At 37.1% G+C, this 72,089-nt stretch overlaps 2 long non-coding RNA genes across 7 annotated transcripts; one reads left to right on the top strand and one right to left on the bottom strand.

Annotated features, from left to right (window-relative positions):
- Positions 1–389: 389 nt before the first annotated feature.
- LOC139315355 (uncharacterized) lies at positions 390–27,455 on the bottom strand. 5 transcript variants are annotated; one of them, XR_011600266.1, is made up of 9 exons: positions 27,089–27,455; positions 24,785–25,189; positions 17,709–17,834; positions 11,091–11,150; positions 8,167–8,309; positions 5,303–5,365; positions 3,555–3,604; positions 1,309–1,937; positions 390–495 (listed from the first exon to the last, which is right to left on the bottom strand). It is a non-coding gene; the product is annotated as an uncharacterized lncRNA (long non-coding RNA). The 5 variants fall into 5 exon arrangements; XR_011600267.1 differs by lacking the exon at positions 1,309–1,937; XR_011600265.1 differs by lacking the exon at positions 390–495 and having other exon boundaries at positions 1,258–1,937.
- LOC139315356 (uncharacterized) lies at positions 26,465–47,812 on the top strand. 2 transcript variants are annotated; one of them, XR_011600269.1, is made up of 3 exons: positions 26,465–26,512; positions 28,564–28,675; positions 47,678–47,812. It is a non-coding gene; the product is annotated as an uncharacterized lncRNA (long non-coding RNA). The 2 variants fall into 2 exon arrangements; XR_011600268.1 differs by lacking the exon at positions 47,678–47,812 and having other exon boundaries at positions 28,564–28,676.
- Positions 47,813–72,089: the final 24,277 nt, after the last annotated feature.

Raw genomic sequence — 72,089 nt, forward strand, 5'->3', positions numbered from 1 at the left:
TGGCACATGTGCCATAGGTTTGCCATCACGGTCGTAGGGCCATGCTGAAAAAAGGGATAAAAAAAAAAATCCACAAACCATGTTCTGTATGCTTTCCTTACCTAGTTTGCTATATTCTTTCTCATATATACAAATCAATTCTAAGAACACAATATAAATGGAAACAAGCAAAATAAGACTTCAAATAGCAGCCAAATTCAAATTTGCAATATCTCTGAGGAAGTAGTTACTACATCACAGCAGTTTTCTTTGTTTTGGGATATGTCCAATATCTAAAAAGCACAAAACTGCAACCACTCACCATCCTTATTTGTTATTTTTATTTAAAAAATTTTTAAAAAGCCAACAAGGAGCTTGCATATGAAGAAGATCTTAGGATTGTTCTTGTTGTGGGTGAAAATGGGTGCTGGTTGAGTTCCTCAATGAAAGTTAGAAGTAAAGTCAAAGTATGCTTGCCAATTGCTTCTCAATACCACATCTTTCAGTTTATTATTCCTTCAAAAATGAGATAAAAACAACCAATCAAATGAAAGCCAGTTTGGTATAGCAGTTAGTGTTGACCTAGAAATCAGGAGACTGAGTTCTAAACCTACCTTAAGCACACAAAACCGGCTGAGTGATTTTGGGCCAGTCACTCAGTCTCAGCTCCAACCCATCTCATGATGTTGTTTTGGGAAAAATAATAGGAGGAAGGAGTATTGGTATGTTCAATGCCTTGAGTTGTATATGAAAAAAGGCAAGATTTTTTTTTAAAAAAACTAAAAATATGATACTTAATAAATATGGTAAACCAGCAGCAGAGATCCTGGGAAACCTCAGAAGAGACATTTGTGGGTAAATGTAGGTTCTCAGACATTATTTTGTCTAACACCATCATAATTTATTCATTGATATAATCTATATCTTATCCCAGACTTAGATTCCAATTATAATTCCAGGCTTAGCAGATAAACTTCCATATAATGGCATATACAGCATATAAAAAGCATATACAGATATTTTTTAAAAATACTACTTTCAAGTACATTTATAAAAAGACAAACCTTATACCATTTCAATTAACCACTCAATTTCTAAATACTTTTACGCATGATAAGACAATGCAATAGATATCAATATAGTTTGGTTTCCTCTAGTTTTTCTTGCTTTATTGTACAATAGATGACCAAATATAATGCATAATGAGAAATACAGTACAGTGACAGTTGATACCCTACTTACGGATTACTGTCCAAGAGAATGTTCACAAACCCGTTTTGTTTGCAAGTCCAAACTAGTATAAAAAACATGCACAATAACAATTCTTACCTTACATAAATGACAGCATCGCAGTCATGATGTTAATGGTGTTGGCTCGTCCTCAGAAGTTGATATGTCATGTTTCTCCACCTTCCCAAAGAAGTGGTCCAGTGAACTTTGAGTACTGGCTTTTCTCTTTTTCTCATAGATGACACTGTATCAGTGGATTGCATGAGGGACAACTGCAGTCACCTTAGTGAAGCGTTGATATTAGGGTCATTTTGAAAAATGGCAGTGCTTTCTCAATCAAGCACAATACTTCAGCCATCAGCTTGGTCTGAAACCACTTCAGTGCTTCAATCTCTTCCTCTTGTTTTTGCTGGCTTTTCAATTCCATGAGGTCTTTCTTGGAGAAGTCCTCTGTGTGTACAACTAATAGTTCATCAAAGTCCTTTTCCTCAAGGTCATGCTGAAGCTCTTTGCTCAGGGCAATCAACTTCCGGACCACACTCTGCAACTCCCTTTCTGCTCTTGAAAATCATGAACAAGTTAATGGCAAAGGTGTTTCCACCCTATTCAAGTTTGTAGAGATAATCTTGCTCCAGGCTGCTTTGATAGTCTTGATAGCCTTATAGATATTGTGGAATTTTCAAAACTGGTACAAGGTGATCTGAGACTCCACGCCCTGAACTGCTTACCTAAATGTGCAATGAAGAATATTTTTTGAAGGTTGCTATCACCCCCTGGGGGCATAGGCTGGAGGAAGATGGCATTTGGAGGCAGATACACGAACTTCACATTTGGGTGGAAATTATCCAAGTAAACTGTTAGACCTGGGGGTATTTTCTGAAATAAGCAGAATCTTGAACTCAATGTTTTTGTCATGGCAACAGTTCTCCAATTCTGGGATGAAATGATGAAAGAACCAGTCTTCAAAGATGAGAAGGGTGAACCAAAGTTTCTTGTTAGCTTTTCACAGAACAGGAAGTGAACTCTTTGAGATGTTCTTAAAGAGGTTGCAGATTCATGGAATGGTAGTCTAGCAGTGGTTTAGGCTCAGATCACCAGAAGCACTGCCATCTAGCACCATAGTTAGCTTTGTAGGCTGGAATCATCATCATCTCCTCCTTCCAAATGTAGATTTGTCTGCTATTTTATTACAATAAAGCTCCATTTCATCTAAACTGAATATCTGCTGAGGCAAATAGCCACATTTCTTGGAGAAAGTGGGGAAAGATGTCTGTAGAATATATGGCGCGCACCAGAAACTTTCCTGCCTTCTCCTAGTTCCAAGGATCTTCTAGAATAGACTCATGGACAGGTTTCTTCATATAGGCAAAAGTTCGCAATTTGAAATTTCTTAAATAGAGTAATATCTGTATAGTCTCATCTGTATTTGTCTAACTCGGTATTATCTATACTGTCATTTGTTTCTCAGACTCAGTAATATAGATCCTTCATAGCTTGTAAACACATTTGTGAATGAATTGTACTCAGTCCTTTCCAAATGCCAACTAAATAAAACAAAGAAGCTACACAGAGGGACACAATCACATCAAGTCAAACATTTGTATCTAATATGACAATTTCTCTCGTCTCTGGGGTCAGCCATGAAGTTGACAGGTCTACTAAATGCAACATGCAATCTGAGTAAAATGTAATGAGAGTTGATCTTTCAGGTGTTTGATATGGTATATGATATATGAAAATTTATTTTCTAGCACAATATTTTTTCATAGAGTGTAGCAGTGGTGAAATCTAAAATTTGTTACTACCGGTTCTGTGGGTGTGGCTTGGTGGGGGGGGGTTAATGTGACTGGGTGGGCGTGGCCAATTTTAAAAAAACTTTTAAAACCATTTTTTTCTACAACCTCTTCGGCGATTGTAAAAAAATGTTTTCAAAGGGCTCTGATGATCCCAGCTGAGTTGCCTGATTGGCAGAGGCTTTTTTTTCTTTTAAATGCCTCTGACGATCAGGCAACTCAGCTTGGATCATCAGAGGCATTTAAAAGAAAAAAAGGGTTTTATATTGGGTGTACTGGGTGCACACGCAGAAAACATCCTTATTTTCGGGATAGGTGTTAAGGTATTGTCAGGAAAACACAGTAATACAGAATATTTTAAAGATGAATAATTTTTTATTATTTTATATTTTTATATTTTTATAATTTTAACTTTAATATAAAGTTAAAACTAGAGAATTTTCTTTTGGGACCGATGGATAAGCAATTGGAAAAAATCCATGAAACTTTCTTTTTGTAACTGCAGTGAGACGATTATTTTGTACAAAGGTAGAAAGATTTGGTTTTACTTACAAGAGAGCAATGAATGGTGAAGTTGATTGAACTTGCTGAGTTGGCCAGCTCTAAGTAGAGAAAGAACACTGTCTAAGTTTAATGTTGATTAGAAACTCTTTACTGATTTTTTGCAGAAAACAAAAAATAAATTTATGGTGTATGGTTTTAATGTTTTTTTTAAAACAAAGATAATAGAAAGTATATGAACAGTAATTTAACCATAACTCAAGAGGTCAATTTACATTTATACTTATAACTGATGTAAAAGAAAATTGAAAGTAACTTCTTTATAATACTTTTTCTTGTCTTTGAATTCTGCATTTTTGTCTTTGTTCTTTTCTTAATTCTTTCCTTTTTCTTCTTTTTTCCATTCTAAATATTAATTTTTATTAGTTTTTATCTTTTGCTTTAAAATTTTAATAAAGGTACATAAAAGGGATTTTTACTTTTTAATTCTGCCATTAGAATTTGAATGGATAATTGATGATCCTAGGATGGATTTCAAAACCTCTTTCCTCAGGAAGAATAATCTGATAATTTATTGACAATTGTCTGGAAAAATATTGGTGAAGCAAATTGTTGAAGAAAGAGAGATAAAAAGAGAGAGGAAAGCCTCTTGTTTATCATTTCTGGGTCAAAAACTCTTTTTCTTTTCACTAGCACAAGGCTCCTGACACAGTGCCACTGACAAAAATACGGTAATCCAAAGGGAAGAAAATCCCACCTTTGTTACATAGACTATTCTGAGAAAACATCCAAATGCTGTTTGCAAAATGTATACGTTATACTAACATCATCAAACATTTTAAAGTATGTGATGCACATACATTGTGGACAGAAGTCTAAACTTAAAGTTTATTTATTTATTTTAACAGAATATTCTGTTCTGAAAGTTTCCCAATAATTTCTGAAAAAGTTACACCAGCCATTAAGTAGTGAGAGTTATTAATTCATTGCAGATAATAATAAGAGGTATTATGCAAAGGAATCCGCTTCAACAGGATTTATTTAGTCTTCTGCTGGCTAGCCTGCCAAACTTTATTCTTCCAGGGATAGAAAGAGACGTTTCATTGTTTTGGTTGCCTATGGCTCTCAAACTTAACAAGACTTATTCAACATGAAAATAATCATATCAGACAAATACTTATTCTCAACAAATCAAATGGCATCCTGAGGGTCTAGGGCTTACAGTAAGAATCTAGATTCACTGCTGGATTGGACTAAAATGGATTTATCATATGGAATTACCTGTAATACATAAGTAATTTAGTAATATCAATTATTTTCAAAATAAAATATATACTCCCACTAATGTCCTAAAATAGCCATTCAAGGTTCTGCTCTGGATGCTCTCAGGTATGATGATGAAAGAAACACCTATCCATGAGTGATCTTTATTAATGACAGCCACTACACATTATACTTCCAAAGATATCAGTCTTTTATACCTTTTTTGGCAACAGATTTTAGTAACTTTTCTTGTAGGCCATTAAAACAATTATATGATCTTGCTGTTCAGTCCATGATTTGAACTTCTTTCAGAAATGTATTTGTATATTTAATGATTAGTGCTACATATTGTTTTAGTCCCTTTTAATTTAAATGAGTTTTTCTGCTTTTAAAGTTTACACATATTTGAAGTTTACTGAATGTTATTCTTGTTTTATGTGGGTTATATACAGTAAATCACTTGAAATCATTCTGTTCTACAATGGATGACACACTGAATGAATAAAGAACTACATTAAGATGGTATTGCTACTTACCAGCTTTGCACTTTCCCTATCATACCAAGTATCCTGGCAAGGTCAGGTCAAGCTGTTATCATCCTATATGATTAAAAAACAAATTTATGCTACGTGCAACTTTTCAACCTGTTTCTTGCCTTTACAACTCTAAAACCATATTAAGTTCTTTAGAAGAACACAGTGCAAAATCTCAGTATCTGTCTCTTCACACAATGGAGATTGTACCCAAGACATCAGAGTAAATTCTGCTTTTCTACATGTCTATGAAGATTCTCAGTAATCTTTTTGGCTAAAAATATGATAGAAAAACAAAAAAGAGAGATAGAAGAAAATTTGAATATACAAATAGTGAAAAAAGTTAAGTACCTTGGAGTATATTTAACTTCAAGATGTGTAACAATAAAAGAAGATAATTATTATAAATTAAAACAGCAAACTGAAAGAGATTTGGAAAAATGGAAGAATCTTCAACTATCATTCATGGGACGGATTGCACTAATAAAGATGAATATATTACCAAGATAATTGTTTCTATTTCAGACTGTGCTGATAACAATCAAAAAGACCTATTTTCAATATCTCAATAAGATAATAAGGAAATATATATGGCAAGGGAAAAAGGCAAGAATAAGCATAAGAATGATGCAAGATACAAGATTGAGAGGTGGATTTGGGTTACCAAATTGGGAATTATATTACCAGGCAGTAACTCTGACATCGTTGAAGGAATGGGTGGAGTTAAGAAATATAAAGTTGTTAACATTGGAAGGATATGATTTACAACTAGGATGGCATGCTTTTTTGTGGTATGGTAGAAATAAGATACACACATATTTTCATAGACACTATGTAAGAAAAGCATTGTTATTGGTCTGGGAGAAAGTAAGAGACAAATACTATGTGAAAATACCAATATGGTTATCGACTATGGAAGCTTTAATACACCCACATGTTTTTAATTTTGGCAATATTGTTAGATATAAAGATGAAATGAATAAATTAACTCTGATGATTAAAGATAGAAAAGACTCAGAATATTTTAAAATATGGAATGATTTTTTATTATTGGTTGGAGAAGAGATATAAATGATTAATTATATAAGTATGTAAAAATATGTGATGAGTTGAATATTATGTTAGTCATGAATTGATATTGTGGACTAGATAAGGATCAAGATAGAAGTAATGACAACTATACAGAAAAAGAAAGAACTTTGGAAGATAACACCGAGATGGCACAGGGAAGAGAAAACTGATGTATTAAATGTTTGTTTGTCTAAAAAATAAAAAAACTTAAAAAAAAAAGATTCTCAGTCATCCAGGTCATGGTTGTCCCAAAGGAGCTTTTTCAAGAGGCAACTGGACTTTCAAGTTTTTCTTTGGGGACATTTTGCTCTTCATCCTAGAAGCTTCTGAACAGTTGAAGAAGCTTCTTGGATCAGAAGCGAAACATTTTCAAAGAAAAACAAGAAAGTCAGGTTGCCTCTTGAAAAAGCATCTTTGGGACTACTGCTTTTCTACTTTCTGCAAAATTAAAACACTGGCCTTATAGCACTTTAGACCTTTCTGACATATCTGCCATTATATATGCCAATACAATTAGAATATATCATAGAATTATAAATATGTATTATTGTCAGGTTTTGATGCTATCTCTAAATAAATGAATTTCCAAACTGCCGATCTTTGAGGAAATTTTCTCTTTATTGAGCATAGTGATCTGTCCCTGACTCTTTCACGGTCAGCACTGACCTTTGCCCCCCAAGCCCTCCCTTTCCGATCCCCAATTCTCTGCATCTTATTGGCTATCTTCCAATCCACTCCCCTTATCCCATCTCCGTCAGATCACAGGAATGTCCCCCCTTCTCCCATCCCCGAGGAAACAGAATCTTCAAAGGAATTAAGTAGGCAAAAGTTCAAGCTTCTCCTCTCCTTTCATATGTCAGCGCTGGAACACTGACAATTATTTTCTGAATAATCATCTAGATGATTATGGATAATGATTTACATACATTCACATGTGTAAGGCAGTGCTGAATTTTTGCCATCTAAGAAGCAAAATGTCTCATTTGAAAAAATATGGACCTATTACAGTCTGTATCCCTTGAGTAGTGAGTACTGGCATTTCCCCAAATAATATAAATATATGAAAACTACAGACTGGCAGATTTTTCATAGTAAAAAGAGAAAGGAAGAGAAAATTCTTTCTGTTGATAATAACACTCTCTTGTCTCAACCCTTAACTTATGACTTATGAGTGTAATAGAGTCTGCCCATTACAGTCACAAGTTGTGATGGATATAAATCAGGTCACCAATGTGACCGACCCAATTTTATGACCTTTTTTGTAATGGCTGTTAAGCAAAATAATGGCTTGCTAAGGAGAATTTTATCAAAAATTAGAAGTAAAAGCTGTTTTTGTGCAAAACTGTTATAAAACATGGTCATGGAAACATGGGATGCTGCAAACGCCTGCAAGTGCCTTGGTGGTACAGGGGTTTAAAGCACCCTGTTATTAAGCTTATTAAGACCAGCTGCCTGCAATTACTGCAGGGTTCGAATCTCGCCAAGGCTCAAGGTTGACTCAGCCTTCCATCCTTTCTAAGGTAGGTGAAATGAGGACCCAGTTGTGGGGGCAATAAGCTGACTTTGTATAAATATACAAAAGGATGAAGGCTATTGCTGAGCACATTGTAAGCCGCCCTGAGTCTTCGGAGAAGGGCGGCATATAAATCAAATTAAAAAAAAAAAAAAAAAGTGCAGGCCTTTCTGTGGTCACATAATGGAAGGGCCCTGGAACTTCAAGTGTTATAAGTACCCACAGTGTGGTCTATCATAACTTCAAGTGGTTAGTGAGAGAACAGTTGTAAGTCGAGGACTACCTGTAGTAGAAAGCCATTGTAGTCCCTGGCTCCAATTAGAAGAGAATACATTCAGATGCATGTTCTTCTCCTGGGACTTTCACGTATGAGGATGCAGACCATAGTAATACAAAAGATGGAGCTCTAGGTTGTGATAGCCATCTCTGTAAACGAATTAATCTAAATTAGATTAATAAGAAATGTGTTACAAGAATTAGTATACTTAGAGAAGCAGAAAAAACTTATAACAAATAGCTTAGTGAGAAAGTCCCATTCTAAAATATAAGCCTAAAGAAAGGTTTAGCATGCACTAAAGGTTTAATAGTGATTACAGATAAATTGGAGAAGAAAGCAGAAAAGGATGCAAGTGTGGAATGATATACTGGTAACTGAATTTATTATATTATAGAATATCCTTGAAGTAAGTAAGCTGGGTTGGGAAAAAGTCTGCTAAAAAAAGTCAGAAGATTTTATGTTTTCCATGTTTTCAACTTTACAAATTAAAATACATTTCATTCCTTCAAAACCTTCTCTTAGTGTAGAATGGTATTTTCTTTACTCATATGATATTTACCTCAACAATTCCATCATTTTTCCATCTTAATTCCTCTTTTAAACTTTTCCTTTACTATTTCATTTTTCCTGTTACAACAGTTGTCCTGACTATTTTCCTGTTTTATTGTCCAAAAGACAGAAAAACAACCAAATCAATTGTATTCCATGGAAGCATGAACAGCAAATGGCACTGAACCAGGGATGAAATGCTACCGGTTCGGGCCAGTTCACTCGAACTGGTAGTAAAAAAATGCTTTAAAAAGTAAAAAAAAAAAGTTCCAACGATCGTGTGTCGCTCAGCTGATAATCAGAACTTTTTTTTTTTGAAACCTCAGAAGCGGAGGTTTCAGAGGCTGAAAAAGCAAGGCGCAGAGCTCACAACCAATGAACCTGTTGCTAAAGTTCACCTCTGGGAACAGCTGATTAGGGGTATTCCGGCAGGCCGATCCACCCGCCAATCAGATTTTTTCTTATTTTCCTCCTCAAAAACTAAGGTGTGTCTTATACTCCAGTGCGTCTTATAGTCCGAAAAATACGGTAGATATAGATGATATTAACTTCCAAAAAAACAACAACAACAACAACAAAAAAACTGGCAACTTTACTACAAAGTTAATAATTTCTCTTTGATATACTCATCATGAAGAACTGTTTCTCTATGATGATTCCCTGGAAAACTAGGTATGATTAGTATAATATACAAATATTCTTAAGAACCTTTTGTGGGTCTTCCAAAAGCTTTTTCCATAGATGATTCAATGAGCTTGAATGTGCATAGCAAAAAAGTTACAGTAGAACCTCTGGTCACGACCATAATTCGTTCCATAACTTTGGTCACAAACCGATTTGGTCATGACTCGAAACTAATTTTGAAAATTTGGCACTTACAAAAAAAAAGGCTGCAGAAGGGGAAATCGGCCATGAAAAAAAAAAGTGAATTTTTTGGTCGGAACCCAATTTGGTCATGGTCAGAAGTGTTTGTGAGCAGAGGTTCTACTCAGTGGTGAAATGTAAAATTTGTTACTACCGGTTCTGTGGGCGTGGCTTGGTGGGGGGTAATGTGATTGAGTGGGCGTGGCCAACTTTTTTTTTTTTTTTTTTACTTTTAAAACTATTTTTTCTACAACCTCTTCGGCTGAAGAGGTTGCAAAAAAAAATGCTTTTAAAAGCCTCCAATGATCCTAGCTGAGCCACGCAATCATCAGGCTTTTTTTTTACTTTTAAAAGCATTTTTTCTGCCGAAGATGTAGAAAAAATGCTTTTAAAAATAAAAAAAAAAGCCTCTGATGATCGCATGGCTCAGCTGGGCATGGGGTGGGGGGAAAGGATTTTTGCTACTGGTTCTCCGAACCACCCACCGCCATTGCTACAAGATCGGGTGAACTGGTCCAACCCGGGAACATTTCACCCCTGGTACTACTGTATACGAGTTAGGCAATGATATATGTATCAATGGTTTCATTTAAACAGAATGCTAAATTAGGATATAATGGCATTAGAGCTCTGTGGGCAGCAGAAATATCTGTGCTGAGAAGATCTGAACAATTTAGCTCGGATTTGTCTGTATCTGTCTGTCTGTCTGTCTATCTCAATCAATCAATCAATCAATCAATCAATCAATCATCTATCTATCCACCAACCCACAGATCCATCTATCTCCAATTGGTTGTCCATCTTACCACAGGGTAACTCTGGAAAGCTTAATACTGGGATAGGAGTAATACTTAGTAGATTGGTTCGTATTGGGATGGAAGACATCCGGGAATACCAAGATCGTAAACTAACCTGGGAATTTGAAACACAAGTCAAATCAATAAAGGAGGATATTCGTAGCTCAGGGTTGAAATGAGAGGTTCTTGGTACTCTCTGAGCTTGCTTGTTTTCTTGCAGATGTGTCATTCAAACTAAGTAACATCATCAGTGCTAGTAAGGCATGCGGTTTGCTGTCAGTTTATATTTTAATGGCTTACACTGTCAGTGTTGGTGATCTTAGAAATTCTTTGGTTGGGCTGTTTACTGTTGGCTTCTTTGGCAATTTCTTGATTGGGGTATTGCTTACTTCATTGTTGTACTGATAGTGTTACCTAGTTTTATAATGAAACGTCTACAAGAAAACAAGCAAGTTCAGAGAGCACCGAGGATCCCTCAAATCAAATCAAGTCACAAGAGTAGCACAGACCAGCATAATTTGAAACATATCCCAGAAGACAATGGCAAACACTTCAAAGAAAACTACACAGTTGTATCTATGAAGTTATCAGAAATCTACCCTGACTTATAGTTTATATAGCATTACAAAAGCAAATAATAGCAACACAAGTAAAATAAAATAAAAATTCAGGAATAATCTCATGTAACAGATATTCCAATAGAAATGTAACTATGCATACCTGAACCTTTGAATTGAGTCCTTAGTAGAGAAGCTATTGAATCAATGAGTTCGTTTTTACCTGAAAAATCGAGGCAAATTGTTGTTAAAGATTGGAGACAGAGAATATAGCAAGAATACCAAAGTCCAAGCAGAAGTTTCTTGGAAATTACAACTGCCTTGAGAGTTAGTGACTGTTCCCTTGGAGACTTAAACTCCATTAGCAGTTAATAAATTAGTGACTTTAGATTATCCTCTTCCTACATAAAAGCCTCTGTTCAAGAGCAAAGGTGTTATAGAAACAAAATCTGTACATTTTGTACTTTATGATCAAGCATCTTGCATCCCGTGCCTTGACTCACTAAGTCCTTGGGCTTTCAACTTGACCTTGTTTCTCGTGGCATCCCTCAGAATTTAATCTGGATTATTTATTGGTTTAGATTACTCAATTGCTTTTTGACTACCTCTTGGCTTGATCCCCAGACTGCAAATAAACATAGTGTTGGTAAGATTTTTCAAAAGAGATAATTCTGATAGGATAAATACCTGGGGAAATTAGCTTTCCACCTCCAATAAATTTAAACAATATCAGATAGCAATTTTAAACTCTCTCCATCATCACAAATCATTACATCCATCTTCACAAACTGAGAAAGACAGGTATTTAACAGCCATAGGGGAATTGCAACTACAGCAGGGACCCTTTGGCTGGACTCAACCTAGATATTAACTTGATTAGTTTAATTATACTGACAAAAAATTAACCCTTTTCTATAAATCCAGTATTAACAATTTACATCTATTCAGAACTTCATGACTATCAGACCCATCTCCCCATTTGATGTTTTGAAATTTGGTAGTCATCTCATCTACTTTATCAAATGGAACGTACTTAATATGTAGTAAACATATGATCTGTTTATCTGTGATGAAGTTCTGAATGGTTATTTACCTATTATTAACCAACAGCACTTTCAAGTCAAAGGGAACCAAACTACTGTTACAATAGATCTGTGATGGCAAACCTACGGCAAGGTGGCACGCAGAGCCCTCTTTGATGGCACGCGAGCCAATGCCCCAGTTCAGGTCCGCTGTGCATGTGCACATGCCTCCTGCCGGTCAGCTGGTCTTTGGGTCTCTGCCGCGCATGCCTGGGGGAGGATGCATGCGGGGGTTGTCATCATCAACTGAAAACACATTATTAATCAGCAAAGCAACTAATAGCTATCATGACAATAACACATTCTAGATCAGCGGTCCCCAATCTTTGTGGGTTGAGAGCCCAGAAGGTGGGGGAGAGGGGGGGGAGAGGAACCAGGCCACACAAGCAGCAGGCCAGTGTTGAGCTGCATACATGCTTGTCGGCTCGCCACTCGCAGCCCGATTCTAAATAGGCCATGGCCCAGTACTGGGCCACAGCGTGGGGGTTGGGGATCCCTGCTCTAGACCACCCTTAATAAAAAGCAAGATGTTACAAAACAAAACCCAACTCTCCCACTCATTGGTTGGATCCATGCCTTACCTAGCTCCTTTAGGCAGTGTGGGTGATCTCTGGCATGTGTTTAGATAGACTTGAGAGATGATTAATATCTTTTTGGGAGAGGTGGTGGTAGCAGCTGCCTTGAAGATGTGCTTATTTCTGAAGAACCATTTCTAAATAAACCTTATTAGGCAATTTCTGCCCAGACTCTAATCTCCCCTTTCTGGGGATATTTTGGGGAAACTGGAAGGATGTCAACTGCAGACAACCCTAGATCTTTTAAATCTAGAATTCTGTCAGGCCATTGGCTGGAAACCTAGGGGAGAAACCTAGGAGGAGCTAGAAGCTCCTAGGAGCTAGGAGGAACTGGATGGAGGGAGTTCACCCTTCCTGATCTTAGACAACTCAGTAGCATTCAGACATCTACAATGGACTACTGTAAGGGTTGGGGGTGGCAAACATGATGGCTCCTTTCCTTTCTGAAGTTCAGGATGGAAGTTATGAAGTTGTGAACTGATGAACCCATGACTGCTGGGATACCACAGGACTCAGCAATCTCATTTTATTTAAACTGAAGGTAAAACCATTGAGAGAGGTTATCCATTAATTTAAGGTATTATATCAATATGCTGATAATAACCCAGTAAATTTCCTTGTAAGCCTTACTGGAGATGCAGAGGAGCCTTTCCTGTTTTTGAGAGGTTGGATGGATCAAACAAGCTAAAACTGAATCCCTAAACAATGGAACCACTGTTCATATATGAACTATTTGACTCCGTTTTAGTTTCTATATTGGTTTTGCACTTCCCTGAAGCAGCCTATCTGAGATTCAGGAGAAGTAATGGAGTGGGAACCCAATTAAACAATTCTAGACTAGCGTCACCAAGAACTATAAGCTCTTGAGTATGTAAATATGTATTGGTTAATTTATATAATGGGAAGAAAAGACAACCCCAAATATGTATCTTATTATGGTCCCGGAAAACAAGTAAGTGTCCACCAAAGGCAATCTATGCAGAATCAAGAGTGCAGCAAACCCAAACAATTTTAGATTACTGAATGTAATCTTTGACTCAATAATTATTCACAGTAAAGAATTATTTGCAGTTCTTTGCAAAATAAGAACAGACATCTGATTGAATAATTACTAATAAAATAATATTGCTAGCTGTTCCAAATCGCTTTGGATAGCATATAAATTTAATAAATAAATAAAATAAAAATTTCAAATACCCATATATTGCATAAATAACTTAGATCCAAGCACATTCTATCAAACTTCTGATTACCTTTGCCTGAAATTATTTTTTTTTCCTGCCAGATCAGAAGAGGAGGCTGCCCAAATTTGCTTCAAATTAAGATTGGGATAAGAAAATGTAACATTTATTTTAAGTATAACCAATGTTGACTGTACTAGGTATTTTCTAGTGTATCAGGGAAACAATTTGTAATTTGCTTTGAAATTAATATAGGATTTTAACAATATAAAAGGTAATCTGTAACTCACTTGAGTTGAAAATCAATGTTATGTTTCTAATATATATATTGGAATGGAAGCTGTATCGAACTAAGTATATGATACATTCATTTGAACCTCTATGAAATTAAGCCACAGTACACATTGTAGCCCACTAAGCAAAGAAAATGAATGATGCAGCGAACAGAAGAAATTGTCTTGAAGGACAGGAAGAAGAGCTATTGCTATCAAGACAACTGTCAAGTAAAAGAGGCCTGAGTCTAGAGCCGTGATGGCAAACCTATGGCATGCGTGCCACAGGTGACATGCGTAGCCATATCAGTGGACACGCCAGCTCAGCTCTGGGGCGCATGCATGCACTGGCCAGCTGATTTTTGGGCCTTCTGGGCCCACCAGGAGTAGGGAAACAGGCTGTTTCCTGCCTCCGGAGGGGGGGGGGGAAGCCCGTTTTTCTTTCTTACCTGGCTCCAGATCCTCTCTATGAGTCTAGGGAGGGCGAAAACAGCCTTTCCCACTCCCTTGGAGGCCTGAAAGGCCCATTTCCCAACTCCCAGTGGGACAGGAAGTGACGTTTTGGCTGTCCCCAGCCTCCAGAGACTCCTAGAGAGACTCTGGAGGCTGGGGATAGCAAAAAACATCACTTCCTGTCCCACCAGGAGTTGGGAAATGGGCCCTTTCAGGCCTCCTGAGGGCTTCAGAGGGAGTGGGAAAGGCTTTTCGCCCTTCCCAGATGCATACAGAGGATCTGGAGCCAGGTAAGAAAGAAAACGGGCCTACCAGGCCATCACATGCCAGAAGCAGGAGGGAGGGGGTTGCGCATGCATGTGCAGGGCAGGGCTCATAGAATTATGGGTGTGGGCATGCACGTGCGCGAACCTCCTCCGACCCCCCTTTCCTGGCACGCGATGGCCAAAAGGTTAGCCATCACTGGTTTAGAGCAAGAACATAGTTCTTAGTAAACATCTCAGACGCCCCCCCCCCCCCCAGTTTCCTCCAAAATGAAGGGAGGATGGGGAGAACTGCATTCATACTTTCAAGATTCTTTTACTATAGTTTTACAATAAAGTAGTATTGAACGACATAGGTTTCATGGTCTGGTTTATCTTGAAAGACTGACACAGCAAGGAATTGAACAAAGAACCTAACTTTATTTTACAGGTGGTTCTTTGTTAAGTATCACATTTTCAGCAACGGTTCAAGCTTGTGAGGTGCTGAATGAGTGGCACTATGATAGAAACTTAAAAGAGTTCTAGCTACTGCAAAGTCCATGTAGACGTGATCACTATCACTGTCACATGTGCCCTACACTTGGCTTGCGATTATGATGTTGCAACAACCTGCCATCACATGGTCACCATTTGTGATTTTCTTTGCTGGCTTCCGACAACCAAAGTCAATGGGAAAATCATCAGGAAGTGGTCTGGCAACCATGTGATATCCTTACTTAATAACGGCAACCATGCTTGCTGAAACTGCCATTTCTACGTGTAGTCACATGACATCAAGCTTTACAACTACAATATGTTGTTAGTGATGGCAATTCTAGTCCCATTTGGTGTTGTTAAACCAAGGACTACTTGTATATTTTATTACTTCTTGAAGAGAGCAATCTAATTTATATACTGTTGAGTCTTACTGATGACTTCTGCAAAGTGAATTTAAAACATAAAAAATATATATTTATATAAGGACCTGATTTCTAATCTCTGGTCTACTTTTAGTAAAGTGTTTCACAAACCCTGAAGCAATACAAAGAAGAAAATTTAGATTTTTGACTATTGTAACACTAAAAATATGAAATATGGTAAAATAAATTGATTAAATAAAAATAAAATAATACCAAACCTGATATTTAAACAATATGCAAGTTATATTTGAAATCTTGCTACCCTAGACTCTGCAATGCAAGAGGTCTACTGCATCCCTGATTTTTTTTTTACCTTATACAGCATAACAGCAGCATAGCTTCAATAATATACACCTAATTTATTACATGTTGTAAGAATTGTTAAGGCAGTTCAATACACGCTCCCACATAAAATCCATTAAACACAATGGAATTTATTTCAGAATAGGACTGTGTTACAAGGCCTATAATACAGAATTCTTGGTTCTCTAGAAAAGTTCATTTTTACTGTTCTCCAACAGAATTATTCACACAAATAAAAAGGAGTAAAATAAACAGTTAAATTGAACCGTGGAAACTTGGCACAGCTCTTTTCTGTGTTCCTAATCATTTTGTTCTGTTGAGGAGTCCTCTGCTTCTGCCCCCTCATCCTCCTCTTCCATGGAGATATTCATAACTCATTATATTCACAGCTATTGACAGTTATACCTAGCAACCATTTTCTGTACATCAAATAGTTATCTGTTTCAAGTTGTGTTCTTTCAAAGCCAATTTAGCTTCTATTTAGTTTTATCACATGCCTGTTTGTTTTAAAATGCATCCCATTTTTTTTTTAAGCATATGATAAAGATAGGATACACTAGTGAGAAATGGCATGTGCCATTTTCATATATGAAAACCAAAGCTTCTATGGTCTAGAAGTATTCATATTCTAAAGTAAAGTAGAAACCTGGCAATAGTAAACTGAGAAACTAAGGGCATAGATACTCCACTTGATTTTTACCAAAAAGCTAAGTATAGATTGGATGTTGACATTGAGGCTCATGTATGTTTAGTTCAATGGAAGAGTTCTACTTTAAAAACAAATGGCAAAATACTATTGGATGAAAGTATGGATGGAATCTGGAAGAGTTACAAAGCAATTACTTTGTAATAATCATTGTAAGGATTTTCTTTGACTTACGATTAAAATTTACTTGCCTAATTCATAACAGTGGCACTAGTATTAAATAGTGGAAATTAACAAGACCAGGAAGCAGTTTATGAAGTAGCCACAGGACCTTAAAAATGGCACAGCTTTCTGAAAGTTTTTTTTTAAAAAAAAGTTGCTTCATAGATAGCATAAACATAATACTTGTTGCACACAATGGTACCCTTGGGCATCACAGGAATAAAGGTTTTATAGTAAAAGTGCATTATGGCCCCAGGGATACAGATGTTTCTAAAGAGATTTGAAGGCAACATTCAAATACTTCTCAAATTGTTATCATACTCTATAGTTTCAGTCACCAACGGAAAAATCATTAAATAACTGGCCTTAATTATATGAAAATAATTAATTAAAGTTACAATTAAATGAAATTGTACTGATTTCATTGCCCTTGAATTGTCTTTATTTCAACTCTATCCACTTTTTAGAACATGGCTCCAGGGTGGTTACTCAAAGGCACACAGCTTCAGTATGAAAAAAAGTTGTACAGCTCTAAACTAGAAACTTCTAAGGCCACGGAGACAGACTGAAAGGTCTGAATGACTTTACATTTTGTTTTCAATTTGAAGATTTACAAGATTTTAAAAGCAGTTTTTCTTGAATAATAAATCCTGTCCAGGGTATTCCAACAATGTGGTTTGAAGGAAGAATATGAGGCATCAACAGATAACTGGGCTAACAGATATAAACAAATTAACATAGTCTCAACAGATTATGATGGTTCATTTTATTTTAACTTTTTCAGCTATAAAACTTAATCAGTCAGTAAGAATTGGAAACCTGTTCTTAAACAGCATGATATAATCATTTTAAAAAGATAAACTTCTGCATATTCATGTACCTTACCACATCTGTTTTTGATGGCATTAAAGACTAGCAAATCTTATTTTACAGCAGAAGTGATGTGATGGCAGCTATCAGACATTGTCTTCAGACTCCATAGCCTGTTTCGGCACCTGATTCAAGATATTGCTGAAAAAAAGGAAGGAAAAAGGAAATTACTTGGAACCTGGAACCAAAGGAATAACATTTAAAATATTTTTTACAATCCACAAATTAGAACCAAATTTCAAATTAATTGATACTTTTATTTGTAAAGTCTTGAAAGCTTTTAAAAATCTCTTTTTTCCCCCAAAGGGCCAAGGTTCTTTGAAATATGGCACCAGAATAGGAATGGGATTTACAAACATTCTTTTTTTTTTTTTTTTTAAATTTGATTTATATGCCGCCCTTCTCCGGAGACTCAGGGCGGCTTACAATGCGTTAAGCAATAGCCTTCATTCTTTTGTATATTTTATACAAAGTCAGCTTATTGCCCCCACAAACTGGGTCCTCATTTCACCTACCTTAGAAAGGATGGAAGGCTGAGTCAACCTTGAGCCTTGGAGAGATTCGAACCAGCAGAAATTGCAGGCAGCTGTGTTAATAACAGGGTGCACTAAACCCCTGTACTATCAAGGCTCTTTTCTCAACTACTCTCTAGTTAATTTTAACTATTGCAAGGGTGAATGTTGCAAGATGGATGTTTTGTATTGCCACTTTACCCATAGATCTTTCCTTAAGAGATGCCAAGTTAGTCAGCACTATCTGCTACATCCTGGAGGATAGCTATCAAATTTGGGCAGTATTGGTAGAAAACTGCTGCAGTGCACAAGACATTCTTTTTTGGGGGGAAAAGTCTTGATGCATTTTGTAATATTTTCTTTGCTTGTAAGAACCACAGTAGGAAATGGTACAGGTAATTCTCAACTTATGACCTTTAAAGACAGTTCAAAGTTACAACAGCCTTGGAAAAAGTGACTTATGACCTGTAGTCACATTTATGAACATCATCACCACAATCTTGTGATTGCAATTCAGATGCTTGGCAGCAACTGAATTGCAATTGATTTAGAGCCATGGTGGTGTAGTGGTTAGAATGCAGTACTGCAGGCTAATTCTACTTATTGCCAGGAATTTAATCCTCAGGGGCTCAAGGTTAACTCAGCCTTCCATCCTTCCAAGGTCGGTAAAATGAGGACCCAGATTGTTGGAGGCAATATGCTGACTCAGTAAACTGCTAAGTGCCATTGCTATTGATCTATGACTGGTTGCAGCATCCTGTGATCTTATGATTCTGATTTGTAACCATTTTTGCAAAAAATTGCGAATCGTTTGGAAAAAAAAAAAGACAGCAAAAGAGTTCACAGAGGAAGCTAGTTTAACAGCTGGGTAATCTGCCTAACAACCTCCTTAAAGATTGTTGTAAATAAGGCCTAACTCAACTTATAGCCATAATGACTTATGATGGAAATTCCAGTCCTAATTATGATAGTAAGTCAAGAACTGCCTGTAGTTTTTGGAAGGAAAAAACTACAAAACTGTTAAGCTTCAAAACTAATGTTCATTAATAATTGTTCTGGTATAAGCTATGACTGATATGTGGTAAAAATATTCCAGGAATAGAAGTTTTGCCTAATATGAACTTAATGACTCAACTCCTCCAAGACCGAGTGGCTGTGGCTTCCGGCGCCCCGATATAGTCAGCAGGTGCCATCGCTGACTATTGGGGGTGAATCTTTGCCCCCCACAGAGAGGGCTCGCAATCTGGGTGTCCTCCTGGATGCACGGCTGTCTTTAGAAGAGCATATGATGGCCGTGGCCAGGGGGGCCTTTTATCAGGTTCGCCTGATTCGGCAGTTGCAGCCCTTTCTGGACCGGGATGCCCTGTGCATGGTCACTCACGCCCTTGTTACCTCCCGGTTGGACTATTGTAATGCTCTCTACATGGGGCTCCCCTTGAAGAGCACTCGGAGGCTCCAACTGGTCCAGAATGCAGCCGCGTGGGTGGTTATGCGCGCAACTCGTTGTGCCCACGTGACACCCCTCCTGTGCGAGCTGCACTGGCTCCCAATGGTCTTCCGGGTGCGATTCAAGGTGTTGGTTACCACCTTTAAAGTGCTCCATGGCATAGGACCCAGGTACCTTCGAGACCGTCTTCTGCCACCGATAGCCTCCCACCGGCCAGTCCGCTCCCACAGAGAGGGCCTCCTCAGGGTGCCATCGGCCAAGTTATGTCGGCTGGCGACACCCAGGGGGAGGGCCTTCTTTGTGGGTGCCCCAGCCCTGTGGAATGAACTGCCCCCGGAAATACGTAAGATCTCCAACCTCCGGGTATTTCGTTGCGCACTCAAGACCCTGTTGTTCCGCCAGGCTGGGCTATCAACATAACAATTTTAAGATGCTAATTCTTGAGTAGACCTGCAAGTGTTTCCAAAAAAATTGAAAGGAAGATGCAAAAAGTTTTATTTTTAGTTTGAAAAGTTAACCAAACTGATTTTAACAATCTTTACAACATACTAAATTACTTTAGAACACTTTTTTGTATAATTGGTTTGCTCATAAAGTAATCAAGTTTAGTATATTAAATTTATAGTTTATGTTTGATTTATAAAGTTAATTTCAGTTCGAGAATAATTTTGCCTCAAAATATAAGAAGTTGTAATTTTCATAGATTTATAAAAATACAATAATAAACAGTCATCTGCCCTATTTATAGGCCTTTCAGTCCTTTGAGCTCTAGTAAGGCTCACAGGAACATATTCACCTGTCTATGAAATTAAACAACAAAACTTATGAGCAAAGTCAGCAGAGAATCCATGTCTCATGAAAATGGCAATACATTCCTGGAGGGGGGAAAAATGAAATTTTGGGTTTACTGCATGATCTTAATATAGGTATGTTCACAATCCTATGTAAAAAAAAATTCTGTGTTGCATATACACATAGATAATGCAGCATCCTATAAAATTTTGTTTAGGCATAGGCAAAACAATTTCAAATTGCAATAAACTGATTTTTGAAAGCTACGAAAGAATACCATGGGGTAAATCACTAGACAAAAGTAACTTGAGCATAAAGAACTAAGTCTTTGGATCCCAGCCAAAATATTCTGGTTTGATTTATAAATTAATTGAACTATATGGGTTTTTGTTTCAGCTCCCCAATAATGAGTATTTTGCAATCAACCTATCCACAATATCAACAGCATTTTATAGAGTTTATTTATTTATTTTTTGTTTATTTTATTTGATTTTTATACCGCCCTTCTCCAGCAGGACTCAGGGCGGTAGACAGCCAAAGTAAAAACACAACATACAAAAATTAAAACAGTTTAAAAGATATTAAATAATGTCGGCCCACAATTTAAAATAACCCAGTTAAAATTAATTTCAAATTAAAACCAAAGGATGGGATCAAGCCAGCCCGGCTAGATGAAATAAGTGAGTTTTAAGGCCCCGATGAAAAGTCCGGAGGTCTGGTATCGTGCGTAACTCTGGAAGTAGGTCGTTCCAGAGGGCGGGTGCCGCCACAAAGAAGGCTCTTCCCCTGGGGGTTGCCAGCCGACATTGTCTGGCCAATGGCACCCTGAGGAGGCCCTCTCTGTGCGAGTGTACTGGCCAGTGGGAGGCAATTGGTGGCAGAAGGCGGTCTCGTAAATATCCAGTCCCTAAGCCATGGAGCGCTTTAAAGGTGGTCACCAACACCTTGAAGCGCACTCGGAAGACCATCGGGAGCCAGTGCAGCTCGCACAGGAGAGGTGTCACATGGGAGTGCCCTGTCGCTCCCATAATCCCCTGCGCAGCCGCATTCTGGAGTTACCCTTTGCCAAATAAAATAATAAGATCTCTGTTTTAGAACACAAATTTTACTTCAAGGCAGAAAGGGTAATTTACAGATGAAAGTCCATGTCATGTAGTTGAAAACAGAGTTTATGGACATCTGGACTGGAGTCAGAACCATATATATTAGGGATATCAAACTCATGGCCCAATGGGCCAGATGCGTCATGCGCTGGCCATGCCCACCCGTTTTAACAAAAGGGAGGAAAGTCACGATACATCATGGGATGCCACGACTTTGACACCCCTGATATATATAATGGATAAATCCTTTCAGAACAAATGAATGGACATTTGAGCATCTGTAAAGTATATATATTATTTTTATCTCTTAGAACCAGAGTGAAGTTTAATTCATTTTTTATTAAAATCTAGCAGTAATCCAATATGACTAAACAAGAAAAGCCCAAATAATTTAAGTAATATTTTAATTTAATATTATATTAATTTAATGCCTATCTGAGGCAGAAGCAAAGAACTATTGTAATTTATATGCTTGTTTTTTAATTCAAATGTAAAAGACTAATGTCGCCTGACACTTTTCTAAAAAAAAATTAATATTCAGATTAGAGATGTTTATCTATAAATGCACTGCAAGATCAATTTTTAACATATACCTGAGGAGTATAAAGAAAAGTTTGCAATCAATAACCATAAACAAACGACAGAAGGAAGAAATCTGGGCTCTTTGATTTCTAAAGGCCATAACGAATATTTTATAGCAGCTAACAGAATGGAAAATAAAGTCTCCCAAAGTAAGGAACCTGCCTACTTCTTTGGAGAATATGAGAATTCAACCCAAAATTCAAGTTAATACACACCACCATATATGACAAAAGCAGTCACAGACTAAGGCAGGAGATACATAACATTGAACAATGACAGATATACAAATTGACCCAATCTGCATGTTTGGATCAATGTGACAACTTTCTATTCCTTACCAATATTTTTCCTTTTTTTAAAAAAACAGTATTTTTTCCTATGTGTATTCTAAATTAAGGAATGTATTCTATAAAATCTTGCTTTCCTGCTAGATTCTTGCTCATTTGGAGTGCTAACAACTCCGGAGCTACCCACCATCTTGGCTTCATGACTGTACACTAATCAATATTAAGCTGGATGTTCTAATGTGATACGAATATATAATTTCAATGAGAATATTTACATCTGGAGAATAATTTACTGATCTCGCCAGCAAATGAATGTAGAGTATTGAAGAAGAAAGTAAGATTATAAATACAGATAGATAAACGATGAACGGAAATCTTACATTACGAGAAAGCAGAATTTGGTAACAAAAATATCCCAAAATAACTTTAATTCTGGCTATAATTTAGAACTTCATAGATTATTTAATTTATATTTATGCATAGACTATTGAATTGGTATTTATGTTCAGTCTATTACAGAGAAAAGACGAATAACCGAGTCCACAATTTGGTCTTGGGCATTATGCCCCGGAACGACAAGTAAATATAATTCAGGATTTTGCAAGATGGTGATGCAGCAAAATGGCTACCAAGAAAGCTACATTGCATCGTTTCTCTTCTTCAAGCAATTCTGAAATACAAAAATCTTCTAAAAATGTGCTTTTGTAAAGGCGCAGTAAAATGTTTAATTTAAACATAAATATTAAAAAATCTAGTTGTGGGGATGGAGTAGAGGAAGCCACAATCCTCTATTCTGTCTTCCTTGCAAAAACTTAAGCTTCATATTTGCTACTATAGGAAATATTTCCTCCCAACTATAAATGCAAATATTGAGGAAATAGTATTTTCCTCAAATTCTTATTTTTTTTAAATTGTGGAAAAAAATGGTAGACAGAGTTACCACACCCAAATCAATACAAATGACTACTTGGTACAAGATGAGAAAATGCAAAATGTGACTATATTTTAAGTCTGTATTCTGGTTGGAACAGGGTGAGGGAAATCAAAGTGAGCTATCAAGTTTATAATAAAATACTATTTTATGAACTATTTAAATTTGTTTAAAAATATAGAAAATCCAGGAGAGAAAAATACCTCAAGAAAATTATTCTGCTCCCAGCAACAGCAAGTATCTTCTGGATACAAATTGAAGACTGTTTTTGTACGAGACAGAAATTAATAGCAATAGTACCATCGGCTCTGAATATATTTCGCCAGCAACAAAATGGACAGGAGTCATCATTAAACTATATATTCTCCTGCTGTTAGAATGCGTGAAAGTAATACATGCTGATACCAAAACATTTCTGATTAAGAACACAAGTTTTGATATGATTTTAAAGATAGGCTCCCTCCCTCCCTCCCCACAACTATGTTTTGTTAATATTATTTAGCTTGTTAAAGAAATAGTAGATTCAAACTTAGATGCGTCACAAACAATCACTAGAAAAAATGTAGTTAAGAATTGGGTCCATCTGTTTGCCAAAATAGTGCCAATAAAAAAATAAAAATAGCAGTAGCTAGGGATACACATTATGTTTATTGCATGGCCTTGGTAAATTTCATCCATACTATGTAATCCAAATATAAAAGAACAACCCCATTTTATAAGGAAGCCCTTTCATTTCAGGAAACACTTCATGGTTCTTAAAAAAAACAAGCAGAAGTCTCAACATTCCTGTGACGCACATCTTATTATGCCCACTTTGCGGATGACAAAGAAAAGCAGAAACGGGCAAATTAGCCCAAGGTCACAAAGCTGAGCAAGGTACTAATGCCAAATCCTCTGGCTTCAGGGAAGCACCAGAAGTCTCAAAACCACCTGCAGACAAGTTCTGTACAAACCTGTGGTTCACTTCTATCGTTAACCTGAGACATAAGAGACGAACTGTCAAATCTTTCCACAACAGTAGAGCAAAAATGATGCCTTTTCACTCACTACAGCTTCACTTTTCATATGTTGAAGTATCTTTATGTGAGCAATTACTTATTAAAGCAGCAATGACTAAGAACTGCATTCAGATTTATAAAAATAAATTGACATACACATAAAGAATCTCAACCTTCAACGCTTGGGTGAGAAAATGCACTTATTTGGGGGAATCATGAAAAAGTATGTACTATTAATCTTCTTCTTGTACAAATCCAACTCACTCTAAAAATATTTAAGGTATGCCATTATCGAGCATCATGTGACAAGAAAAAGCAAATGAACGCCCCCGTACCAATATACAATCCCTAGTGGCTGTATCTAAAAAACGCAAGTTATGTTTGTTTAGATGGCGTCGGTCAAAATGAAAGTAACCCAACTTTTTTCAAACCTACTCACTTTTTTTGTTCGTGACAGAAGAAGCAAAATCTCAGCCTGAGTGTATCCCATCACAGATGGATCTCTGATTGCCCTCCTCTGCAGAATTAGCACCGCAGGATGCAAGACTGCCTCTGGAGGAGAAAGCTTTGCAGAGCAAGGACTCTCAGTGGGGAGAAGGAGAAACGAAGGTGGTACACTTCCAATGGAAGAATTTCAAATTAGGCAGAAAGCTTGACAACGGAGAAGAGATAATAAAAACGAAGTTATGCTTGAGAATGTATCAGAGGAGGTAGGTATCTGTCACATCTATCCTTCTTCTCCTTTCACGTATCATGTCCATTTCCAGATATGGCTTCCTGGTTATGTCTCCTTCCTTCTGAATAGCAGACTATGCTTGTTCATTCTTCCTGGGACTATTAAAGCCTGCAAGCAATAAAATCTTGAAACAATACTTAAGAAGACAGGAGTACTTTAGAAGAATCAAGATGGCGAATCAAAATGTTATCTGATCTGGTTCCAAAGCCAGAAAACTACTGCTGAACAACCGGCTATACTTGATTCTCTCAATGCCAGTGAGTCACCCACACAGATTCTTATATTATTGTTAAATCCTTCAGTTTACTGGAACACTTCATGAGAATGTGCCACAGGAAATAGTCCCCCATGCTCTGTGATAATGCTTATTGCTTAGAATTTCATTGAAATTCCAAAAGAAAAAAAGAAAGAACATAGACTTCATCCTCCATAATAATTTTATATCTGGAATTGGCTTTGGGACAGGGAAAGGGAATTGGGAAGGGAAAACACAGTTGATCTGAAATGTTAAAGAACCACGTCTACTTAGATACGGTATGTACCATAAATGAAAGGTTTCCAGCCCCTACCTGAACTGGTTTATAGGTCACAACTGCCCAACTATCCTACCATCTTAGAATTCACAACTATCTCATTTAAAAGCAAAATAAAACAACCAGAAAGTAAACTTTGTATTTCTTACCACTATATTCATCCAGCACTGACTTTCGATTCACAGTGTTGTAACCTAAAACACAGTTTTTGTTCTAAGCTCTGTCCAGCGTTTTACAGATTCTCCTCTAACAAGCAATCTCTCTGTCCTCAAGAGAGTTTATAACAGAAGAAAACAGCTTGGTCTAGTTAAGAGTTTTTTCACACAAAGGCAAAGATAGACACCCACTAAAGTCTCTTTTTGTTATCTCCTCTGAAGGCTATAATAATGTCATGTCATCGTGGCTTGTCTCACAGCAGCCGGAAATATGCCTGTCACTGATGCAACTCGAGTCACAGAATATTTGTTTTTCCTTCTGCGTCACTTGCACCAGTAATAAACTAAAGTAACCTACAATAGACAAGCTCCTGCTTTTTGCTTTTCTCTTTAAAACACTAGCTCTGAGAATACAGACACATTCCAAAGTGCTTGCTGTAAAGGAGAGGAGTGGGTGGGGAATAAAAGCAAATAGCCAACATTTTAAGTCACAAACTGTTCAGAACCCCTTTTAAAGCAATTGGAATGGAACATTTAGATTTGATATTCTGGCTCTAACCAATCTCAGATAGCATTTCACCTGCCACTGCTTCTCCCTCCAATGGAAATCAGTGTTTAGAATGAAAGCCCTCCCCAGCCAATCATGTGCAAGCTCAGGCACTCAGTTAATGATGCAGCAGTACAGGGAAGACTATCACATGTGAGCTGGAAGGCTGCCAACATGGAGACACGCAGAGAGAAAGGTAAACAACTTTCCGACGCCAAAATGATGACATTTAATTCTAAAATGCAATCTTCCCTTCTTAACTCACCCTCTGTCAGCTGGTCTGGGGCTTCACAATGTACCTGTCCCCTCTCCACCGCCCCCCCCAACCAATGCTTTCTAAACCTAACAACATGCCAAGCAAAGATCCCTGCGTCATCATTTGTCTATTTGCCACTTTCTTAACTCTGCAGATACAGATTCTCAGCCTTAAAGAGCCAGAGTGTTTTGAGAAACCCCTCTGCCAACTTCTTGATTTAATAAGGAAATTGGGGAAAGGGATATTAGATGGCATCCTCTGCAAAGCTACTGTTCTATTTCCCATCCTTGTTTCTTGACTCTGCATTATAGCTAGCTATGCACTGACATTTTACAACTTGTGCCTTCATTCCATTGGTCTGATGCAGGACACAGAAACAACATTTAGCCATAGGAAAATAATACTGGATGAAAAGTTTGAGGGATGGGAGGGCAGAAAGATACCTCTAGCCACATACATACAAAGTGAGACACTCAGTTCAACTCCCCCCCAACTCCGATAAAAAAAAATACGTACGTATTTAATAGAGGAACCATGAGATCTGTTCATCTACACCTGTGCAGTCCTCAACCCTCTGTTCGCTCTGCCGCAGCATAGAACATTCCAGAATTTTCCTCCCATTAACCCTTCCTATATCTGCCTCCCCCACGTTTGCGGGATTAATTGCGTCGCATCTTTCCGGTACCATCAGTGGACAAAATCCACTGATCTTCAACAAGTTCCCAAATAATGTTCCTTTAAAAAAAAAAAAAAGCATGCTGGATTGAAAAGGAACCATGCTTCCCAATGTTGTTATTACTTCTCTTGCATGATCTCTCTCTCTGTGTGTCTCTTGCTGCAGTAGGCTGTTGCTAGTAGACCTATCGACAGAGCTGGCTCTCACTCTCTCCCTCTGAGCTGTGTGACGCAGCTCAAAATTCTCCAGGCTGCTCCTTGTGTTTTAACAGCAGAACTGCAGCTTTCCCCTTGAGAGCCGATGCCAGCAGTACCAGGGCCGGACAAACCAAGACAGAAAGTCACTCTCCAGCTAAGCACCCAAGTTATTTATATCTCCCTGTTCTCTCCTCACCTTGGCTTCTCTGCTTCTTTTCCACTCTTCCCTCACGTTTGCATCATCAGCTTCTCGTGGCTCCACCACTGCTACACTTGCTCAGTTAACTCTTTTTAGGAGTGGCAGTTACAGGTTCCACTCTGGGGCAGCAGACCTGGAAACACAGTTGTTTGTTTTCAAGTGTGTGCAGGCGATCTGACCGAAAGAAATACAACAGCCCTCAAAACAGAGGGCAGTTTCCAAGCAGCCAAGCAGTATCTGAATTAACCCCTTTAAAGGAGAGAAAACACCCATCAGTTCCAAGAAAACAGTTGCTTTCCTCCAGGACTGGGCACACTCTCCAATAAGTGTTTCACTTTTTTGTTATATGAATGAGTACAGGCAGTCCTCGACTTACGACCACAATTGAATCCCAAAATTTCTGTTGCTACGTGAGACAGTTGTTAAATGAGTTTTGCCCCATTTTATGACATTTCTTGCCCCAGTTGTAAACTGAATCACTAGTTGTTAAGTTAATACCGTTAACTTAGTACTGTTGTTAAGTGAATGTGGTTTTCTCATTGATTTTGCTTATCAGAAGGTCGCAAAAGGTGTTCAAATGATCCTGGGACACTGCAACCATCGTAAATATGAACCAGTTGCCAAGTGTCTGAATTTTGATCATGTGACCATGGGGATGCTGCAATGGTCATAAGAGTGAAAAATGGTCGTAAGTCACTTTTTCCAGTGCTGTTGCAACTTTGAATGGTCACTAACAAATGGTTGTAAGTCAAGGACTACCCGTAGTTATGAATGTCAAGCCTACCACTTTCCATTAAAAGAAGTGGCAATGAGGGAACAGGATAAAATACCTTTGTATAGATCAGATTCGGATACATATAATCTGAAGGTCCAAGTCATTAACAGTGGTATGGTCAAGTGTTTGTTTCTTCTTTGCCAGCTAATCCTTTGAGCTCTGCAGGACTAGGCAGCAGGAAAGGGGTTCCCTCCAAAAGGATGTGGGCAGCATTCCCTGAATCTCAGGCAACAAATTAATCCCTTCTCTACCACTGGTAAGTATGCTGGGAGGTTAAAGGCTTGCTCAAACAGTGAAAGAAAATAATTGGAAACGTTAAGGAAAGGAAGAAAATGATCAGTATGACAAAAGAACGAAATTCAAAAATGAAAGGCAGCTTCCCTTAAAGCAAGAGGCCATAGATGAGAGAAAAATCTGGAGTGACTACCCTACACAGAAATATGCCAGCCTTAATTCTTGCACTAGAAGGCAATTCCTCATTCCCTTCTTTACTGAGCTATTTTAAAGTCCTTCCAGCCTGATAGTGACATCTGTTATGCACAGATGCATATAAAAACAACTGCAAGCTTTCATATACAGTATTAAGCAATGCACCAAGATACCAAGCTTAGAATGCACAGGAAGGAAAAGCAAAGGACAGGCACTGAATGGAGAAACAGGCCAAGGCATGACTGAACCTCCCAAGAACTCTCATAGAACTTCTTTGTAGCAGCATTTCTTCAGCCATTTCCTTTATTCATGCTCCAGAGTTTCAGTCAATCATCTTTAACTGAAATTCAAATGAAGCAGTGTTTATCCCTGCCGAGATGCCTAAATGGATCCAAATGGGAATGGGACTCCCAATTGACTTGCTGGCCAAAACTTATTTTACAAAGCAATGAAACTGTAAATTATCAGTGAGTCAGCAAAATATTTTAATTCTATGGAAAAAGCTAGACTGGATCCCAAATCATTTAATGAATAGAACTTTAAGAGGATAATCTCAGAAAAAGTAGCTTTTCCAAAGAATCAGAACTTCCTGGAATTGCCATCTGATGGCTAGTGCACATCGGAAGATGTTTCACCACAAGAATAAAATAAAAATTAAAAAGTCTGCCATGCCTTCACATATCTGATGAGTACAAACCGTTCCTAAAAGTGAAACATGACCATATGTTTCTTAATTTATAATTAGAAAGCAACCTGTAATGGACAAATTATAGAGTAAAAAACACAATGGTGTCCCCTTGAGCTAAAACAAGACAAGTTGCTAACAACAATATTGGTGAATATTTCCAAAAAGAAGATGATATCATAATGATTATGGGCAGCTACCAGAAATGTGCATCGATTTGTTGCTAACCTAGAACAGGGGTCAGCAACCTGTGGCTCCGGAGCCACATGTAGCTCTTTGGGCCCTCTGCTGTGGCTCTCTGTCGGGTGATTCCCACCACTGGCTGGCCCCACCCCTCACCCTCCCTCCCAGTCACTCCTCGCCTGACCGGAGAAGGTAAGGGGGATGGCAGGGGATGGAGAAGTGCCAGGGCATAGAGAGAAAGATACAGAGAAGGAGGGGAGAGAGAGAAATGTCAAAAGGGTTTTGTGGTTCCCTGTGTTTTTTAACAACTGGTTCTCTGCCCTAATGACCCGCTGGGTAGGTGTGGCTCGGGGCGTGTCATGTGACTGGTGGAAGTGAGTGACATTGAGTTGGCCACACCCACCCAGGTTTTGTGGCTCCCGGTGTTTTCTTTTCTGTGGGAAACGGTTCCAAATGGCTCTTTGAGTGCTTAAGGTTGCAGACGCCTGACCTAGAACCACATGTCTCTATCACTATACATTTCCATTGACTTGCTAGTTCAATATTAAATTAGTACTGAGAAAGCTAGACATAGTTTATTACTGTTTGTCTCAGAAAGACTGAGAAATGGCAATGCAGACAGTTACAACTGTAACAGTTTTGTTCTATCTTCCTGAACAGAAACAGTTGGGTACATTTTAAAAAGGCAGTATTTTTCATACCCCCTTTTTTAGTGGAACAGAATCTTTATTTTTCTCTCCAGAATGGAAGCAAAAGCATGAAAAGCAGCCGTAGTCTAATATCCAAAGTGTCAACATTAGAGAAGGACGCCATGATTGAACTTAAAATGGGAAGCAAATTACTGCTCCTTTAAAAAAAAAAGTCAGCAAGGATGTACTGAAAGTGTGAAAGCTGCACTCTTAAGAAATGGAAAATCTATCATCTTCCCCACTATTTGACAAGCACTGAAGTTATCATAGTGTAACTCATTCAATCATGGAAATGGAAAGAGCCTTGGTAGTACAGTGGTCTAAGGCACCCTGTTATTAAACTGGTTATTAAGACCAGCTGCCTGCAATTACTGCAGGTTCGAATCTCGCCAAGGCTCAAGGTTGACTCAGCCTTCCATCCTTTCTAAGGTAGGTAAATTGAGGACCCAGTTGTGGGGGCAATAAGCTGACTTTGTATAAATATACAAAAGAATGAAGGCTATTGCTTAGCGCATTGTAAGCCGCCCTGAGTCTCCGGAGAAGGGCAGCATATAAATAAATAAAAAAAAAAAATCAGAAGCTTAAAAAGGACGGAGAGCATATAACAGGCAGAAGTCTTCTTGACTATTAAATATGAGTCGATCAAGAATACATGCCACTGAAACTTGACTCTATGCAAAGAACAAAACTAGAATTACCAGAGGGTCAGCATAATGATCAAATCACAATAGAAAGAACTGCACACTGCTACAGAGCTTTATGCCACACATCTTCTTTGAAACTAGGTATAGGAAACTCCCGTTCTTCAATCTATGCACAACGTAATTGTTTCACGGCATCTGGCTCTCTCAATGAAACATGAGATAATGATCTAAAGGCCATATTTATGCATAACAATTCTTCCACCAGCAGCACCAGCACTTATTATAATTCCTACAAAAGGTAGTCTAGGGATACAACAGAATACTAATTATCGTTTTACTTTAGAGAAAAAGAAAATAACTTAAACTATAATTTACATAACCTCTGCTAATTCCTTGTAGGTTCAGAACATGACAGTGACAAATCATTTCAAGGCCCTTATTTATCCTATAGCTCAAGATCAAACAACACCAAAGTATATGCAGCACCAAACTGCATTCCTTCCTGGGAATAACTGACGTATGCAAACAACCCTTTAACTCAACCTCTTTGCAAGGAAGTTTAGTCATTTCTCAATATAGTACCTATATAAGTATGCAAACCCAGAAAGCGATTCTATACTCAAATGGTAAAGTTTCGATATTAAAAATGTTCTACTGTACTTGCAAAGAAGGTGTAACTTTAATTCTTCAGTTCATTCAGAAGTTCAATTAAATTTGCAAATTTTGATCTGTAAACCAGATTTGGTTTAGAATACAGCAAGATTATTTTTCTCCCCAATTAAGTGTGTGAAATGCCGTGATGGCTAGGATTCTGATCTAAAACCAGAGAGACTCAGATTCAAAGTCCATATTGAATTATAGAAGCTCCTCAAACAACTTTTTACAGTTTTCTAAAACCGCATAAAATAAAATAATGGTTATAATAAAAAAGGAAAAAAGTCCTGTCGAATAATCTATGTAATAACTATAAAAAGTTATAAAGGGTAGTGCTCTGACAATAGAGAGTGGAAGGTTACCTTAGTAAGACTTAGGTTTCAAAAAAGTTGAATTTATTTTTAACAGTAAATTTTTTTTTTATTTGTTTATATTTATATACCACCCTTCTCCCGAAGGAGTCGGGGCGGTGAACAGCCAACAGCTAAAACACAAGAAATACAAAATTTAAAACAGTATTAAAATCCAATTAAATTAATTTGGCCCACAATTAAAACACCCTTATATTAAAACCGATAATTATCAATTTAAGAGTTAAAACAAATTAAAAGAGTTAGGCCAGCCCGGCTTGCTGGAATAAAAACGTCTTTAGGGAACGACGAGAGGTGCAAAGATCCGGGATCCGCCGTATCTCCGGGGGCGGCTCATTCCAGAGGGTAGGTGCCCCCACAGAGAAGGCTCTCCCCCTGGGGGCCGGCAGTCGACATTGTTTGACCAACGGCACCCTGAGGAGCCCCTCTCTGTGGGAGCGTACTGGTCGGTGGGAGGCTATCGGTGGCAGAAGGCGGTCGTAAATACCTGGGTCCTAAGCCATGGAGCACTCTAAAGGTGGTAACCAATACCTTGAAGCGCACCCGGAAGACCACCGGGAGCCAGTGCAGCTTGCGCAGGAGAGGTGTTACATGGGAGCGCCGAGTCGCCCCCATAACCACCCACAGAGCCACATTCTGGACCAGCTGGAGCCTCCGGGTGCTCCTCAAGGAGAGCCCCATGTAGAGAGCATTACAGTAGTCCAGGCAGGATGTGACGAGAACATGAGTGACCGTGCATATGGCATCCCGATCCAGAAAGGGACGCAACTGGCGGATCAGGCGAACCTGATAAAAAGCCCCCCTGGCCACAGCCGTCATATGTTCTTCTAAAGACAGCCGTGCATCCAGGAGGACACCCAAGTTGCGAGCCCTCTCTGTGGGGGCCAACGACTCGCCCCCAATAGTCAGCGATGGCACCAACTGACTATATCGGGATGCCGGAAGCCACAGCCACTCGGTCTTGGACAGGTTGAGCCTGAGCCTGTTTCTCCCCATCCAGATCCGCACGGCCTCCAGGCACCGGGACATCACATCAAGGGCATTGTTGGGGTGGTCCGGGTTGGAGATGTACAGCTGAGTGTCATCAGCGTACAGATGGCACTTCACCCCGAAACCACGGATGATCTCACCCAGCGGCTTCACATAAATGTTGAACAAAAGGGGCGAGAGAACCGACCATTGCAGCACCCCACACACAAGGTGCCTCAAGGTTGATCTCTGTCCCCCCGTCAACATGAACTGCAACTGGTCAGAGAGGAAGGAGGAGAACCACCGCAGCACGGTGCCTCCTACCCCCAGCCCCTCCAATCGGCGCAGCATGATACCATGGTCGATGGTATCAAAAGCCGCTGAGACATCTAATAGGACCAGGACAAAGGAACAACCCCTGTCCCGAGCCCTCCAGAGATCATCAACCAACGCGAAAAATGCCGTTTCCGTGCTGAACCCAGGCCTGAAGCCTGACTGGAACGGATCCAGATAGACCGTTTCCTCCAGGTACCAGGGAAGCTGTCGTGCCACAACACTCTCCACAACCTTCGCCACAAAGAGAAGGTTGGAGACTGGACAATAATTCGCTAATACAGCCAGGTCCAGGGAAGGCTTCTTAAGGAGTGGCCTCACCACCGCCTCCTTCAAGGTAGTGGGGAAGTAACCCTCGCTCAAAGAAGCATTAATAATCCCCTGGAGCCAGCCTCGTGTAACCTCCTGGGAGGCCAGCACCAACCAGGAGGGACACGGGTCCAATAAACATGTGGCCGCGCTAAGCCTGCCTAGAATCCTGTCCACGTCTTTGGGAGCCACTGGATCAAACTCCTCCCAGATAACATTCTCAAGGCCTGTCTCCGTCACCCCGCCTGAAACCACCCAGTCAGAGTCCAGCTCTTCCCTAATCTGAGCGATTTTGTCATGCAGATATTGCACAAAGTCCTCAGCTCTATCCTGTAAATTTGAAACATTTTTAAAATTTATATGTGAAAGTTATCAAGGAATATAAAGATAATTTTTCAGTAAATAGACAATAAGTGTTATACTGCATAGCTGCAAAAATGCTTGCAAACTAATTTTAGGAAGTACAAGAAATTGCACATCCAGCAACAAACAGCAATAAAACTCAAGAGTGGAACTTAACAGCAGGCTTAAAATACAGAACACAAAGTCCTAGTAATGCTGAGACAATGCAGGATCGTAAACCTTATAAGAAACAATTATGCAATCACATTCAAGAAATTAATTGTGGGTTTCAGAGTTGTCCTTTGGCACCAAGGGATGCTGCTATCCTTAATTTAATTGTATATGTAAAATATATTCAATTGATAAATATCTTGTGTTATAGCTATGACAGCATCAGTAATGGGAACTATATTAGGAAACTGTACAGAGCAGGGATTTAATATCGAGTATCTCTACCCATCCTACAGGTGAGTAAATGTCAAGAAGCTGCAAGTAGGGAAAAAAAGACATGCTTCTGAACAGGAGAAACCAGTATTGCTGAAGATATTTCCATAAAGATTTGCTAAGAACAAAGAACACAGGGTGCCTCCTACTATGGAAGTTCACTTGACAACATAAGTGGAGGTAGTGGGGTTTGCACTAGTGGCACAGAAATAGCCATTCTCTGTTTGGCACCCTGTACTTCATGAGTCATGGAAGAAACGCATGAGGAAAAAAGCTCTAGAGGCAAGTGTATATTGTATGCTAGGAATGTAAAGAGATGCAAGGTGATTGTGTTGCTATTAACAATCTGAAGATTATATATACTTTATTCTTATACTGTTTCCAGTTTGGTTAGGTGTAGTACAAACACAATTATGTGTTTATTCAGATTCCAATTTGAATGTAATGTCTCAGGCTTATTCCCATAGTCAATTTGTTTCCTAGCACAGAAAGACAATTGCAAGAAACAAGAATTCAGGAAAAAAAATACAACATGCAGTGGACTTCTAGATCCCTTTTTTTAACTTGTCATTTTGGGAGGAATTGATAATTCCTCATATCTGTCATATGAACATCCAACTATCTCTATAACACACAGAAGGAACTATCTATCATCAGTTATTCACTTCAAGTAAACAAATATTCTCACATATACACATTTTAAATAGTGAATATAGCATGTAAAGACACTGGGCAATTGACATAAATTAATATTTTTTTTAAAAAAATCAGGTAAAATTATAGAAAATAATGTCACTGAAAATCTGAGCATTATCATTAGCCTAGTAAAATTTGCACATCCGTAGATTAAAATGTTGAACTATCATAAAGGCAAAGATACATTTAGAATTCTCTATCACAAAATAATCATTTTAATACCATCTGAATCAAAAGGTGGAACAGCGCAGAACAGGTTTGTTAGTAAACTGTGAGTTCTGAGAACTTTGCCAGCAACTTCAGAATCTATTGTAATAAAACTGCAAATATCAAGACCCCTCAACTTCCCACTTTAAATAATCCTTTTTGAGAAACATCAAGCAAATGATGCTTACTTAACAGTACTGGTTCTTGCAATGTAAAAAACAAAATGTTACTTACGTTTTTAAAGGAACCATACACTCATAAAACTCAATATTATTCCTTAACGGAAATATATATCATGACTGTTCACTCTTCTTTCTCCTTCTCCTTTCCACTACTTACATGGAAAACCATGGGTTTTCTGCAAAATGTGTAGGACTATAAACAGTTCTTAGCTACCTAATTGGAACATCGAGGTTTTTTTTGCTCTATAAAGATGAAAACATCACAGCCAATATATTATGGAAATAAGAATGTATAAGTTTGTTAAACTCAACTCAAATATACGGTGAGATTCCTTAATATTCTGGTATTTAAAAGTGACATGAAAAGTTTTTTAAAAGGGAGAGAAAGAAAAGTTCAAAGGAAACAGGAAGTTGGTGCTGCAGCAGACAGAGTTAATAGTTATGTAATTTCTTTACTGGGACATGGTTAGGACAGCACATCGCTTGCTGATTAACTAAAAATAGAATAATCCCAATTACAGCCACACTTCAACTTTTTCCTAGGTTTCATGTTTCATGAGCTCACAGAGAACTCATGAATGGAGAGGGTGGGAAGAAAGAGACAGAAGACCAAACAGCAAGAGACCATTTTATTTTTCTTCTAACTTAGAGAACATAAATATCAACCAAATCTTCTTTTCTACTCTAATTTTCTGGGCTGTTGTATTTCAGATCTGAGTAGGCTAAATTCCAGATTATTTCTTTTAAGATCCATCCTTTCCAATGTGAACATAAAATGTAGTAGATAAAGAAATGAAAATCTGTTTTGATCAGTTTTACGTTAATCACTGCAAAGAAAACAATAGTTTGCCAAAGACCACTTTAAAAATTAACAGACTTTGTAGAACTAATTCTAGATGTGGCCAGTGTATAAAACAGGTTTGAACACCACACGTTTACAAAATTAGAAAACTAACAATGGTTGTTCTTATTCAGTACATTGGAGGTTTGGCTAAACATCTTTCAGGACTTGTTTTATATATTTATATTTTTTTTCCTACATACATGAAATAAATCCATATAATATTTTCCTAAGAACAGGGGGTAAATGAAATAAAAGGCATGCTCTGTCATACCAATCATGGCTTTTATTTTAACGTTTAAAATGAAGCATGAATATTCAACCAATCATGCTTGCAGCTTTAGTTTTGAAGAACTGGCATCCTTCATATCCATATTTATAGAATGACACGTATGAAAAATAAAGATGAAAGACTGAGGACAAAATATATCTACACACATACATACATACTGTATCAATCATAATTAATTTTACAGATTCATATTCTGTTATATAATCAAATTATTAACATCTATCAATAAACATCAGGAAAAAAGTAGAAAATTAACCCAATGTATCACCCAAATTTCTAAGTAGCCATCCCTTAAAAGTATTTTCTATTATAAAATAAGCGTACCAATGTACAGAGTTTACTACTTTTAAATTTGTATTTTGATTATGTGCTATCAAATTTTTGATGACTCTTAATGTGAAACTAATGAACAAAATACAAATTTGTTTTTAAATTTTCAATATAATTTTATAATTGATAAACAGCAAAAAAGGGCAAGAAGAAAAGAAAAACGATCTGAAAATTAAGTTATAAACAACTTCAAAACTTTGATCATGTTGCTAAGTTTTCTTATTTGCCCCTTGGTTGAAAAAAATGTTTAAATGTTGACAAAGAACATGTGTCACATTTTATTACTAAACATGAAAGGATAATTGGGACATTTCTGTAAAAGCTGAAATGGAATGAGAAATAGAAGCCATGATAAAATAATAATTGCATGGCACCATAAGAGAAAGATACTCAAGAGCAAATTTATATTTGTAGTTATTAAAGGAGAAAATGACAATGAAATGGCTATAAATATTATCATAGAATGATGACAGCAAAGCTGATAGAGAACGTATTAGATCTGCTATCAAAAACTATTCTCTGGTGATCAAGACAGCAAAGAAATAAAAGGGGGCATCCTGAGTAAATGAAAGTTAAAACTTACCACTTAGCTCTTCTTCCATAATTTAAGAACAGCTCACCTACCATGTTTCCAAGCAACAGGACTCCCCATCATTTTTGTCTGAGCCCTAATCATCTATGTTGATCCCACTATGTAGACTAGACTAGGAAATCATTCCACAGGAAGGCTAAAGCTATTTTTATTGAAATTAACCTTAGTAATAGAATCTTGCAAGTGTGATTAGGTTGTACATTATTTCCTCCCGTTCTTACCCTCCAATGAAACAGAGAGGTCTCTCTGCCAGAGCTACTTCAAAACATGATTTCATTTCTTAGGTCTTAAAAAATTAAGCCCCTTTTGCCTAGGACCTAAGTAATGGTTTTTATATACTGTATTCCATCAAGATAGTTTTCCATCTATGAAGCGGACTTCAACTCCCAGCAGAGCTGGCTGGGGAATTCTGGGAGTTGAAGTCATCAAGGCTTAAAGTTGCCAAGGTTGGAGACTCCTGCTCTATACAATATACCAAACTTCAGAGGAGGCATCTATAAAATAGTAATTCCAGTCACTCCAGTAATAAATCATTGGTCAGCATTGCATTTCCAGTCAGACCATTATTTGCCCAACACAGGTAATAGAAGTTTACAACATAGAGGGAAAGGATATGGCCTAACCACATTGTGAATATGCATCAGTACATTTCATTTTCTTATACAGATCCCGATTGAGTTCTGGTTAGGTCAATATGAACCATATAAACCTCCATGCTAACCTATATCTAACCCACCTACTACTGATCAAAGTACTCCTATGCCATAATAATTGACCAGAAATCAGTAAATATGTTGCATTACATCATATTTGGAGGCTGAGAAAAGGAAAGCATATTTTTCACTTTACTCTTTATACTTTAAATTGTATCTTGATTTTTTTTTCTAGTTTAAAATAGTTTTCATGTGACATCAAATGTGTAACAGAAACCTGGAAATGAGTTTCAGCAAAAACCTTAACAAGTTGGAACAACAAGACAGAATGGACAGAAACCAGTGAGATGGATTTCATGGCAAGTCTTACATTTGTGAACAAAGAATCAAAGGCATGAGGATGGATGTTTAAATAAGGGCGCGATGGTCATCCATTAGGAATACTACAGTACAGGTAGTCCTTGACCTACAACCATTTGTTTAGTGACTGTTTAAAGTTACAACAGCACTGAAAGAGTGATTTATGACCATTTTTCGCAGATACAAAAATGTACCATCCCCATGATCACATGATCAAAATTCAGGTGCTTTTGGTGTCCTGGGATCAGGTCAATGGGCAAACCAAATTCACTTAATAACGATGTTGATAACTTAAAAACTGTAGTGATTCACTTAGCAACTATGGCAAGAAAAACTGTAAAATGGGGCAAAATTCAGTTAACAACTGTCTTGCTTAACAACAGAAATTTTGGGGTCAATTGTGGTCATAAATCGAGGACTACCTATATGGATTTCTGTCCTGGGCACACAGCTGGACTAGATGATCTTCATATCACTTCCAGATCTTACATTGCCAGTGTTTGCTATACTGAAGGTCACCTTATAATCATATACAAATTGTAACTTTATCTTTAAAAAATCTACATTTAGCTTATCTTTTAGGTTAACTATTTAGAGACATACCAAGATCCAATATTTAGTTGCTAAGCTTTAAATGCTATCTTAATCTCTCATTTCCACAACTCCTTTTCTTTTACTCATATTTACTTAATATTATTTTATTCAACATCTGCAATGAAATCCTACTAATGCTATCCTTGTCTACCCTCTAAGAAGGGAACATATTACAGCATGATACATATTTCAGAATCTAATGGACAAAGAAAACAATATTTATGTTAGGCCAAAACTTTCTCAGATCACCAATTAAAACAGCTGTCTTTTTGTCTTTCAGCTTAACTTGAATGATATTTAGTGTACTGGTCTCCATTCCACTGTCTAAGTTGAATGCAGACTTCTACAACTGGTGAATTCTGTTTGGTAAATTTCAGCTAGTTATCCTACAACTAAAGGGGTGGGGTTGGGACTCAGATACAGAGGCAAGGACACATTAGCGGATGTTGAGACGTGAGGTACTGAGCTTTGTGCATCCATGTCCTGAGTTAACCCAAAGTCCTAGTTTCCATAGGTAACCGTAGCAACCTGAATTCTCATAGCAAGGGGCCTGTTTAGCTGATTACCGCAGAGAGGGCTTAAAATCATATCCTTAGTCATCTTTAGTGTTTCAAACATATGTATGAATGTCCTCTCCTTGTTTCATTAAACTGAGTAATTAAAATACAAAATAAACTGAAAAAGGGTAGGGCATAAGATTAACAATGAAGATACTATAATAATATGGATTCTAAGCAATATGACTGGTTACTTGGCAACCAGAAAGAGGTGTATCAGAAAAAAAAATGAATTACAATTATAGAAGTGGTTATTCTGGCAGCCTTTAGAGAAGGCTTTTTTAACAGAGCTTTCTTAATGCAGCTGACCTAGGAAAATAAGCAGAAATTATGTTTACAAAACATGATTTGCTATTCCTAGTTGACTACTTTGGTTTTATTACCTGGTAGCCAGACAGGGAAAGCGCACGGAGAACCTTCCCATTTGAGGCATGTTTTATCCTTTTTATTGTTTATTTTCTTCTTTAAGAACAAGTACAGATACAGTAACATGGAGGGGGGGAAATAATACTTTTAACTGTTAGAATAGGCCAGACAGCAGTCCTATGTTAATAGCAGGGGTGGGTTCTACTTAACTTTACTACCGGTTTGCAATGGAGCCGCGCGCGCACTCTTCAGCGCAATTGCAGAAGCTTCTGCACATGCGCAGAAGCGTTTTGATGACATCAAGGTCAGTGGGCAGAGCCTCCCGCCAGTTTTACTACTGGTTCTACAGAACCGGTGCGAACTGGGGGCAACCCACCACTGGTTAATAACTGTTCATTTTTAAAGATAGCAAAGGCTATCTATAAGAGGTGCCTTTACAATATCAATACCTTATGAAAGCTGTATATGCACTTGTGCAGACATGCATACAGACATTTCTATATTGCTACAAAATGTTCAAATGTACAAGATGGCTGTTTAAATGATATTTGTATCTGGTATTTTTCTATAAACATTATCCAACTTCCGCCACTCAAAAGGTTCCATTTTCTTCTGAAAAATCCAACCAAGCAAACACTTGGAAACTGCTACAAATGGGAACTGCACCTGAGTTCTTGACGAGCCCTATCTAACCCAAAAAGCTTTCTGGTAAATCCATGAGGGAGATGTTGAATTGACTAAATTAGATCCCTGGTAGAAACTGGCCCAATGTCGAAGTGTTATCTCCTTTCTACAGGTAAATATTTCAGCTCTTCTGTGGTGCATTTGCCAGCAATTCTATCTTGTTCACTAACAGAGCCAAAAGTAATAAAATCTCCAATACTGTAACTTATTCCAAGTTTTCTTTTCTCTTTTCAGCATATTCCATCGGTTCCTTTATTGTACTTATGAAAAGTCTAGCCAAAGAACCCCTCAATTCTTTATAGTCTTTATTCAAAAAATTTGTAATTGCTTACTTATCCTTTCTTCTCTGACCTCCACTGTCAAACTTTTAATTTGGTATAGGTTTGATTGGGATTCACTTAACATCCAAGTACTTTCCCTGGGATTTTTACTATTCTATTTGGGGGGGGGGGCTAATCCTCTTTACATGGCACAGTCCTTCACTTCTGTTCATGACTCATTTCAATCCTTTATTTGCTTACTACCCAAAGCACCTAGTGAATATGAAGACCCATGTATAAATTAGTGAAAACTGTCACTGATATCTCCATTAATATCTTTTCTGGTGGGGAGATATCCTATAGTAAGTAACTATGTGATAGTTAGGCAAAGAATTTAAGGTTTAAACAGCTAAATATTTATTTGGATACAACATTGGGATACAATACTTAAAGCATGCCTGAACAGAGAAAACAACCTGTGTGTTTTTGCCACCGGTATCCCTTTGACCATAGCAATTTGAATGAAATAGCTGGAACAATTCCTGTGAAATAATGAATGAGGCAAAATATCAAAACAGTGGGAGAAAACAAGATTCATATCAATTTTATATAATTCTTGTTCATATTTATCATTTAAATTTTATTCATAAAAGCACAGAACCTAAAAATTCTACCAAGAGAGTAAATTAAGCATTTTTTTCTTCCTAAAAACAGCAAAAAATAACGTATAGTTTAGGAATAGAAGCCATTATTGCCCAATATAAGTGATACATTCAATTTTTCCTATCCTTCACTTTTGAACTGGCCTTTTGCAGGCAGTACTGATGCAGAAACTAGAGTAATTAGACTTCTTACAAGACTACAAAATTTCCCCCTTGGAGCTGACACACAGTTATGGAACATCACGTAGAAAGCAGCAGTATAAATATAGTTAAACATAAGGGGGGGGGGGTCAAATTGATTCCAAAACTGAAACAATCACTTTCCAATATTTCATGAAAAAGTCACATTCTGTTCATTCACACACACACACACACACACACAGAGAGAGAGAGAGAGAGAGAGAGAGAGAGAGAGAGAGAGAACATTTCAATTATTTCTTTTTTATGCCATACCTCTGGCTTTATTTGTCCTCAAACAAAATAGGTTATAGTGGAACAGAAGAAACTGACCAAGCAAATGTTTACTTTGTCTCAAGGAATTAGTTGCAAGCAAGCCCCCTTCCCCATTATAAAGAATCATTATCGTGAGGAAATCCTACATCTTACATTTAAACGATAAAAAGATTTGAAAATGGAAGTATTCATTTACTATAGCTTTTCTGCTTTTTAGATGTATTACACAAAAATTTCATTGGATGCTTTATTCTACAATATAATTTTATACCATTAGGAATGTTTTATCTTCAACTGATTCTATCATAAAACAAAACTTATTTGTTGAGCATCATGAGACCATTTAAATACATAGCACTAAAAGCCTCATTTATCCAGGCCTTTGGTAACAAAATGAGATCCCTCACTTGATTGCACTTCTACTTTTGAGAGATGGGGGGCATATAAGTTGAATAAATTAGTGTTATTATTTAGGAAATAAGGAAGTAAGTCAGATTTCCTAATAAAACCATATTATAAATGACTAGCACGCATGTGCAGGGGAATCTTTACCTTATTTTATACTAAAAAGTCAATCATATTGAAAGCAAGAATACAACTGGAGCTGGAAGCATAAATCACAATGGTATGTACAAAACAAAATTTTAAAATGCTTTGTTCTGGACCTGGAATAAAACACACCCTTTTAAAAGGTTCCATCAGAATGTTATTGCTGTGCTTGAAATGTTTCAAGTATTGCAGTCACAGAAAACAATTGGAACTCAGAACTGTTGTTCCCATGATTTATTCCTTAAGGTCATAATGTTTGCCAGGGGCAGGGGATTATTGCTTTTTATTGTTTTTATACTGGGTTTTATCTTTAAAAGTGACACAGAATCACTGACAGTGGGCAGCCATATAAATTTTCACTTGAGAGCAGGACAAGAAGTAACAGTTGAAGTCTAATCGAAGAGAAATCCAACCTAGAACTAAGGAGAAATTTCCTGACTGTAAGCACAATTAACAGCTTGCTTCCAGAAGTTGTGGTTGCTCCATCACTGGAGGTTTCTAAAGAAGAGACTGGACAGCCATTTGCTCGGAATGTTATAGGGGCTCCAACTTTAACAAGGGGATAGACTAGAAGACCTCCAAGATCCCCTCGAATTCTGTTGTACAGGTAGACAGACAGACAGACAGACATTAAGTGATGTGATCATTGGTCCACCAACCAAAATAATATAAAATTTGTCAGAATATTTTTCAACATTTCTGGAAACATTAAATAAATCCTATGGGAAACTGTGGAATACATCTCTGCTCTTAACCACTGGAAAAATACTTTAATCTAAACAGGTATCAGCAAGTGACACGTTTCACAACAGAAAATCAATGTTTTCCATTTCTTTCCCAGATTGTTGAACCAAACTAATCTTTTAAAAATTATTTTTGCTACTATATCTGACTCCAAGGCATTAAAAATATTAAACTAAATTATAGTTTTCTTATGAAGATATTTTTCAAAACATTAATAAGTTCCTTAGTCAATTTTTCTATAGGGATTGATCTTGCCAAGTAATTGAGGTAACAGACTTCGTGTTTCTTTTTGTAAGTATTCTGCCAGGTTTAGGCCCAGCATAAGTACCAGTAATTGTTTAGTCCTCTGCTGTGTCTTTTTGCTTTGTATAAAGGAGAGACTGCTAGCTGAAAAAAGAAATTAATGTAGGGGGAAAATTGCTGTTGTTTTTTAATATCATGTCAACAGTGCTTAAGAGTAAGCAGATAATATGCAAACCTGTCAAAGCCAAGCCAATATAATTTTTTCCATTTTGAATGCATTCTTAATATCAACAAGTTTTAAGAGCATGCACTGACACACCAAAGTTTAACAAATTAAGTTTTCCAAACCCACACTGTACCCGTTACTCTTTACATAACCCTAGGAGCATTAGCAAGTTTTGTATGAAATACAACAATTCACATGTCGATGAAGACTCTCAATCATCCACCCAAAGGTATCCACTCAAAGGCAACTGCCATGATTCAACCATTAGATAACAATTCACACCTTCGTCTGACCTACCTGCAAAATAATGAACAGGACAAAACCCACCTACAATCTACCCATTCCATTCCATCAATCTCAATAGCTGGGTTTAGATCTTATCGGAGCTGTGTTGATCAGGTACTTAGTCTTACAAGCCATATTGAAAGCAGCTATCAGAATAAATTGAAAACATCTGTTGTATTTGTGGATCTCACAGCAGCATATGACACAGTATGGAGGGAGGGCCTATTAAAGAAATTCCTCCACGCTGTCCCCTGTAGGACTATGGGCCACCTAATAAGTCATCATGGGTGACAAAATCAGTAAGCAAAGACACCTGAATAACGGATTCCCTCAGGGCTCCGTGCTGGCTCCATCTCTATTTAATCTATACATTTCTGATATACCACCCACGATATCAAAAAAGTTCTCTTATGCTGATGACCTGGCATTATCATATAGCCACAAGGACATCGAAGCTACAGAAGGCGTGCTTACAGCCAACCTTACAACTTTGAGCACATACTTCCACCAATGGAGGTTAATCCCAAGTGTAAGTAAAACAGTTACATCATGTTTTCATCTCAACAACAAATTGGCAAAAAGAGAACTCAATGTATACCTAAATAACAAACTGCTCCCATACGAGGCAACACCAAAATACCTGGGGGTCACCTTAGACAGGACCCTGTCCTTTAAGAAACATATCCAGAATATGGCTGCCAAGGTTAACAGCAGAAATAACATCCTACAAAAACTATGCGGAACAACTTGGGGAGCTTCAGCCCCAACTCTCCGATGTGCAGCCCTCGGGCTTTGCTACTCTGCAGCGGAATACTGTGCACCTGTATGGATAAACAGCTCACATACAGGACTTATTGATGTTCAACTTAACCATACGATGAGGCTAATTACTGGGTGCATAAAATCTACATCTAGTTACTGGTTACCAGTTCTTAGTCACATACTCCCCCCGCACTTACGACGACAAGAAGCTCTCATTAGGGAGTATAGTAAGATCCTGTTAAATTTCTCTCTACCCATACATGGATACATTCCTGATCTCTTAAAATGCCGATTAAAGTCAAGAAATCCACCAATCTTGACAGCGCGTAAGTTGATGGCCGATCATCAGAACACCACACAAAAGTGGATGGAGGCGTGGAATAGCTGTTCCCAAGATGTCTCCGAGCATATCAATCCTAGTAGTATACCTCCAGGATTTAGCCTACCCCGACACATATGGGTGACATATAATAGAATTAGAACAACTCATGGGGTGTGTGCTGACTCCCTGTATAAATGGGGAAAGACACCTTCAGCACAATGTGATTGCGGAGCCCCTCGACAGACTATCCAGCATATAGTGAGGGAATGCCCTAACACAGTGGTTCTCAACCTTCCTAATGCTGCGACCCTTTAATACAGTTCCTCATGTTGTGGTGACCCCCAACCATAAAATTATTCCTGAAACCATTGAAAATATATGTTTTCCGATGGTCTTAGGCGACCCCTGTGAAAGGGTCGTTCGACCCCCAAAGGGGTCCCAACCCACAGGTTGAGAACCACTGCCCTAACAGAAGGGATCCAGGAGATTCTAGGGACTTCCTCTGCATAACAACAGCAGCTACTGACTGGATCTCCAAACTCGACATTAAACTTTGAAATGTTATTTCTGTTTTCCTTTTAGGTTTTCTTACTGCTTTTTTATTGTTTTAATTGTTTTTAACCTGTAAAAATGAAGTGTTTTAATGCTGTGTGTGACCAGCCATACGCTAAATAAATAAATAAATCTCAATAGCAGTAGGGGAGTGTTTGGCCCATGCTGCTGTGCGGATTAGGATGGAAAATGGTTAGGAGAACAAAAAAGCCAGCAAATGAATTGTCCAATTGAAATTCAATCAGAATATTCAAAATAGAGCCACTTGAAACATGTTTCATGTTTTGAACATTCAAAACAGCCATTAGTAGGTTGGAATCCTTTCCACGTCCCTAACATGTACACTGATAGTATCATTTGCTTTTTGTTACAAGATATAGCAGCATTTATTATTCTTCAAAATTAATCACAGAAAATTTATTTTCAGATCGTACATTTGCAGTATGAGCTAGATTTAGTACATTCTTTTAAAAACGATGCATCCATTTCAAGTTAGGACAATAGGGGGGGGGTCTATTAAAAACAAAAGTCTTAATTGACTCAAAAACTGGATCTTTTTATATTGAGATACCATTTCTATATCCAAAATTCTTGAAGCTTAATAAAACCCAAAGAAAACCCAACATTGTGTGTAAAGACAAGGAAGGCTGAACCAAGACTGCCTAACTATTACTAAGCACATTCACTACAACAGAAACGCCAGCACAGACTATGTCTTCGGGGCAGGAAGTGGAATAAGTCCTAAAAAGGGTATGGCTATCTGGAATTCTGAACAGTCAGGAATCTCTATAATTTTTCCTGCGGATCCAATTTCATCATAATTATATATAAGCCTATGTAACTTTAAGACAGCTAAAATGCAGTGTTAGTCATTATAGGAAACCAAACATCAATTTATTGGGAAAAATCCACAGAAAGAAAAATTAAAACATATATCTTAGTCACAGATTTAAGATTTCTTAGATACGGATTAATTCCACAGCACTTATTTTAAAGTAACACACTGCAGGAATATTTTTTTTTAAAAAAATAGTAGGTTTGAGAAATACATCTCACTGCAACCATAAACAGAAGCAAAGCATTTTGAAAATAAAGATTATATAATGACACACAGTGGCTTACTAGTTCTGTAATTTCATTTTTTCCGGAGTTTTTTAGTCATCCTCATAATTAACAGAATGCTTAGCAAATAATTCATCCCCAAGGCAAAAAATAGAATGTGCTAATTAGAAACACACCTTATTCTTCTGATTAGTGGAAAGTATGGTCCCTTTTACAAAGTTAGTGGCCTATTCCTTGAAATGCAGAATCACAATTAAAATGTCATTTTTATTTTTGGTAGAAGTGTGACATTTCTAAAGTGTCCCGTCCATCCCCAAATCACTGATATTAAACAATATTTCAATCGGAGTGGCTTATGCCCTATATATTGTACATATCAATATTTCCGCCACTGCAAATACATATTGCTTATAGTTTTCTGTACCCCGGAAGTTGAGAAGTAGATATAAAAATATAAACTGATTCGTCAAACTTAAAACAAATGTATGCGGTCTACCTCTTTGATCAGGGTCTAATCTTCCCGAACAGTTTATTATTAAAGGAACAGACGCAGGATCCAGCACTGCGGATCTTGTAATCTCCAACTCTTAAGGTTATGCACCAGCAGGGCCCCCGGTTTCCTATTCCTGTATTATCTAAACAAGGGCTTTTATCATAGTGCAGCTTTACAACCGCTTCTCTTCTTTTTTTTTTTTTTCCAATATGATCCTCTATAACTTCAACTATCACGAGGAAGAAGCAAAAAAAAAAAAAAAGGGCTGCACCTGCGGGATGGCTCAGAAGCATCGGCTGAATTTAGGATCTGGGCGGCGCTTAATGCCTCTTGAACCGGTTTGCACATTTGCATCATCAGCGCAGCCTCTCATCGCCTCGGCAACTGCAGGAGCGAGCGGTACAGAACAGAACATTTCCCTCCCCCGGGGAGCTCGGCGTTCTTTTCTCCACCTCCCTCCGCCTTCCCCCCCTCCGCATTTAGGCGAGTTCGAGCTGTTCTTCTTCCGACCGGCTCCACCACGTGGCTGCCCATCTTAACTGGGCCGCGCACTCGTGACAGCTTGCCAAAACGAAAACAAGGCGAAATAATCCCGATCGCTCCTCTGCGGACAGCTACGCTACTCCGACGCATTCCAAACCCAGGATCAGGAAGCGATCGATTAGAGGAGCGCAGAAACGACCGCTTTTGCTCGCCATGGGCAAGGAACCCAAATCGGACTCTCTTGTAATTATTGTTTTCCCCCTCTCCGACAACCAAAACAAAGACGCTCAGAAATCTTTATGGGAGAGATTCAAAAATAACCAGATCCCAACGCTAAATCATTCGATTGCTGATCTTACCTTCCTAGCAGCGTTCATTTACATCTCATCTTTAACTACCTATATTTTCCTCTCTTCTTCTGACGCACTTCAGTTTCTCGGACTGCCATTCCTATGCAGTTCGTCCGCTGTATTGAGTTTCAAATTAACAGATACTGTTTTCCAGTGTGGTGGTCAAACTCCTCCTTTGTAATTCTGTGGCACTCGCGTATTGCATGAACAGCGCCGGTGGTCACTCCTTCAAATGACACACAAAAATATTTTTTTGTTTACTTCCCTTTGCCATGTCTTTTAACTGGCACCCTTCTCAACCTCAGAACGCCGACTGCGTCAGCTGGTGCAAATCGAGAACACCTTTTCTGTATACCGCCTACTAACTGCATTCGTTTCCCCCACCCGTTCTCTCTAAGCATGTCCAGACGTGGAGACATCTCTCCAGCAAAAGTACAGTCCGACCCTTAAAAAGCACAAGAACTTCCTGCCTCCCACCATTCTCTACGTTTATTTCGAGAATGAACAAGTGAGTCTTGAAGAGGCCTCTCAGCTTTGCTATTGGCTCTGCCTGATATACCTCCGCATTTTTATTGGCTGAAGGGAAAAGGAGGAAAAAAGAACATGCTGCCATTTGTTTGCATGCCTGTAAGTACGACGTTTTATACTCGCGCAGCTTCTGGAATATTTGCAGATATAAGAAACAAAAATCGTTTATCCCCAAGTCGCCCTGCACTGTTCAGCTTCTCACTCAGTTCATCACACAGTACTTTGAGTGATTAAACCTGTTCACCGGTGATTTGTTTGGTTTTTGTTCCAGATATTTTAATTGTGATTCATAACAATTTAAGGGTAAGACGTTACTAAGACGCTTTTAGATACATTCAAGACTTGAAGTTAGGAGTTGAGTGTTAAATTATGTGGGTTTAGGTTTATACATACATACACACCCAAAACTGGCATATTACAGAGAGCTTTGGTATTAGGCTAAACCCTTTTCTCTGACATTAGTTTTCCATAAACATTCTCAATATTTATTATTTAGTGGAGTGGCATTCAGTTCTATACGATGCCTGCCATCCAAGCAGTAAAACCATGACATGATGTAATGGTTCAGTGAGAAGATAAATATAGATGGGATTTTAGTCTAACCCCTGCTGGAAAATCTTGTGCTGATGTTAAGAGGATTTGGACATTTTGAAAGATTTGCAAGGGAAAATTAGTTGCAATTTAGAGGTGTTCTGAAGTGCAATATAAATAATAGGTGTTCTTACCAAGGACTAAAAATAAAACAGATTGCCTGGGAATGTTTCCTGGCTGTATTTTCAAACTCAAATGATAAAAACTGAAAGTTTCTTCAAGCCTTGATTCTTTGTGAGGGAGTGCACTTTCTGATGCGTTCTTGTCTCTGAGACTTCCCTCACAGTTATCTGGGTTGGAAAAGTTAACGGTAGTCCTTGATTAATGACCACATTTGGGACTGGCAACTTCATTACTGAGCACCACAGTTGCTAAGTGAAAAATCACATCACTACTTTCTTCCTTCTTCCTACTACCGGATGTGGCACCAATGGTACCAATGGCTGGAAAGGAAAATAAACATAACCGTAGACGATAACAACTAGGGTGAAAGATTAAGTAATAAGGAGAGGATGTAAATACATACCAAGTCTTAAGTAGTTGAATTAAGAATCTAATATTATTTTCTTATTATCATGCAAAGAAAAATATTATATATAATGTTGATGACAAAAAGTATATATGTAGAATGTTGTGTGGGTGCTGTGGGTGTTGGGAGTTTTGTTTGTTTTGTATTGTCTTTGTATTTTTGTTTACATTTTAACAATAAAAATATATTAAAAAAAAAAAGAAAAATCACATCACCACAATGGGTTTATAGAGAGAGATTGGCCCAAGTCATTGTACTAAAGCAGCACCACAAATTGTAGAGCATTTTTGGACTTTTTTTGTTCCCAACTAAAAATTCTCGAAGTTCTCTGCATCACTGTGGAAAGAAATACTCAAGGCTGCTGATGTAAGTTTTCTTTCATTATGGCTTTTTGTTTTTGGGACTTGAAGACAGCAAAGCACACACCTGTGTTGCAGGGAGATAGAAGAGAAATGCTGAAGGCCTGCATAGGGTGTGGGTGTCATTGGAAAGGACATTGAGATGGAGAACTGAAAAAGCAACCAGCTGTGCATGGAGGAGGTGAAACTAAAACAACTTGGTGAAGTAAGCATTGAGGCCCTGAAACTACCAGCTAGTAAAAAAATAGCAGGTTTTAAATCTTCACTAGTCTTGCAAACATGAGCCAGCTACAGCCAGTCAACAAATAATTGCTTTCTCCCTTCTATAAAACCAATAAAGACTGAATGATAGAGAAGCAACTCAGTAAAATAGAACAATTTTCAGGCTACTTCAACATTAAACAGGACTACTAATATATAAAAGCTGGAGAGTGGATGATAATATAAAACTAACAAGGTAAAAAGACATTAATCCTTTAAAAAAGAGAGCTACTTTTTTTTAAATAAAAAAATTGATAACGTAAATTTGATAACAGAGCCTTGATGGTACAGTGGTTTAATGCACCCTATTATTATCACAGCTGCCTGCAATTTCTGCTGGTTCGAATCTCTCCAAGGCTCAAGGTTGACTCAGCCTTCCATCCTTTCTAAGGTAGGTGAAATGAGGACCCAGTTTGTGGGGGCAATAAGCTGACTCTGTATAAAATATACAAAAGAATAAAGGCTATTGCTTAATGCATTGTAAGCCGCCCTGAGTCTCCGGAGAAGGGCGGCATATAAATCAAATTAAAAAAACAAACAAACAAAAAAACAAACATAAATTAGCAATTTATGTTGTTACAACTAAAATCTATGGACTTTAGAGAGATTTATTAACATGATAAACATAAAGCCAATATACCATAAACAAACGGCAAAAGATTGGTAAATGGACATATGACAGAAAATTTTAATATAAAAGAAGCACAAGACAAGGATGTCTGCTATCTCCTTTACTATTTATATTGACATTGGAAGTGCTTAATAGAAATATTAGACAAGATATAGAAATTAAAGGTATGGAAATAAAAAAGGAACAATATAAATTAGACATTTGCAGACAATTTGGTCTTTATCTTGGAAGACCCACAAGAAAATGGACTTAAACTAATTAGGAAAATAGAAGAATATGGTGAAGTTGCAGGACTGAAAATAAATAAAGAAAAAAACAATAATAGTTAAAAATGTTACAGACTCAGAAAGAAGAACTAACGAGGAAAATAGGTATACAGATAGTCAAGAAAGTTAAATATTTAACCAAGGTGTGTAATGGCAAGGTGTGTTACGATTAAAGAAGATTATTATAAATTGGAGCCACAAATTAAAACAGATTTGGAGAAGTGGAAAAATCTACAACTATCATTGATAGCAAGAGCCACTATAAAAATGAATATCCGGCCAAAATTACTATATTTATTTCAAACAATACCAATAAAACTAGAAAAAATATTTTGAAGAATTAAATAAAACAATATTAAAATATACTTGGCAAGGGAAAAAAAGCAAGGATAAGCTTGAAAATGTTGCAAGATTTTAAAAATAGAAGTGGTTTTGGGCTACCAGATTGGGAATTGTATTGTCAAGCTTCCATACTTACATGGGTGAAAGAATGGACTGGCTTGAAGAACAAAAGACTATTGACCTTGGAAGGACATGATCTTGAACTAGGTTGACATGCTTTTTCATGGTATGGAAAAAACAAAATACATAGCTATTTCCAAAGACACTACGTTAGGAATGCATTATTATTAGTATGGGAGAAAATTAAAGAACAACATTATTTGAAAATATCGATCTGGCTTTCCACAGTGGAAGCACTGATTTATCCAAATGTTATTGGATAAATCTAGATATGAGAAGGATGTTAAAATGTATGGTTTAAATAAAGAATTAACAGAACTAGATCAGATATTATCAGGGACAGATAAAAAATTAATAAAGAAAATATATAGTTATTTGATTAGTATTAATATGGAAGATGAACAAGTAAAAGAGACATTGATAGTATGGGCTAAAAATTTTGGCTATTCAATTGAGTTAGATCAAGGACAGAGATTATGGGATAGAAATTATAAATTAACAATGTCTACTGCATACAAATAAAATCTTTATAAAATGTTTTATAAATGGCATGTTCCGCCCTCAAGGTTAGCAAAGATGTTTAAGGATAAATCTGCAAAATGTTGTAAATGTCACCAGATACCTGGTTCATACTATCATATGTGGTGGACATGTCAAAGAGTGAAAAAATATTGGACAAAAATACATACATGGCTTGAAAAAATGATAAAACAACATATAGATTTGAAACCAAAGACATTTTTGTTGGGCATTTTACCAGACAAGTATAACAAAGGGAATATATATCTGATTTTACATGTATTGACTGCAGCGAGAATAGTATTTGCACAACAATGGAAAAGTGAAGAGATCCCAACAATGAAGATGTGATTAGAAAAATATTAGAATGTGCAGAAATGGATAAGCTAACACTTACAGTTAAGGAAAAGAAAGAAACTGAATATTTTTTGACTTGGGACTTATTTTATCAATGGGTAGCTGACAAAAACAAGAGCCAGAAACAGGGAAATATATGAAAGGATCAGTGATATAAGAAATATATGTTAACTTGGTTAAACAAATAGTATGATTATTATTGTTATTAATATTAATATAATTGATATTAATGCAATGAATATTGTTGTAAACACTGTGATTATTATTTCTTAAAATGCTTTGAACTCAGATAACACACTATTCAATTAAAATGGAATTTTTATACGCTATAAAATAAAATAAAAACTTATTACAAAAAGAGCTAGGGAAAGAACTGTAGTAATAGTCATGAATGAAAGTGACTATATGTGTCTCAGGATAATGTTGCAGGATCCAATCTGGGTCAGTCACTGGGACCAGAGGTTTTATTTTCCAAGCTTTCAGACTAGTGCTGGAGTCCATCTTCAAGGAAGTTCTTCAAGGAACTTCTCTCTAGCAATGTGTGTGCTGTTCTGTGTAAGGTATTTATAGTCTCTATTGTATGTGGCTTTTTAGATGTTGATTGGGATGTGTTGATGACTGGCTTTTAAGTCATTGGCTATAATTTGCTTGTGCTGCCCAGCCCTCGCCATCTATAAACTTGATAGGTTGGTGGTAAATTAGCACTCCTGTTGACTGATGAGGGGCCTGTTTTCCAGGCTGCAATTACTTCCATGGCTGTTTTTGTGCCTGCTCGTCCAATTATTTAATAGCTACAAAATTGAATTGTTCGTTGTACTGTGAGGCTATCAATGAGTTTGGGTCTCCTCATCTGACACATCATTTGGATTCTTGCAGTCTGTTTGTTAGCTTTCTTCCCGTCTGCCCTACATAGTCACAGGGGCAATCCATGCAGGGGATTCAGTACATGACATTGGCAGTGGTGAAATGCAGCTGGTTTTAGCCGGCTCGGGCGAATTGGTAGCACCGGCGGCGGGAGGCTCTGCACACCCGCCCAGACATCACATCCAGTTTTTGACACTCTGCACATGCACAGAAGGTCCTGCACATGCACAGAAGGTCCTACGCATGCACAGAGGTGTCACATGCAAGCGAAGCGAGTGCGTGGACGTGCTCCCATTTACGAACCAGTAGTGAAGGTAAGTGGATTTCACCCCGGTACATTGGACTTATCTCCCACCAATTTTGCAGCCTCTAAGATTGTTGGATGAGCAGGCACACAAAAACAGCCAGGGATGTATTAAGGCCCCTTGTCAATCAACAAGAGTGCTGATTTACCACCAGCCTATCAAGTTCTAGTTTAATTTTATAAATTGCCCTTTACATTTGAAAAGCATCAAGTTTGGGGAAAGGTGCTCTTACCTAACATAGAAGCTGTTTTTTTAAAGTTTTACAAGACATTATTCATATTAATGGGGGGATCAAACTGACAGCATCCTTTTAACATAAATAAGTGTTAATAAACTATTTTATGACCCAATCATAAGTTATATTGCACAACAACAGGAAAATGGCTCTGAATAATTTTTCATGTAACAGGCTATTAAAATGTTGTACAACTAATTAATCTACTAATGAGGCACCTTATTATCTTTCCACAAGATAGTATGTTGCCAAAGAAAAACTGAGTGTAGGCCAAGTTGTGAATTGAAAAGGATACAATATGTAAACAGACAACAAAGGAATGTTTAAAAAAACTGAAAGAGAAAGGTAAGGAAAGGTAATGACAATGTAATGAAATGCATACTGTACTTTATAAATCTTGCAAGCAAATAATCCAGCATTAACTAAAGGTAGTGAAGGTAGTAAATGTAGAAATCTTTGATGTAAAGTGCTGTTATTATCTCAAGAATTTTCTCCCTCTCAGATGATAGGTTTTTCAGTATTTCTTATGCAGGGATGGGTTCTAAATTTTTTTACTACTGGTTCTGTGGGTATGGCTTATTTTGTGGGTGTGACTTGATGGTCATGTGACAATTATTTAGGATTTAGCAGAGGTACTGGTCTACCAGGCTTTTAACTGCTTGCAGAGCTGTACCGATCTACCCATTTATTTTTGCAGGCACTGATCTACTCTTGTATTTGTGCAGGCACTGATCTACTCATGTATTTTTGCAGGCACCGGTCTACTCATTTGTTTTCTTTTAACACTGATCAGCTATAGGGCGGTCCTTTGAAGCCCCGCGGCAACAGTTTAAACAGTTTTTTTCCCTCTAGCCATCAGCTGGGACTCAGGAGGCAGCAATAGATTGGGGGTGGGGCCAAATAAAAGGTAAGAATAATGCAGGGGGCGGGGGGGGCGGGCAGAACTGGTTCGGCGACATCATATTGTCACCGCTACCGGCTCGGCAGAACCGGGAAGAACCGGGAGGAACCCACCACTGTTCTTATGTTAATATTTCTTATGTTAAATCTTTCAAATAGTGCAGAAGAAGCAAATTTCAGACTCATGCTCAATCATTATATATCTATTACATATCCAACCATATATTTTGTATATAATTCAAAAATAAACTGAAGCTTTAATAAGTACTTTAAAAATATTAAAATATTTTAAAAATATTTAAATACTTATTAAAAATACTTTAATAAGTATTTAAAGTTTTGGAAAGCATTTTTTTTCTCAAGAGGCAGCGACATACATGTTTATGTATACAGAAGCAATAGACATTTTGTAGACCTTAAGCTTATACTAAGTGGAGAAGGAAAGTTGTATTAGTCTATACTATCCAAGAATCAGATTGAGTTTGGTCTTTGTAGACTAACAATTTTTACTAAAGGCATAAACTTTCATGTGCTGCAGCTCACTTCATCAATTGCAATATAGTGGTTAAATGATAGGGGATTTAAATTTGGATACAGGAAAAAGGGAAAATAGGCTTGCTGATGTCAGTTATATACCAGACAGATTAGAAATATGTTATAATTTAACAACTGTACTCTGTTAATTTGTTTTGTTCAATGTGACCTTCAGGGATAACCTGCAATCTTTTGATGTACTGTATTTGATGTCAGTTGTGTGACCATTTTTCTTTTAATCCAGATGACTATTTTGAGATATGTAATGGAAGGTCCTTGGAAAATTGAAGTCCTTTGATACTACTTTGTCCTTGGTTTGAGTATTGATTCAAAAATGGGTTTGTCCATTCTTTTCTGCAGAATTTGGTCCTTTTGTTTTATATAGAATCCCAAGGGACAATGCTGAAAGGTGATGGCATATACCATATTAGAGGAACAGCATGGAAGGTGCCTCTAGTTTTATGTGTGAAGTTGGTGGGGCTTTAGATGGTGTTTTTGGTGTAAATGCAGGAGCAAAGTAGACATTTAGATTTGGCTTCTATATTAGTGTCATTATTCATATTGATTTTTGTTCCTTGTAAAACTGCTTCAAGCTGATGGTTGTTTATATGCAAGAATGGATCTAGCATCCAGGACTGCAGAATAAAAACTAATATAAAATTAGTAAAGAAAAAGAGAAGGCGCAAATAAGAAAAAAAAGAGGAAAAAGAGGAAAAAGCAATATAGTAAAAAAAGGAATGCATAAAAATAGCTTTCCCTTTAATCATAAATACAGTTTTAGTAAGTTAACACCTTTTCTTAAAATACAACAAAATGATTTCTATCTCTATAAATATTTAACTTACAGTAAAATCCCTAATAACAGTTTTAGTATGTCTTTATCATTATTGATCCAGGAAGCTGATTTTAGGCTGTTCTTTTTCCTCAGAAGAAATGTTAACAGAGCTTCAGTGGCATTAGGACATTCAGAGTCAAATCAGCATCCTGAAAAGGAAATTGAACCAAGTAAAATATTTTGAAAAAAAACTTGTGATAATACTATTGGTAACCAAACTACTTCATTCTCTACCACTAGAAATCTCAATATGATGCAGTGCCTATTAACCAGAAGAAGACCTACTGAACCTCAACTGAACAATTGGAGCCTGGCAGATGCCAGCCCTAACTGCATCTTTACCAAGATCAGGAATGAAGCATGGTAAATTGTGCGCCAAGACATCTGTTAGAAGAAGAGAGAAAAGACTACTTTTAAAACTGGAATAGCTGAGAATGAATTTAGGCTGCCTTTATGGTAGGTTGAGAATTAGGCCATGCTTATTGGGGTGTTTTCATGCCATGGTTAGCATGATATGAGAATCAGCTTATATCTCAAGTACAGGATTAATGAGACTTTGCCAATGTTCAGGATTTTAGAGATCATATGCTTTAGAATATAGGTTCTTCCGGGCTGGTTTATATTAAGCAAATATAAGAATGGGGAGTATGGGAGTAGACGTATCCAGAAGAAAGAGCAGCAAACAAAGTATGTTTTTTTGACATGACTAATAAGACACCAAGATATCTCTATAAGAATATAAAAAAGATTTTTCCCCAACTTGATGCCCTTTTGGGTTCATAAAGGACAAGCTAGTTCTTTTTTTAATAGACCTCTTGTCATCTTTTCTATAAACATTTAGCTTATCTTGTATTTGGACTATATGACCCAGTAAATGTATGATACAAATAATAGCTAGAAAAATAACTGAGATAGCTATTTGGACTCCATTGTACTCAACCCAAATGAACTGTCATTGAAATAGCCTTGAAACAAATGATGATATTAAGTTGCTTTGAATTCTTCTAGTCTTGAATGTTGTAAATTGCATTCATGATAAGAATCAGGAATTTATGAAGACTATGATAGTCTATTAGGGGTTAAAGTGCTAGCTTAGAAAGTAGGAATCTGTGAGCCAGTCACTCTCTCACAGCTCAGCCCACCTCACAGGGTTGTTGTAGGGAAAATAGGCATGTGTAAGGCATGTTTACCACCTTAAGGTATATATGAAAAAGTGGGATAAAAATATAATAACAATAATTAAAGGTCCCACTTTTGTTCCTTAAAAGATTGGGAGTTTCTAAAAGCTTAATGATATTCTAAAAAGGTTGTTATAAGAGTATAAAAATAAAATAGTCACATGTATGACAAATGTTAGAAATCACTTATGTTTGAATGTGTTTTTTTCCATTTCTAATAGAATCAAAAGATAGCACATTTCAATATAGAATACCTGTAGAAACTTTTTGGAATTCAATTTAACCTTCAAGTAGGAATAATATATAACTTACTTAAATATTCAAGGTGACACTATTGTTTTTTTTCCTTTAGAAAAACTGCATTTGAAAATACTTATGTCATTAAATGGCTCTTGAACATCTATACATTAAATCATATATTCTTCAAAGTTCTTAGACAAGCTGAATTTATTCTTGGGATTGGTTTAAGGCCCAGAAATATAAAGGGCCACTTTTCTTTTTACAAACCTATTAAGTAATTTAAATTTATAGGAGTCTTCCCATTGAAAATATCCTTGTTGGCAGAGGCCTATTTGTTAAGCATGCATGTAAGGGATTTATGATATATTGACCAAATCTTTTACAAATTTCATTCAAAAAATATTTTCCCTGGCTAATTAACAGACAAATATAATTTGATAAAAATTGCTTACTTTAATATGAAATAAAAGAATGACATATATCAATTAAATTACCATTTTACATTATCAAAACTTCTGACTGCTACAAAAAATGATGAATTGCTTATTCCATAGGAAATTAATATCACTTTTAAAGCTGATTGCTGTCTGTGCTTATTTACATCTATCTATTTTAACTTTCTTCTCTTTCATTTGCTGGATAAGATTGTAATAAATAAAATGGAATTGACCATTAAAGTTAGGAAATTTTTAATTAACATTATTTTTAAAAGGAAATCAAAGTCACATTTCAGAGAAATCAGTGATCTACAGTCTCTCATATAACCAATAAAACTATTGCATCCAAATCTTTATTCACTGGGTAAATTATGCCTACTATGTGACATATTCTTTTAATATTCAGGAAATAAAATGGAATTCATCATAGACTGTAGAGATTCTCTGTCATCCAGGTCATGGTTGTCCCAAGGTGCTTTTTCAAGAGGCAACTGGACTTTCTTGTTTTTTCTTTTGAAGACGTTTCGCTTCTCATCCAAGAAGATTCTTCAGCTCTGATAGGACAGTGGGTAAAGGAAGTAAGCATCTAGGTAATCCTCCTTACACGTTAATGTTTGAACAACTCTGGTTTTTTTCTGTTAAAGAACATTGAGGGACGCTTTTACCATTTTTTGCTCTACCTAGAATGATTGCTGGTCCTAAGGTCAAGCAAATTCAGAGTTCTGAATGTTCTCCGTCTTCTATTTAAAATGGCTCTCTTAATTTCTCCTGTTTTTAAAATATAATATACCGGTATACGTGTTTTCCAAAAGCAGACAGTAGAGGGTAGCATTGCACCATGCATTAGCTTTAAATAAACATCTTTTTATTTCCATAAATAATCATGTTAAGCAAATTGTGCATCCCTCTGGAATAAATGCTACTGCTTATGAGTGACTATTATAGGGCTCTTCCATACAGCCAAGTTAAAGTGAAACCTACAGCTCCTTGATCCAGCAGAAAAGTATACCTGCACAATAAATTGTGTTATCTCCATTGCTGATCTCTATTTTGCCACAGTAACAGAATTGATTAATGGTGGTGTCCTTACTGATTTAATGTGAGCCAAATTAAGGAAAGCTATTGGTTGATTCCTCTGCCTTCCCCCCCCCCCCATCAAATGTTACTTGTCAGTTCTAGGAGCAATCACAAATCACTTTCCCTAGACAGTTGTGAGGCGAGCTTTGATATTGTTTCGATGCCTGCAACAGCAGGTTTAACTGCCTGTCAATTTCCAAGCAAATAGTGGAATTTGGAGGGCTATATGTACGAGATATGAAACTGTAGAGTTCTTTCAGTGCTAATACTTGATGTAGTCCCTCATTCCTATCTGCAATCTGTCATTTGGACCACAGTATTTCTGAACACGGGTCTAGTAATCTTCTAAAAGACTACTAAAGCTATGATAGAAAGTGGTTACAATTTTTTTTGCTTAGCATAGAGATGGCTGCTCGTTCAAAAGCTGATTGGAAAAAGGCCCTCATATCACTGTTTTTCTAGAACATTAGTTTTCCTCTGCTATTTTTCTTTAAAAAAGGAATAAGTCCAGTGTTTTACGATTTTATCATTTTTATCATTTTTTTATTTTTATTTTATCAGTCACCTGAGGCTTAGTACACAAATTTATTTTGGCTATTTTGGAGCTGGGGGAATAAACTTCAGATGACTGGAAAAGTGGGCTTAATTTAAAGGCTCAGTGAAAAAACTGCCTGCGCTTAAAAGATCATAATTTAAAAACAAAACAAAGTAAAACATTATTGCTGACTTTTAAATATATGTCTCTGTGTGTATATGTGTGTATGTGTATACAGGTGTGTGTTTATATGTGTATGTGTGTGTGTGTATGTTTATATATGTGTGTGTGTGTGTGTGTGTGTGTGTTTTCTTTCCTTTTCGTAGGTTTTATGTGTATTACTCTTTAGCCAGGTTCTTCCTACGTAAACCAAGATTTTTATGCAGCCCTAGTTCAGTGAAATCACAATCCACTAGTTTCTAGGCTTTTTTTCCTCTGGCAGCCAGCAAATACTCTGCTGCCCTTAGTCTCCTTAGTCTCCCAATGGGCAGCAGAGTGTTTGCTGGCTGCCGGGGAAAAAAAGCCTAGAAACTAGTGGATTGTGATTTCACTGAACTAGGGCTGCATAAAAATCTTGGTTTACGTAGGAAGAACCTGGCTATATATATATATCACACACACACACACACACATACACACACACACATATATATATCACATATATATATACAACACACATATATAAAATACACATACATACTGTATACACACACATACACACATACTTATATAGAACTAATAGTAGTGATTTTGAATAGACCAATATTCCAAGGATGTATTAAACTGAATTCCTGTGCAAAGCACATAATTATTCCCAATGACCTGATGGCCCTTTCCAATTTTATTTTTTGCTATATTTCTGAATTCCTCATGAGATATATCTTCTTATTTAATAAACTGTAAATATTTCCCCTAAGGATGCAGGGAGAGGGAGGCTAGAAATCTGCAGTTGTATAGGTGTGGCTAAATGATGGTTCCCAGTATCAATCTTTAGTAGCATTTTCTTGCTTTAAGAAATTCAATCTACATCCCTAAGCACAACTATAAGAGCTTATTTTGTGTAAAGATGAACCAGATTGTATATTTTTATTATTGGGATAAAACTAATAAAACAAAAATGCAAAACATAGAATTTGTAGTTCAATGAGCCCATATTTCAGAAACACTGGCAGTCAGCTTGTTTTTTTCATATAAGTATCTCAGACTCCCTCTTCACACCAGCAAGGGGTGGAATGTTTGTGGATTGCCAAAAACCACAGCTAAGAGTTTCCAAAGAAATAACAGAAAATCAAATGTGGCTAACAACCAATTTTGTTTTATGCTGTTTTAATTGGTTTCATCACTAAATCCTCTCTAGTTGCTGAAGATTCCTTTCAAATCTTTCCCAGTCTAAACTTTCCCAGTTTGTGGATGCTACCATTTGTTATTTGGCCAATTCTCATTTTAGCTGAATGTATATTATTCAGTAAAGAATCCAAGAAAAAAGTTATTTAAATTATTCTTGTAAAAATTGATTGTTAGCTAATTATTTATCTTTCTGAATGTTGCTTGCAGTGCATCAAACATAAGATATGAGTGTCTAATTTACAATGACTCAGAATATGAGCCTATCTAAGTAAATGCCACCTACATTGCCTGGCTACAGGCAAAAGTCTTCCAGCCCTTTTGTTTAAGTTCAATTAATTAGAGATGTATAAAACTGAAAGTTGACATGGATACTTCTACAGCAAAATGCAATGGAATAAAATGTGAATAAAATCATTTGATGGAAGGAGTTCTAGACCCATTATTTTTCTTGCATGTTGCTATAAATAACACATCATGATTTCTTCCACAAATTAAATGAAGAACTAGGCATCAGGCGCTTTTTCTTTTAATTAGTGGAGACCTATGAATGCAAAGGAGATAAATATTGAATTGTACTTTTCTCATCGCAGTACAGAAACTGAGCAGGAGGAAACCATTATCAGCAGCATGCTTTCCAAAACAAAAGATTAAGAAGGAATTTTGGCAAGGAAAAAACGCATGTGGGTTGATAAGGAAAAAGTAATAACACCTTCAGCTGTGCTCAACCCAAAGCTGAGTATGTTTATACACTTGGAGAAAACTTCCTGTAGCTTGGCCACAGCCTTTTCCGGATTGGCGATCTCTCATATTCTGCACCTCAATTGGTGTTGTGCCTTTCATTTCCTTTGGCTTCAGACAGTTTGGGAACAGCTTTTGTTTTCTTACCCTGTATAAATCACGACATATTTTCTGAGAAGAGAAATTTGTTAGAGATAAGACTAGTGATATTAAAAGATGTACTTAACATCTGAGGCAAATTATGATTAAGCTGTAGAAGTTACATTTGTTTTTGCAAACAAACCTTTATGCCAAACACAATTTATGGATTGTGCGAGTTTCTCTAACTAACTTCTAAGGATCTCTAGTAAGAATAGGGAAAATTTAAAGCATTATATTGTTCCTGCTAAGGCTGGCTAGTAGTATGCAGAAATGCTGGGCCTGAAAAGTTAGGGAAGGAAAAAACAGGAATAGCAGCCTTTCAAGACCCTTGAGGCATAGGATATACAGGAAAATGTAGCATTTTTGTAGGCTCCATATTGTGTCTCCATGTCATGTAAAATTAAAGTGAAGGGAGAAATATGCTTGTGTATTTCTAACTATATTGGAAATTATCACAAATTTCAGAATGCCTTTTAAATAGAGTTGGGCAAAGGGCTTCACGTTTTGAAATCATATCCCAAAGCTGGGAGACCAGGTTATAATAGAGACTACAATGAGTTTCCAATAACACAAGAGACTTGCAGTTTTCCTTATTTAGAAATAAGGTAGTTATATCCAGGCTACCACTTGTTTAGTTTCTTGAACTCATGTCTTTCTATGCCTTATTTTGAAGGATTATTTGAAGGATTCCCCAGCTCTGCCTCACCATTTCCATAGCATAGTGCTGTCTTCTTTTTTCTGTCTGAACCCATATTATATTACTTTTTTGGTAATGTTTATTTCACCAGCATTCAGCCTCCAGAATGGCGCCAGAGATACCAATATGACCATGGATACCTCCCTAAACCTAATGTGTAAAGTGATCCTGCTCCACTTTGCAGATCCATCTCAGTTAAGGAGTAATTTAATTTCAGCCGGGAGCGGGGGGGGGGGGGAGACATCATGACTCTATTATTTTGTCTGACTGATTTGCAGAAGATACGTATCTTCTGCATATATGTGCATATATGAAGAAAAGACGCCATGGAAAGTTCTCAAAATATTTCCGCATGACTCAGCCATATGTACCCTGTGTGGTTGCTGGGTAATGTTTTGTTCTGCAAAGCATCTCTTTATATCACTGAGTTAAAACCCAATAGCTGATAAACAGCTGTTTTGAGACTGCTCATACTTCCCTAGAAAACCATTTAGGAATGGCCACAATATGTTCTCAAATGTTCAAATGGCTCAGTTGTCCCCTGCCCCAAACAAGATATTTCTTATGGCATGGTCATAAACTGATCAACAAAATAGTGTCAGATGGGTTGGCATTCAATATGCTACTGCAGAATTGTTGAGGATCTTTTAAAATATGATGCAGCTAAATTAAAGTCTTCGGGGTATGTTGTTGCTGTACAGGAAAAGAAAATCCAAAACTGCAAAGGCAGAATTAAAATGAGAAAATGGAACATAAAAAGCATGAAAGTTCAACAAAGTCAAAAACAAAATGAATCAACTACAACTGGGCTTCTTAGGCATTGGTAAAGTGGAATGGATTGGAACTGTGCACATTTGGTCAAAGAATTATACTGTTCACCACTAAGGAATGAAAAACGAATAGTGTGGGTTCATAGTCATGAAAGTTATAGAAAGGCAGTCCTTGGGTACAACACAGTCTATAACTGAATAATATTAGTCTTTGCAAGCAGCCCTTTTAGGTTTGACTACAGTATCAATAGTAAAGGAATCAGTAGTCAAGAAATATACCACAGACATTTGGTAGAATTGCAATGAAGGCTTTGAAAAAGATACTCGGATGCTCCAATAGCTATCAAAATCAAAATTGTGCAAGCAATGTTGGACTTTGAAGAAGCAGGATAAAAAAGATTATTGATGCTTTTGAACTTTGGTGTTGCAGAAAACTCTTGGAAATACTATGGATATCCAAGCAAATAAATGGATCATAGAATAAATCTATTTGAATTCTCATTTGAGGCACAAAATCAGACTCAGACTACCATATTTTGAACATATGATGTGATGACCTGAAAGTCTACAATGCTAGAAAAAGCAAAAGAAGAGGACAATCAGCAGCATGCAGGATAGACTTGATTATACCAGCAATGGGTATACAGTAGAGAAACCTAAAGTGTAAGGCTTTGGACAGATCATTTTGGAGAAAGTCTGTTTTGTCCTTAAAGAGTTGATACTAACTAAATAGCTCATAAACAGCCAATAAAGGATTCATGGAAAAAGGATGGTGGAAAGAAAAACTAAGAAATGAAAAAAAAGATCATGATTTGTACTGATCATGACTGATAAATATATTCCAACAATCCATCCTGCTCAGCTGATTTGAAAGTCTTGAAGAAATAGAAACGGGAGTTGTCTCATGGCTCTGGAAGAAGGTTGAATATTAATAGCTGAGATCATAAGGAGCAAGGATCTGTTATAACTGAACTCAGGAGTGTATAGTTTTTCTCTTTATTTTCACTTGGGTAAATGCATGTTAGAATAACAGAGTTGAAAGGGACCTTGGAGGTCTTTTTTTTTTTTTATTTACACTTTATTGGGTTGTTTTTTTTTACACAAATAAAATATAATAACAATTCTGTTTGACATCGGATTCGCAGTGTTTATACATATATACATGAAAAAATATCTGGTGTCATTTATACTATACATTTCTAATTAATTTCTGATTAATTTCTGTACCTTTTACTCCTTCCTTAATTCTAATTGATTTCTACACCTTTTTCTCCTTCTTTGATTCTATCATTTATCCATTCGTACCATCTTCCCCACACAGTATCATAGTCTGAATTTTCATCATCGTTTATCTCATGTGTTAATTTACTTATCTCTGCACACTCTAATATTTTGCTAATTATAAGGTCGTCTGGTGGTGGGTCTTTCTTTTTCCAGTATTGAGCATACGCCAGTCTGGCAGCTGTAGCTATGTGTATTAGGAGGTGGACCTTTTCCTTTCCATACCCTTTCTTTGCCATTCCCAGGAGAAATATTTCTGGATTCAAATCGATTTCTTCTTTAATTATGTCTTTCAACCATCTCCGAATTTTGCTCCAGTATCTTTTTGCTTCGGGGCATGTCCACCACATATGAAAGAAGGTGCCCTGACCATGGCCACATTTCCAACAATTTGGGTGTACATTGGGGAACATCTTTGCTAATCTTGCAGGTGCTAAATGCCACCTATGAAGCATTTTATAATGGTTTTCCTTGTATGTGGCTGCTCTAGTTAATTTATAGTTTTTATTCCAGGCCTCTTCCCATTCGTTAAAGTTCAAACTGTGCCCAATGTTACGCTCCCATGCTCTCAATTGGTTTCTGATTGTATCCTCATCTCTGTCTTCATCTAATAAGTAGTTATATAGCTTGGCCAATGCTTTTTTTCCTGGTCCCATCAAAATTTTGTCTAATCCGTTGTTTCCTAGTTCTAAGCCATACTCATCCTTATCTTTCTGGTATCTTGATTTTATTTGCAGGTAAGTCCACCAGTCTAGAGTTATTCCTTGGTCTCTCAGGGTATCATTTGATTTGAAGTTTCCCCCTCCGTCGACAATGTCTTTGTATCTGCACAGTTTCTCCATTCCCCGCCTGTTGGGGTAAATCAATGCCTCTACCGTAGAGAGCCAATTTGGGACTTTTGAGTAATATCTCTGCCTAATCCCCGCCCACGTTTGTATTAAGGAATCCCTAATTTTATGCCTGTGGAAGTAGGTTTTCTTTTTCTTGTCTTTGTCCCATAGATACGCATGCCACCCTCTTTGTAAGTCATGGCCTTCTAACGTTAGGATTCTCTTATTCTCCAAAGTGATCCATTCCCTTATCCATATCAGTTTTGCTGCTCTGTAATACGTTTCCCAATTCGGGAGTCCAAATCCTCCCACATTCCTTTTTTCCTGTAAGATTTTGAGTGAGATCCTCGATTTTTTTCCCTCCCAAACGAATTCCCTGATATTCTTATTTAATTCTAAAAAAATTTTTTTCTCTAAGGTCACTGGTAGATTTTGATATAGGAATAGCATCTTGGGGAGGATGTTCATCTTAATTGCCGCAATTTTGCCTATAAGTGACAATTTAATCTTTTTCCATCTATCCAAATCTTGTTTTAGTTTATTAATTAATGGGGTATAATTATCTTCTTTTAGAGATGAGCACCTTTTGGTTAGCCAGATTCCTAAGTATTTTATTTTTGGGACAACCTGTAGGCCCAAAGCTCCTTCTATCTCTTTCTTCTGCGTTTCAGTTACATTCTTAATTAGTATTTTGGTTTTAGATTTGTTCAGTTTAAAGCCAGCCACCTCTCCATATTTACCTAATTCCTCTAATACTTTTTGTCCGGATATTAATGGGTCTTCAAGTATTAGCGCCACATCATCCGCAAAGGCTTGCGTTTTGTAAATCTCTTTTCTAATCTTTAGGCCTTTGATTTCCTCGTTATTTCTAATCTTTCGTAGCAACACTTCTAGGGCCAGGATGAATAATAACGGTGACAGGGGGCAGCCTGTCTTACTCCCTTCTTGATTTGGAATGTTCTTGTCCTATCTCCATTTACCAAAATGCTCGCCCTCTGATTGTCATAGATATTCTTTATCATCTTTTCGAAATTTTGCCCAAATCCCATTATTTTAATTTGCTTGGTCATAAAATTCCAATTTAAATTGTCAAATGCCTTTTGGGCATCCAAAAAAACTATGGCCAACTGCTTTTCTGGGTGTTCTTCATAATATTCTAGAGTATTTAACACAATTCTCAAATTATGCCTAATTTGTCGCCCCAGGAGAAATCCATTTTGATCTTTATGAATCCAGTTGTTTAATATTTTTTTGGTTCTTTCTGCCATTATACCCATGAATAGTTTGTAATCAGTGTTTAAAAGCGAGATCGGTCTGTAATTTTGGATTTTTTTTGGGTCGGCACCTTCTTTCGGCAGCAGTGTAACATGTGCTTCCCTCCACGAGTCGGGGATTTTGGAGCCCATCAAAACCTCATTGAAAATTTCCATTAATTTGGGTTGTAAAATTTCTTCCAATTTTTTATATATTTCTCCTGGGAATCCATCTGGGCCTGGTGATTTGTTGTTTTTGAGTTTGGAGAGGGCTTTTTTGAATTCTTCAGTTGTTATCTTAGCATTTAACATCTCCTTCTCTTCCTCCGTTATTTGTGAGAGCTCCGCATTTGCCAGGTATTGGTCTATTTTTCCTTCCAAGACCTCCTCTTCTTTGTATAGTGATTCATAATACTCTCTCGCTCTTTCTAATTTTTCTTCTTCTTTATTTAAAAGATTTCCCTCAGCGTCTTCTAGTGTCTGAATTGTCCCTTTTTCATTTTCCTTTTTTAATTTATAGGCCAGCCACCTGCCCGATTTATTGGCGTTCTCAAAGTAGTACTGTTTTGTTCTTTTTATTTTTTGGGCTAGCTCCTCTTGATCTAGGATGTTTAATTTATGTCTCCACACCAGCCAATTTTCTTTTGCTACAGTATCTCCAGGCGTTTTCTGGAGTTTCCTTTCTGCTTCATCTAGATGTTTAATGAGATCGTCCCGGGATTTCCTTTTTAATTTATTTTTATATGCAGAGTAGGATATTATTACCCCTCTTAGATAGGCCTTCATTGTGTCCCATACTATTTCGCGGGGTGTTCCTTGAGTCTCATTTTCTATAAAAAAAGTCTTTATTTCTCCTTTCAATTTTTCTACACACTCTTTGTCGCATAGTAGTTTTGTGTTGAGCCTCCATCTCTGTTGTTTCTTTCTCTTTATGGTTCTCCATTTCATTTCCAGGGGGTTGTGATCAGCCCAAATGTTTGGGCTAATTTCTGCTGTCTCTATTTCTAACCCCAACATCCTGGTGACCCAAACCATGTCTATTCTCGACCATGACTGTTACGGATTAGAATAGAATGTATATTGTCTTTCGTTTGGGTGTAAAGTTCGCCATATGTCAATTAGATTCATTTCTTCCACCAAATCGAAAAAAGCTTTTGGTAAAGTCGCCCTTTTATTTTTGTTCAATTTATTACTTTTGTGGTCATTGTCTGGGTCTACGATTCCGTTGAAATCGCCTATCATGCAAATTTCATTATATTCCATTTTCCCTAATTGTTCACGAAGCTTTTGGAAATATTCTCCTTGTTTTTTATTTGGGGCATAAATGCCCACAAGTAGTATTTTAGTGTTTTCTCTCGTAATTTCAACCATGAGGGTTCTTCCCTTTGTATCATTATATTTCAATTCTGCTTCAATTCCTTTTTTAACATAGATTGCTACCCCTCTCTTTCTTTTTTCAGCTAATGAGGTAAATAGTTTACCATATTTTTTATACTCCAAACGTTTACCCTCATCCTTTTTTATATGGACCTCCTGTAAGCAGATTATATCCATATTTTGTTTTGCTAGTTTTGTAAGTGTTAATTTCCTCTTTTTACTATCGTTTAATCCATTAACATTTATTGAGATTAATTTCAAATCATTCATTCTTATTTTCCTTGCTCGGTCTTAGTTCTTGTTTAGTCTTACGGCTCTTACTGGTCTTGTTTTTTTCTCTTTGGCTTCTTCTTCGGTCTTCTTCTCCTCCGCGGTTCCTTCCTCTTCTAAATTTGTCGCCTCTATTTCCTCCTTACTGCGCTGTTCTTCTTCTGCTCCCCTTAACTGATCAAGAAAGTCTTGTGCTGTGCTCAAGCTATCTATTTTTATTTTTCTCCCCTGCCAGGTGATTAACATCCCCTCTGGCAAAAGCCATCTAAATAATATATTTCTTTTGTTCAATTGCACAGCCAAAAATCTGTATTCCTTTCTCACCTCCCTCACTCTTCTTGGAATCTGTTTTAATATTATCACTTCTTTTCCTCTGTATGTTATTTGTCCGTCCCTCGCCATATTGTATAGGATGTCTTTTACTTTTTTTCTCGCGAATCTGATGTGGACTTCTCTGGGGAGCCTATTCCTCCTCGCATAATTTGTTTGGACTCTATAAACGTCGTCCAATTCTCTGATGATCTCACGTTTATCTTGTTGAAGTACTTCTGCGATTAGTTCCGCCATCTTCTCTCCCAGATCCTCATCTTTATCTTCTTCCACATTTTGAAAGCGCAAGAAGAACGACGCCCTATCCATCTCTAATTGTATTAACGAATCTTCTAATTCCTTGTTTTGCGTCGTCAATGTCTGGTCTACCATGTCCAGTTTCTTCTCATTTTGTTCTATTTTTTGCTCCGCTTTCTGGATCCTTTGTTCGTTGTTAGAGATTGAGACTTGAATCTCATTCATCTTCTGATCCAGTAGGTGGATATCTGTTTTAAGTTCGGTGTGATTGTTGGACATTTTTTCCTGCATGGCCATCATCGTTTCTTGAATTAATGTCAATGTTCACTGCACTGTTAGTAATGTTGGTGTTGCTATGGCCTTGTCCGTTTTTTGTAGTCCTTCCGTTGACTTTTGGGTAGCCGGAGAGGTCATGGATATAGTGGGGTTTGAGGGGGTCTTTTTTCCTGTTTTCAGGATCGTTGATGACAAGCTCGTCATTTCTTTCAAGATTATTTTTTGTTCCCTGATTATTTTCTCGATATTTCTCCAAATTTTCATACACTGGTTGCCACCTCTTTTTTATATTTCTTCAGAATATGGAGAGAAATTATTTATTAATCAATGTCAATTTATCAATCTATATCACTTCCAAACAGTATCTTCAATGAATTATTCAATCAATATCAATTTTTCAATCTATATCACTTCCAGTCAATATTTATGGTTTGTAATTAATTTATAGTTAATTGGTGTAATAAATAGTAATTAATTGATAAGAATTTATTTCTACTTGTTAATAATTAATTCAAGTCCTAATAATTTAAATCACAATAACACAATAGCTCCTAGATAAATCTATAAGCTATGACTAAAATTCCTATATCTAAATTACTACTTAAAAAAGATTTTATGTTCAAATTCCTATATAGCTGTTTACCAATAAATATATGTAGTTATTGTAATTCTACTATAACAATATGTCAAGTCAAGTATATGAGAGTAGTGACAGTACAAATAGATGTAAATAAATATATGTAAATACAATTAAATAATTAATTAAGTGGGTATAAATCTAATAAGCTCTATAAAAATATATCTTGTATATAGGCAGGGATCAGAGCTTAATTACTGTAAAGATTTACAATTCTTGTTGATAAAAATATTATTATGCAAGGGATCCAAATGTTATAAAGAGAAGTTTCAGAGGAAAAGGGAAAAAAAAGGGAGGGGGGAAATATTTCAATTGGGGACAGGCAAAGTTTTTCCAAAATAGTAATATTCTTTCTCACTCAGCCACCGGTCTCCTCCAATCCTTTCTTCTTCCCACGTTTACTTTGCCACTGTCAAAACTCTATGGTAAGCCTCGAAGCTAGATTGTCTCTATGCCTGTCCTTTTCAGTTTGCTCTGTCAGGCTTCTTCAATGGCTGCACTTCCTGTTCTCTGGCACAATTAGATAGAGTCCAATCTCCAATTTAGTTGACCTTTCTGCTATCACCAGCAAATGGAAAAAAGAGTTCTTCTGGATTCTTTTAGTTTCCTTGCTCCCTATGCCCACCGATCCTCTTCTTGCACAGGTAATTTAGCGTCCTCAGTTTCTTATTCTCAGCGCCGGCTTGTCGAGCTCCATAGTCATTCAAACTGTTCTCCGATCTCCGTCGCCGCCTTTTTCCGTTTAAGCCCTTCTCGCCCGACTCCGCCGGCCCCTTCCTGATGTTCGATCTCACATATGCAGGGAGGATACGTTTCAATCTCGGCACTGCAGCCTCCGATCTTCCTTGCTTCCCATCTAGTTGTCGGCTACCACAGCTTCAGGTCAGCCATTGAAAGGCTGACTTCACACGCGTCAGTTTGACAGAGCTGCCCGATTTTGCGAGAAGTGTTTGCACTTCACTTTCTCGCTCACCCGGCTCTCTCTTTTGTCCGCGGGGCTCTCCAGGACCCGCGCCCCCGAAGGGATCCCCAAAACGCGGTGACAAACAATGTTGAGGAGTGGCGATCACTCACTCAGCACCATGTCACTGCAGCTCTCCAACCGGAAGTCCCTTGGAGGTCTTCTAGTCCAACCCCCTGCTCAGAAAGAATGGAAAGATGGAGAGTGATCCCAACTTCTGTCTCACCTATAATTTGACATACCTTTTTGTTGTACATCAACATAAAGCAATGAAAATATATATTGTCTGTATTATTTCCAAGTAAGGATAAAGGCTGTATCTATCTTTACCATGGTAATAAATTCATTTATTCATTTCTCTACTTTTCTACAGAAAGAAACAGCAAAATGGACACAAAACTTTGTCTTAGGCATTTCCAGTGAAGGATTAGTGATTAAGCAGTTTAAGGAACCAAGTTAGTCTGCTACAATATCAGTCTTTCTCACATGCCATGAAATTTCAGCAAGAATCCTGATTCATGTGAGAGATGTTTGTGGCCTTTATCTTGCCAAGAAGTCCCTAACTTCCCATAAATGGTATTCTAGTGGAGTGAACAGCTTCTAATTGTCTGTCTTAAAAATGAACAACATGAGAAGAAACTTGCTGTAATGTGTGAAGGAGCCTAACACAAGCCATGAGCCATTCCTGTGTATTTTGATTTTTTTCTTACATTAACATTAATTATGCTGTTTCATCTCTACTATTATTTAATTACTGTATCTATGCAAAGGAATATTTCAGCTAAAAACTTACTTTTGCCAAACACTCAGAGACAAACTTAAGGCAAATCATTTCTGCCCATTACAGCTTTTCAATTAAGTACATCAAACCCAAAACAATCAAAATGGCATTTTGGAAATCAGATACTAAGTAACAATTAAAATATACTTATGCTGCCTTTTTAAATTATGAAAATGATCTATACATATGTATAGTTTACACTAGAGACAATTCCAATATACATTCTTCCTTTATATCATATTAACAATC

Source organism: Pituophis catenifer, unplaced genomic scaffold (assembly GCF_029215685.1).
Source record: "Pituophis catenifer annectens isolate HBS135680 unplaced genomic scaffold, rPitCat1.0.hap2 SCAF_3, whole genome shotgun sequence".
In the NCBI taxonomy this organism is placed as follows: Eukaryota; Metazoa; Chordata; class Lepidosauria; order Squamata; family Colubridae; genus Pituophis; species Pituophis catenifer.